The sequence below is a fragment of the Danio rerio genome, chromosome 2 (assembly GCF_049306965.1).
Source record: "Danio rerio strain Tuebingen ecotype United States chromosome 2, GRCz12tu, whole genome shotgun sequence".
In the NCBI taxonomy this organism is placed as follows: Eukaryota; Metazoa; Chordata; class Actinopteri; order Cypriniformes; family Danionidae; genus Danio; species Danio rerio.
This window is the reverse complement of record NC_133177.1, coordinates 16437622-16509710: the sequence shown is the minus strand read 5'-3', so window position 1 is coordinate 16509710 and position 72089 is coordinate 16437622. Positions and strand designations below refer to the sequence as shown.

Here is a 72089-nt window from a genome sequence, read left to right as displayed (position 1 = left end):
TCTTGAATTGCCCCTGAACGACCTCAACAAGGATACATAGTGACCCCATGGGCACATTTATATCTGACCCACGGGATCAAATGGGGGTTATCTGTAAGAATTGAAATATTGCAAATATTCTGATATCTTTGACAATTCAAAACATGAGCTGAAAACAGAGACTGGTAACTTCACAACTCAGCAAGGGGAATGCGGGAAAAACCAGTTCCTGCTGCATTTGCATCTGAGTCTGCTTCATCCCCCCAACTCACACATATGGTCATTTCAATGTTTGAATGTTCTAGAATTAACCAAACTGACTTTAACTATCATGTTTGATATCATTTGAAATGTCTCAGTGCGATTGGTACAATGGTCTCATCCTCTCAGAAATAGACATAATCAGAACAATAAATATATAACTTCAGGCATCTTTTGAACCACTGTGAGGGGTGTGACACTAAGTGTGAATGCCTTTTGTTATACATTCACACCCCCTTCCTTAAGGGGATTCTTGGATTATTTAAGGTAAGGGCTGGGAAAAGCTCAGGGCGATTCTGCCTAACCAGATCAGCCCATAACATGGGGTCTGCCCCATGTTATGTATATTTCAAAGTCAGGAATGCATCTTTTTCATCTTGGATTTATCTTTGATAATTTGATGTTTTGTATTGATCATTTATGAATTGACTGATTGAATTGGCATAATACATTTACCTGACTAATAAATTGTAATGTTTGACCATATTTTGCTCACTCTGTAATTATTAATTCAAGTAGATTACGCTGTATCCTTGTTTCCGCACGTCTTGCGTCAGGTCAGTAGACGGACTAAAATCCAATTGAGATGGAGCATTGGCACACTAATTGTGTTTTAGCGATCCGGCTGACTCTTGCTATTGATTCATGTGTACTTAGGTGGAAAGGGCGATAACTTCCGTCTAGGTCAACAAGGTGTTGCACGACTAACCTAGATTGGGTACCCGACCTTTGTTTGAAGGTAATATTATTCTAAATTAAGTTCATATGGGAAACCATGGGCTTGGTGAAAACCAAAGTTACTATAGAGTCCAGTAGTCGGGTACATTTATATTAATGCCCTAACCTCTAATTAGAAATGATGATTGTCTTAACTCAAAGGTGTACATCTAAGCGGGACTAACTAAAGTATTTTTAGAACGAGCTGGTAGCGGCCATCTAAAGTATTAGTCAATTTACCTCTGTTTAATATTCAAGACTGACCGGAGTGTGACCGTGAGGGACGCCTTCGGCCGAGGCGATTTCTCTGAGCGACATGAGCACCCGAATGAACAGATGTAATAGTTACTAGTGAAGACAAAAGGTTCAAACATTTATCTAAATTGCATATTGATATAATCTTCTTAATGTTTTATGATTGGAGTCAGATAAAACGAGGATAAATATATTAATATTCTAAACCATCTCATATTAAAATTGGAGTCAGATATGAGTTAAGTTTAATATAAATCAACATTGTGCACTGGAAAGACCGAACATGCAGTGAACCTTCATCCACCAGTGGACACCGGCATTGGGCCAACTGGGTGGACCCTACAGCTGCAACGCTCGGTTGCAAATCAACATTACACCCGCCACCCGATTTCTGGCATTATTCGGAGGTCACAGTTATATAATTATAAGTAGACCACACATTTATGCCCTAAACGATTCGCTGGATTCTCGCCAATAACTACGGCGTTTGCATGTAATTCATCTACTAGAAGTTTCCCGTTTCTCTCTCCCTAATATCCTCCGGCTAAACTTAGTGACCGGTTTTCTAATATTTGCATTCTCATCGCGGAAGAACCTCGGCTTAAGCACTCTATAGAATTATTAAGCATCAATTTGGAGTGACAGAATTTCAAGCATCAATAGGCTACTTGAATAAATCGACAAATTAGTCCCCTATTATATTAAGCACAAACTGCTCTCCATCTTAGAACATCAAACACACATGCGCATTATCCCGCAGGGATGCCTTTTCATCACTCACCTACTTCATCTCACAGCATCAATCTCCGGAGTAGAAGAAGAAATTATCTAAATCCAATCTTGGCTGTAACAAACTCTGCCTGAATGGCGTCGCGTACCAGAGGTGCCGACGGCACGGTGACGCAGCGCGCTTATGACAGGGGATAGTAGACTAATGCACACCAGACACACGCATTCATACTTTATCAAAAATAAACTAATCAAATGTACAAATAGCGCTACGCGGAGCGGCAGAATACGAAGTGTCATGAATTGTGGCTGGGCACTACGGACAGCCGCATTGACTTCCTTGGTATTTATTTCCTTCCTGTGGAAGTCAATGGTTACACGTTTTCAGCTTTTCAGAAAATTACCTCTGCTTCACCATCTGCGTGCACCACGCGACTGAGCGTGGGCACACAGAGGGAAGCTTTAACATTCACCCGGTGTCACACTATTTACAGCCCCACCTACAACAAACATAGGAACTCTCGAAATGAATAAAACAAAACATTAGGTGCAAGTTTTGCTGAAGTTAATTAGTACTTGCATATAAAAATAAATAAATAAATCTCTCAAATGAATCGGCCACAGTAGCAGTATCTGAAGCTGAGGCATTAACTTAAAAAGCACACAACACACCAACACTGATCTTAAAACGAAACAAAAGTTTATTGTTACTCTATAACACAAAGTACTAATCTACGTAAAACAAACAAATGCACATACATACAAACACACACGCACAAGCAGTTTGAGGAGAGTTTTGACTGAGTGGATTCAACTTCTAGCCTTTGCTAAGTTCTTAGCATTGCAACCTGAGAGAAACCATAAAAGCAGAGAATTTCGCTATTCTTTACTACTTAAACATTATTCACACCAGTTTCAGCAATGGATAGAAACCTTGTTTGTGCTACTTGCGTTCTGATGGAATTTTGGTTTCCTCGACTGGTCCAAAGGGAAATCCTGGCGAAGCTGATTGGTCAGCATAGCAACTTCAGTGACGTGATGGAATTCCCTTGTTGGTGAAGAAGGGTTTCCTTAGTCGGTTGCTAGGGATACAGATGTTGGACAAGGCGGCGTTCGAAGTCCTTCCTGGGTTCCTGTAGTTATGATGAGTTTCAGAGTTTGGATGTGTTGACCTGATGGCTCGTTGTTGCACAAGCAGATCGGGGGTCAAGCCGGCAGCAAGTGAAGGTCGCGGTCTGCTCCGTGATGTAACGAGGCTTCCGGTGAGGCGATGTAACGGCCACAGCACGAGAAGAGCGACGTCCGGGCAGCGACGGCGGTGACGACTGCCAAAGATGACCGGCAAAAGACGACGGTAAAATTTCCTAGTTCAAAGTTTTATAGGCTTTGGTAGAGGCTGGGTCTACACAATACTTGTCCAATTAGAGAAGGTGCAGGGTGGAGTCACACCCCAATTTCGCCCTCTATAAGGCCGGGTTGGCAAATTGTGTCTGTGCTGCTTTGATAGCATAGTTGTTAAAATAAAGTCTCATGACATGGACACCTTTCACAGTATGGTTTCTTCATATAAACCAATGCATTTGAAACTTTCCTAGCTTTCAATCAATACCAAACATGAAGTATTTCACAAACATTCTGTAATTTCATTTGTCACTGAGGGCTATTACTCAATAACTATCCATAACAGTTTGATTAAACACATGGAACATGTACACACAAAAACCTACAGAAACATAAAGCAAACGTACATTACTCAAATAAACTGTTTTACTTAAATGTCCATTAAACTTTGGAAGGATTTCTGATCGCTTCTGCGTCTGCCTGAGAATGTGTATTCCTTGCACACGCCAAAAGACAGGCGAACCAAAAGGTACTTCTCAAAAACCGGTTTGGTGGGTTTTTGATTGTAGAGCCTTGTGGAGAGGTAAGCATGATCGAATACCCAATAAAGGGGTAGAGCATGCCCAGAGCCCGGCGGCTAATCAGCAGGCCAATCAAAAATAATAAGCAACACCTGTTTATTCTAGTGATTGGGCCGGAGAGACACCCGTCTTAAGGAGAACGGGAGGAACAGTCAGGAAAGAGAGAGCTAAGCGACGACCACACAGTGGGAGCTGTCCTTGACATTTGATAAGGAAAAAAATTAAAATCTGTTACTTACCTCAACGCCGACTCGTCTTCTTCTTCCCACACAAAGAACCTTTGTTACAGTGGTGCCGAAATCCGGGGAAGAAGATGGAGGTGGGTGCATTGGTCCGCCTGCCCGATGTGCCAGCAGTCGCCCCCGGTCGCGACGGGCTATACCGGATACCTGTGAGTATAAAAGAGGGTACATATCAAGCTTTGGTGGATTCGGGGTGTAATCAGACCTCCATCCACCAAAGCTTGCTTCAAGACCCGGCTTTGGATATGAGCCGCACGGTAAGGGTAAGGTGTGTACACTGGGATGTAATTCACTACCCGCTAACGGCAATAGACATTCAATTTCGGGGCAAAAAGCATAGAGTAAAGGTAGCGGTTAACCCGCACCTTAAACACCCGCTAATTCTGGGAACTAATTGGCCTGGATGTAATAGATTATTGGGAGTTTTATGTGCGGGTGTTTCTTGGAAGGAGAAATCGCCAGATAGGGGGCGTGTCGCTCAGCTGGGGGAATCCCAAGCAGTGACGTCACGCACTGAGGAATTTCCCGGTGTAAAGACTTTCCCGATAGGGTGTATCGAGTGACCCAAGACACTCAGACAAAAAAAAATACAACCCAGTTATTAGTACCAAAGAGCCGCCGGGAAATGCTTTTTCAGGCGGCTCATTCTAATCCTATGGCCGGACATTTAGGTCAGGCGGCCACACTAAATCGCCTCATGACCCGATTCTTTTGGCCGGGCATTCAAGGTGACGTCAGCAGATGGTGCGCGGCGTGAAGTGAATGTCAGCTGGTAAATCCACCGGCCACCCCAAAAGCGCCGTTGCGCCCTTTACCAATTGTGGAGATCCCCTTCGAGAGAATTGGTATGGATCTCATCGGGCCATTAGAGCGATCCGCACACGGGCACCGGTTTGCATTAGTTCTGGTGGATAATGCAACCCGCTACCCGGAAGCAGTCGCGCTTCGTAACATCTCAGCAAAGAGCGTTTCGGAGGCGCTGTTTCGCATCATCTCCCGTGTGGGAATCCCCAAGGAGATTCTCACTGATTAAGGCACCGCGTTCATGTCACGCACGATGCGCGAGCTTTACGGATTATTGGGCATTAAATCTATTCGCACCAGCGTCTATCACCCACAAACAGACGGGCTGGTGGAAAGATTTAATCGCACGCTTAAATCAATTATTCGTAAATTCGTTCACGAGGACGCGAAAAATTGGGATAAGTGGTTTTAGCCTTTATTATTTGCAGTGCGGGAGGTTCCCCAAGCCTCCACGGGGTTTTCCCCCTTCGAGCTTCTCTACGGCAGACAGCCCAGAGGGGTTTTGGATGTTGTTAGAGAGGCTTGGGAGGATGAGCCTTTTAAAAGTAAAACTGAAATTCAATATATCCTGGACCTTAGAGCAAAACTCCACACACTGTGGCGGCTCTCTACAGAGAATTTGCTTTAGGCTCAGGATGACCGACGCCGGCGATATGATAAGGGCACTAAACTCCGTAAATTTTCACAGGCAGATAAAGTTCTTGTACTGCTACCCACTTCCAGCTCTAAATTACTCGCCAAGTGGCAAGGGCCGTTTGTGGTCACACGACGAGTCAGTGATCTCGATTACTAGGGGGTTCGTTCGGACAGGGCTGACTCGCGTCAGATTTATCACATTAATCTGCTTAAGCAGTGGAGGGAGCCGGAGGACGTGGTGCTGGCTATGCTTGTTACTAACGAGGATGACCTGGGGCCGGAGAGCTCCGGCCGAGAACGGCCGAGCGATCCGGTTACCGGGGGCGATCATCTCTCAGCGAGCCAGCTCCTCGACATCCGGCACCTCCAACGTGAATACTCTGACGTGTTTTCGCCCCTGCCCGGTCGTACTAACCTGATTCAGCACCATATCGAGACCGAACCGGGCGTGGTCGTTAGGACCCGGCCGTATCGCCTACCTGAACACAAGAAAAAAGTGATTCAGGAAGAATTGAATAATATGTTGAAAATGGGAGTAGTAGAAGAATCCCACAGCGACTGGGCCAGCCCGATTGTCTTGGTACCTAAGACGGACGACTCGGTCCGGTTCTGTGTGGATTATCGCAAGGTGAATGCTGTGTCGAAATTCGACGCTTATCCAATGCTGCGTATTGACGAGTTGCTCGACCGGTTAGGTGCTGCTCGATATTACTCGACATTGGATTTAACGAAGGGCTATTGGCAGATCCCCTTATCTCCCATATCCCGCGAAAAAACAGCCTTCACTACGCCGTTTGGATTGCACCAATTTGTGACGCTTCTGTTCAGGCTGTTCGGGGCGCCAGCGACGTTCCAGCGCCTGATGGACAAAATACTCGGCCCTCACGCAGCATATGCCGCTGCTTATTTAGACGACATCATCATTTACAGTAATGATTGGCAGCGGCATATGCAACATCTGAGGGCAGTATTGTCAGCGCTGAGACGGGCCGGGCTCACAGCTCCCCGGCCTGAGGCGGGCGGTGGGGGTATGTGGAGAGGTAAGCATGATCGAATACCCAATAAAGGGGGAGAGCATGCTCAGAGCCCGGCGGCTAATCAGCAGGCCAATCCGAAATAATAAGCAACACCTGTTTATTCTAGTGATTGGGCCGGAGAGACACCTGTCTTAAGGAGAACGGGAGGAACAGTCGGGAGAGAGAGAGCTAAGCGACAACCACAAAGTGGAAGCTGTCCTTGACATTTGATAAGGAAAAAAATAAAAATCTGTTACTTACCTCAACGCCGACCCTGTCTTCTTCTTCCCACATAAAGAACCTTTGTTACAAGCCTCTTATTGTTTTAAGGTGTAAAGTTAATTAACATAAAACTGTGATGTTGACTGGCTAGTCATCCTGTGGATTGCCTTTTGCTGGGTGCCTGTTGATTGCTTTGAAAATGAAATCAAAGCTCAGACATGTAGGCACCAACCAATATTTTAAAGGATAATATGGTCTGTGAATTGTTCAGTTCTGGAACGATCCGTTGACTCCCTACACACGGGACTCACAAACTTCTATGAAACTGAGAGCTACTTCTTGGGTACCGATTAACGTGGAGGGCTACCAGTTTGATAAACACTTCTCAAATAAAAAGTTGCTCAATTTACTTTTAATCATAATTTAAGTTTTTGGTAATAATTAATAATATTCATCCATGTGAAGACACTGATCATGTTAATGATTCTCACAAAGTTACTAACAATGATTTAACAGGGTAGGAAATACCCTGTAATTAAAATATCAATGTGCAACACTATTTTTATTTATCTTTGCAAATATTTTCATTTTTAAATGATTACTTCTATATTAGAGAAAGCTTACTAGTAAGCGGAGCTATGGTGAGCTATTTTTAGAACAGGCCTGTGAGCAACACACGAGAGCCTCGTGGGCTACCTGGTGCCCGCGGGTACCATGTTTGGTGACCCCTGGTTTAACAGAAGAAATTCATAAAGGTTTGTAACCATCAGGTGGCGCTTAAAGCATGCGACCTGCTTATGCTTTCCTTCCTTAAGCACTGGAATAGAAGCCATTCATTTATTAGCTATCCAATTTCATCCTCAGTATATCCTTTTTACACAGATGTCGCCCCCTCTGTAGGGGATATTATCAGGGCCGCCGACGCGCTTCTAACGGGCAATATTGTGGAGAAATTAATAGTCTGCCTCCAATATTCTCATGCACAGTTACAACGAAGTTGCCATTCACTGCACTAATAAAGGGTGTTATCATTATCCTGCTTAAGGCGGCTCTTCATCGCTACATTCTGAATTCAGAAAAAAAATAAATTTTTACTGTTGTACTTGTTCCTAGTTGCATAGGAAATCGCTGACTCTCTTTTTGCTTTATTTTCGGAAACTAGTATCAGAAGCAGAGCCGCAGCTGACCCCATCTCTCCTTTTAAGATGATAATCCCATAACCACAGCATACACAATTTGCGTCAACATTCATTTATACATTTTAAGTTACCCCAGAACACCTCATCAGTTTCTCACTGCTCAACACATCCACACATTCCATTCCCCACACAACACTTTATTTCTGTTTTCCCCGCTTATAATCAGTCTATACATCACATACTTGCATTCTTACAAACACATTTAAGACAACTCCATCAAGAGTGAAATTAAATTCTTCCACAAACTCATGTACGGCTCCATTTCTGATTCTATTGCTAATTCACAAACCAGCCTTATTATAGGCATTAAGAATTACCCCCCCCCCCCTCCCGCCCATATACCTGATTGCCCACCACACACACAACATACTCTCCAAATGCATTGCACAATCAGAAAAGGCTACCTATCCTTTCATACAGACCACACTCTAGATGCAATGTATATTCTCGTCTTTTTCGGATTTCTCAGATGTTCTGAATTTACAGTAACAGACAGTAAAATTTCGATCCCACTATCCACCCACCATCACAGATCTGACCTTGATTGACGAGGAAACAATTTCCTTAAAGAAAATCCTTCCATTTTAAGAAATTTCCATGTAGTCACTCTTCAAATATTCTGGTTTTGTAACTGTGTATTATCTTATTAACTTAGTGACCCCCGACCTGATGAAGCTGATCAGGTAAGACATGAATTTTGGTTTTGACTACCTGATTAATTTCATCACTGAACTGAGTGTTCAGAAAGCTGGCAAGACATGAATTTGGTTTTGACTGCCTAATAAGCTTCATTACTGAACTGAGTTATCCTTGGCTGGGATTTTACCTGAAAAGCCAAGAAGAGTGCGCTATACAAAAGTAGAACGATCACTCTGTGTGTTTTCTAGTAAGTATTTACTAACATGGGTGGTTCATACCCCAAGCCTGAGATAGGGGAAGGCCCTAAAGATTGGATGTATCAAAGTGGGTGGGGATATTACACTAATGGTTAGATAATCTAGCAGGGTGGACTGAGGCACAAGCGATGCGTCCCTACCCTAGAGGCGGGTCATTTGACCCCCATGTGCTAAAACGGGCTCACAAATTAATTTATGAAAGTGAAGGAGATCCCAAATGGGACCATGATTATATGAGAAAGGGTTATGAAATCTGGATGATGATGATGAGTGTGTGGAATGATAAACAAAATATTAACCTACCAAAAGAGGTAAAGAAATTAATTCCGAAGCCTCTTAAAGGCTCAGCATCAAAGATTGAGATAAAAAGAAAAGAGACACCCAAAGTGCCTCCAGCCCCCGTTGTTATTGTTCTCTCAGTTAAAGTTACTGTTCCTACTCCTACCCTCTCCTCCCCCCCTCCTGATGAGGGGCAAGGAAAGGCACAGCAGAGGATGCCTCTGTATCCTGTACAAGAAGTAGAGGGGCTTCGCACAGAGGAACCAGACCAAGGGGATAATCAGGCTTTCCTTTGGGTCTCAAAGAAAAGGGGACATGCTGAAGTAACCCCTCCCTCCGCAACACAGCTCAAGGATGTCATTTCACTGCTTCCTGATATAAGCAGGCCAGTAGAATTTGTAAAAACTATGATACGTGTCTCTAGAAATGCACAGCTTACAGAAGCTGATTATAAATTTATATTGATGAACAAAATGGGGTCTCAATATGATGAGACAGCCCTCATTGATGCTGTTCCTTGCTTGTGCTCTAAAAATGATGAGGTTAAACTACAACCCCAGCAAATGATGCGTACAGTAAAAATTAAAGGGCCATGAAACCCCCTCGTTTCAGCAGGGTGTTTTCACACCCCTACTTTGGAAAAAGTCAGAAAAGTGGGCGTGTCCAGCTCTGTTTAGGGGGGAGTGTCAGAGGAAGAAAAGTGGGATGGTGTGGGAGTGTCTATTTGGGCACGCGCAAGTTTCAGAGTCAAAATTCACACACACAGTAGAAAGTGATGGTGTTTAACCTACATGGACATCTGTAGTCAAATTATTTGCCAAATTATTAAATGGTGGACTTTAACTGCAGTTTGGCTCTTTCATTCAGGGAATTCATTCATGCCCCTCGCGACAAACGAGATATTTGATTCGAGGAACTGCTCTAAGCATGTATTTTTCATGCAATGTTTGATACCGCACGGCGAATGAGAGAAAAAAAACCCTCAGCATTTCCCGGAAACTTAGATGCACACGGCAGGTAGTGTCAGAAAGGTGTCAGAAAGGTTTGGTTGTGGTGCTAACGTGTTTACACTTGGTGCAATAGTTTGTTAGATACGAACAAACTGAATAAACAAAGAGCACTGGTCGCTTACTTACCAAATCTGTAGAGACAGGACAATCACCAGCAACTACTAGAGCTGCGTCTTTATGAAGAGAATACTACAAGCGAATCCGGATCTCAGCGTTTGCAGATGAGAACAGCTCTTAGGTAAACAATGTTCTTTCTTAGACAAGTAAGTTATTGTTGTCGAGCGTCGCGTACACTGTAATCCACACGTGACTCTTGAGTTCTCACAGAGAGAAAATGAAAACGAAACTTAACTGCAGCAAACTATAAAAGCAACACTTCACGCTTGTTTTGCCAACACAACGTGGCGTCTTTGTCGTGTAAACACGGTGATAGTAATGAATATTATTGAAGTTGCACAATAGAGAGCACTGATTGGTTTGAACCAAGCCTTACTCATGCATTAATGCATCAAACTGTAAGATGTAATAAGACACACTCTGGCACAGACGCCCAGTCTGCACGCTGGAATACAACGCTATTATGTCATGACTGTGACGCAGCTTCAAAAATTTGTTTCAAACCGGAAGTACTAATATGCTTGAAATAACGCAAAAACAACCAATTTACACTTTTTAGTGAAATATAGGTGTCCTAATAGTGTTTTTAGCAGTGTGGGACACATATACGACTGTCAACAGCTCAAAAAATGTGTTTTGGTGTTTCGTGACCCTTTAAAAAAGGGGATTATGAAGAACAAGAATACACAAAAGATGTACCGTACTTTTACTGGAGGGATGAAAAGGGTGCTATAGATATCCTGAAGCGACAGCTTACTGCTTACCTTGTGGACACTCGTTGTGCTCATAGAGACTTGTCACACGTGACCACCTGTAAGCAGGAAAAGAAAGAGACTTCCTCATCAAGCAAAGTAAACAGATCAATCCAGAAAAGGACATTGTATCTTCATATTCAATATTCCCTCCTCCACAAGCCCGTTCCAAATACTCCTAGCTTCATACACTATAGAAAACACTAAGCGCAAGTCCCCTAGCCCCCTTTTCAAAGACGACACACACCACCCAGTAACATGTTTTGGTTCCAAAAACACCTTAAAGTCATAAGACTATTCAGGCTTCCATCAGATTCATAATCCAGTCACTAATTCAGAATTGGAGCTGCCACCACAGCAGCACACAAAGGGCTATCGCAACAACACATACAAACACTAGGAAGGTGGTCTCCCGACGCCTTCAAATCTTATATCTGACTCAGCCACAGCCATCTCAGGGAAGCTCAGAGGACCCTCACCAGCAGACGCAGTAATCCCAGCGGCCAAGGGCGTGGGCCTAGTCCAGGGAGAGAATACGACCCAACCATACCAGCTTCCCGAGGGCAGAGGAACTACCCAGTCTCCCAAGGGCGCGGGCATGACCCAACCATATAGCTTCCTTTCTTCCTTCCAGCTGATTTGCACTCAGCCTTCTCCCCCTTTTCACTCACCTAACTCCAGCAGGAGTTCTTTCCCTGCCCAGGCCCCCCTGTCAGTAAGAGTCTTCACCTCCCCCTCATCTCTCCCAACTGCTACCGGAGCCAGCCAAATAGCTCACCCAACCCTGAGCTGTGACACGAGTCATGTCACTGACCCTCCCCGGCCCTAGCTTTTATTTATGTTTATTTTTGTTTATTTCTCACACTTATCTTTTATTTTTAAAATTTATTTATATATATGTATATATATATGCACCCACGCATATAAATATAAATTTATATATAGTGCTGTCACCCTCAAGCTCTAACTCCCGCGGAGTTATTGGGGTCATTGCCCAACTGCCGTTTCACCCTCCAGCTGGGGCTTTACTAACCATTCCTTTTCCCGACTCCAGCTGGAGATGGCACATACAGCTCTCTCTCCCGCAGGAGAGCCAAGAGCTTCGACTCTCGCAATAGTCAGTAAAAACGCCCCCCCAAGGCCCTAGATTACCCCATTATATGTTTATATATCTAAATGTTTCTTTTGGGGAGTTTCTTCGAATACACGGCTGCTGTCCCGAGCTTCATGCATTTGGGGAGCTCTCGAGAACCACCTGATCTCGTACTCCCCTCACATGCTCTATGGACCTGGCGGGAGCCCTTGGCTCAACTACCTCCGAGCTCAGGGTTCTCTCCCGGGACAGCATGCCAAACCTGCTTACAGTTGTCAAGCAATATCTAAGTGTGAACTCTTGAAATTGTCCGTAGTGTATGAGTGTGTGTGAATGAGTGTGTGGATGTTTCCCAGAGATAGGTTGTGGCTGGAAGGGCATCCGCTGCGTAAAAACTTGCTGTATAAGTTGGCGGTTCATTCTGCTGTGTCGACCCCGGATTAATAAAGGGACTAAGCCGACAAGAAAATGAATGAATGAATGAATATAAAAATGACAATAAAACGGCACAATAAATGACAAATAAACAAATTTAAGTACGAGAAAAATACAGGTGATCGCTATCTAGCTGTCACCAGCTTGGTCCCAGTTATTACCCTCACTGGCCAGCAGAGGTCTCTCTCACCCGACTTCTAAACACTGCATCCCCCAGAAGCCAGTGGCTGTTTCTCAATTCCAAGAAAGCAGAGAACGGACTTGTGTTCTTGTGGAGACCGGTCTTGCCATGGGTCCTCGGAAGAACGAACTCAGGAGACCGCGAGGGCAGAGAACGTATCCTTTGAGAATTGAGATGCTGTGTTCTTCCTGATGGTCACATGACCTTCACACGTTTTAAATGGAAATTATTAAAACATTACAGCATTCATACAACGATTTATTGTTTTTCCCCTTTTTAAAATATATACTTTGCATAAAAACATTATAAATATATGTTGCACAATATAAATAAAACAGATTTTAATACGAATTTCAGCAAACAAACACCCTTAATGTGTTTATTCCTTTATTAAGATGTCCATGGTAATGTTTACTTTCACTGTTTCATTTAGGAAAACTCCTGAGGTAAATAATTCATATCTATGAACTGTAATAATAAATCTAGATAAAATGCTGCGCTTCCCACCTCCAGTCGCAATGACTTCTGGGACTTCCAGAGCGAGTTCGGTGCTCAAGTCTGCATCGGTGTGTCCTCGATATCAAGAACACATCCAGGAAGTTTCACGCGTCCTCCGTACTTGCGGTCTTGAGTATTGGAACTGAACTTAGGCAGCTGATGATGACGTTTCACGAGAACACGAGGACGCAAGACCGCTGATGAACGCATATCGAGAAACAGCCACTGTTTGTGCTGCACCTGACTTTGATCAAACACACCCATAAAAGCAGCATCCATGCTCACTTCTTTGCGAAGTCTTGTTTGCCCAGTCAACATCACAGAGCGTTTATTCTTATATTCTGATTGTTTGCCAGTTATCGACCCAGACTATTATTGATCTTGATTTCCTTGCTGCCTGCCCCGACCCTCTGCATTCCTATCCGTCTACAATTTAAGCTGCCAGCCCTGATCTATGCCTGTCACTACGACCAACGAGTGTATGCTGCCTGCCTTTCGACTATATATGCCTGATTTTCATGTGAGTGTCTATAACACCATTTGGCTTGTGTTTCTGACTCTGAGTTCAATAAACATACTGCAGATGGATCCCTCTGTGTCAGCTTCCTTGTTACAGAAGACTTCGCCAAACATGGATCCAACAGTCAAGCAAGCATTAACCACTGAGATCACTGCTCAAGCCTTGGTACTCGCAACACACCAACAACTCTCTCACCTCCTTCACCTCACTAAATTGTTTATCACGCAACAACCCCACATGTTTGTAGACGAACACAGTAAGATTGCTTTTGTATGCTCGCTACTTTCTGAAAAAGCCCTTGATTGGGCCACCGCTATTTGGCCAGATTCCGTTCCCAATTTTAACACTTCCAAGAATTTTCTTCAAAAGTTTTGTGTGGTATTTGATCATCCAGAGGGAGGAAGAAATGCTGGAGAGGAACTGTTAATTATACGACAAGGAGATCAACCCGCATCCGAATTTGCACTACAGTTCCGCACCTTGGCTGCACAGACCGCGTGGGACCCTTAAAGACACTTTATAGAAAGACTCTCAATGTTGAATTACAAACCAAACTGGCCAGCCGGGATGATGGAAGTCTCTAGATCAACTTATTGAACTCTCTATTCGTCTGGACAATTTACTTCGCACACGTAAACCACCACAGGCATGCTTGCCTGCTTCCACACATAATGTGTCACCCTCTTCATTCCATGTCATGAACGAACCCATGCAGATTGGCCGCACTCAACTGTCCACTGAGGAGCGTGAGAGACGTTTTGCAAATAATCTGTGCCTATACTGCGGCAGACCAGGGGCCTTATGTATCAACGCTGCGTACGCACAAAAACTTTGCGTACGCCAGGTTTCACGCTCAGAATCGGTCACGTTTGGATTTACTAACAATGAACTGAACGTGGGAATGTGCGCAGCTTCACGGCAGCTTTCTGGCTGGCGTACGCACATTTTTTGTGCGTGTCTGTTTTATTTCCATTGGCGACTCCTAGAGGCAGTTGTGTTAAATTCCTCTCTACAAAGTGTCTGAGCCTTGCAATGGCAGCTGTATGAGACGGGTTCATCTAGTAGGTATGTAAGGTTTCCATACCATACATTTGACCAGCTAAACATTAAAGCACAATTTGCAGCAGTCGCCTGTTTTCCCAATGTAATCTAAGCAATCTACCGCACGCACATTGCTATAAAGACACTATCTGAAGATGAATTTGCATGCGTGAATCAGAAACATTTCCATTCAATAAATGTGCAAATAAAATATGATGCACAAACTTATTGATGATTCCTACTTGTCTTTCTCGTGATAAATAGTGGGCAAAACCTGATATGTAGCGGGGAAAAAAAGAAGAACGTGTTCATCAGACGCTGGATTCGAGCTGAGTTTATTCTCGAACGTGTCAATACATGATCACGTGCGTCTTACGAGGTGCGCCACTGAGACTGCGAAGAGTACTGCAACATTTTACAGATATAAACCACACTATTTCTATTTTTAATGCACTCAATGCGATGTTCAGATCCAACTCTGTTAACCGCATCAGCTTAACTCTCCCACTCTATTTTTTTTCTTTTGTTGTTAATTCGGGAGAACAAACTTGCAAATAACACAGCTTTTCTCCGGTCTACCTCCAAAAGCAGCACCTCCATTTCACATTCTGTTCAAAGTTTCTCTTTTTGCTTGATTTTGCCATTGCTTTTTCGTTGGGTTTTGACATTAGCATAGTCATTAGCATATTCATAAGGGGGAGGAGGCAGGGAGTGGTTTTGTGCTCGTGCATGTTGCGCTCAGTTTCACGTTCATTCAGATGTACAAAAGAATATGCCTGAGATTCGGCGTACGCAGTGTTTCATACATCTGAATTTTTTTCTGCGTACCCACATTTACAGCTTTGTGCGTACGCAATGTTTTAGTAAGATTTCCACGCAAGTCTTCGTACATGAGGCCCTAGGTCATTTAAAGGCCCAATGTCCCATACGGCCACCTCAAAGATCTTCATCGGTGAGTTCTACCATTTTTTCAATTAACCATAATAATAATTTAGAAATACCCAAGACACTGTATAGTGCTAATATCCCCATTTATACTTCTGCGGTGGTATATTCCGGTGCTGCTGGAAATTCATGGATTACAAATTCACTCATGAAAATGCCATTACACTAACCTAATGTAATTCTCCCTTGACAGTCACGGCGGTAGACAGACGCCCTCTAGGGGAGGGTATTATACGTCACATCACCTCTAAGCTCTCCCTCATAACAGGATCACTTCACAAAGAAATCATATCCTTTCACATCATCAATTCTCCCCAACATGCAGTAATACTCGGACTACCCTGGCTTCAGGATCATAACCCCAACATTCCATGGAAAGATGGTGAGATTGAGAAATGGAGTTTTAAATGCCTAACAAAGTGCTTATCCACTGTTGTTCCACTCCAGCTAAATGCAAATGGGATTTGCTAAATTCTACAGGCGCTTCATTAGAAACTTCAGTACTGTAGCGGCACCTCTTACCACCCTCGTCAAAGGAGGCCACGTAAAACGTTAGTGGAACGATGCAGCAGATCGCCAGACTCAAGACACGTTTCTCCACAGCACCCATTCTCTGTCATCCAATTCCCATCACCCTTCATTGTAGAAATGTATGCATTCAACACAGGCATCGGGAAATACTTTCTCAAAGACAAGGAGATCCACCCAAACTTCACCCATGTGCGTTTTTCTAACGCAAACTTAATTCGGCTGAATGCAATTACGATGTGGGGAATCGAGAACTACTGGCTATGAAAGCCGCGATGGAGGAGTGGAGACCGAACCTACCGAACTCCCAGAAGTCAATGACTGGCTTCAGCGCAGTGAAATTAAGTGCAATTCTGCTCATATTCTTATATCAAGAGCCATACGACACTTCAAAGAACAGAACGATCGCAATCGTCGCCGTAACCCAGAATTTCTCCCACTTTTCATGTCTCTCTGTTAAAAACGGCTGCTGGTCCAGCGGAGGTGGAGAGAGAGTTGGCAGTTGGTGAACAGGCCCCGGCATCCATCATCATTGACGGCGAGGAGGCGTATCAAGTTCACGACATACTGAGCTCCAGGCGTCGGGGAGGAAACCTACAATATCTGCTCAACTGGGAGGGACGGTCCGGAGGATGGCGGCCCCTCGCCCCGTGGAAGACCCCGGCGCCGATTGCCTCCTCGTGTCAGGAGCCGCTCACAGGAAGGCGGCTCTGTCACCAGCTCGGTCCCAGTTATTCTCCTCACTGGCCAGCAGAGGTCTCTCTCACCGAACTTCTAAACACTACATCCCCCAGAAGCCCCGTATCTGTCACTGATTGTGCAGCACCTGACTTTGATCACACACACCACGTAAAAGCAGCATCCACGCTCAATTCTGACTCTGAGTTCAATAAACATACTGCAGATGGATCCCTCTGTGTCAGCTTCCTCGCTGCAGCAGTAATTCTCTTTATGGGTCTAAATAATAATTAAGAAGACAAAACTAATCTTGACAAAACTAATCTCCACATTGATCTCCTGTAAGGTTATTTGAAACTTGATTTACAGGACCTCTCTGCATTTTGTATTTCAGCACAATATTGCAATAATCTACTGAATTTTCTGTTAGAAAATATTACCATGTTCTAGAAACCGAATTTTATATAACGAATAGTAATGTAAATGTTAGATATTATTTGATATTATTTATTTACATCATTTACTGTTGGAGTTTTATTTGAAAACTCCTACTAAACATTAAAATGAATGTAAATTCCTATTTGCCAGATATAATGAAGGCATCGAATAAACCAAATGAAAACGGAGGCAAAAAATAAAAAATACAAGCCAAAAATAATAAACAATTTAAGCGAACAACACAATACAATACAAGCAAAAGTCAATAAACAATATATTGTTGATGTTGGAGTAGCTGATGGACATCAGTTGTATTAAGACTGTGAAGTTTTTTGTACAAACTGACAAAATGCAGGCTTGGGATGTGTAAATATCCTGTTGGTATTTAGAAATCTTGCTGTATGTATCTTCTAAACGCACAGTTGTTCCCGCATGGTAAATCGTTATCTATTGTGTGTAAAGGCTATTAATGAATTACTAATTACTATTAATTACTAAATAACTACTAATTAAAAATAAAAACCTTTCTAAAAATGTATGTGTTTATATGTTATTGTTCATATTTTCCAAGTGTTATTTAAACCCCTATGAAGATAACAAATACCTAAAACCCTGTTATAAGAGAATATATTATTTATGCTCATATTAGTCTAACTCAGGCTAGCGTGTATAAAAGATTGTTTATTTCTGCAGTCCAACATGTATTGCTTTTATTAAAGTATAACAGCTTGCATCACACCATTTTTAAACCGTTCATTATTGCGTTTTTTAAAAGTGCTTATATTTACATCAGCGAGCCTTTGGGGTGGTTTCCCGGACCAAGATTAAGCATAGTCTGTCACATCCGTAAGTGACCACCTGAGGGCACTGTAGTACATCAGGACTCAGATAGCACTACAGCGTCCCAGAAAGACTACATTTCTATACATACCACGCACATACACCGGAACATATACACTAACCTGTCAACACATCTGTTCTGTGTTACCGTTGATTATCTGGACTATTTATACAACCATTCCACCTCTGTTTGTTATCGCGTCATTTGTCTTCCTTGTCTTTCTTGTTCCCAGTTCCGCAGTGAGTCTTGTATTCCTAGTTCATTGTTTCCTGATCCTTTTCTTGTATTTTTGCTTAGTCTAGTTTTTCGAGTTTTGTTTCCTGAGCCTTGTCTCTGTTTTAGTTTCTGGTTTTGTGGTTTATTTGTACTTTGAACACCTTGTTTTATGTTTTGCACTGTATATAAATCTGCACTTGAATCCGCAATCTTTTTGTTACCGTTTTGTTATTGTTTTGATCACGCACATAGTCTTAGACTAAAATGACCATTTAAATCAGACTAACAGAAATGTGCTTTCTCTGTCATGGTTTTAATAAGTCTAAGACTTAAGTCTAGTCCAGAATTTAATAGGCTAATTTCCCAGAGAAAGTTAAAAAAAATGGTGGCACTCTGGGGGGGGGGGGGGTGTCTTTGGAACGACCGCTGGGAAACGCAAACACTCAATTGGGGAATGGTGGGTCTCTAGCAGGGGTGGTCTTTGGAACGACCGCTGGAAAACGCAATAGATGCGCTCACCGGGGGCGTTGGTTAGACCAGGGGAGAGCCCACCAAGCCATGCCCGGATAGAGACCACTCTCCCCGGCATGACCCGCGCCTGGAGGTGGTAGCGCCACCCTGGGATTCGCTGACCTGCCGTCGAGGTTTCGACAACAGTCAGAAAAAGAGGACTTAGTGCAATTTCTGATTTAGCGGTTGAACGAACCGGGGGGTCTAAAGAAGGGGCCCGTTGCCCCAAGACAAGCGATCGAACCCGGGCAAGGCCAGTGGGCTGAACACCATGGGAGTCAGGGGTCCATGGCTGAGCTGCTAACCCGCCTCCCAGCGCTCGTCCCCCCGCAGGCCAGCGCGAGCGCGCCCCGGGGAGCCAGGGGTCCATGGCTGAGCTGCTAACCCGCCTCCCAGCGCTCGTCCCCCCGCAGGCCAGCGCGAGCGCGCCCCGGGGAGCCAGGGGTCCATGGCTGAGCTGCTAACCCGCCTCCCAGCGCTCGTCCCCCCGCAGCAAACATGAGATACCATCGGTTACGGAGGCTAGAACTACGTGCCGCTGGTGCCCCATCCACGAGTCATAGGCCGGTGGTGCCCTATTCAGAAACCCAAGACCGATTGGGCCACCAGCGGTACGTCTTGGCCAGTTGGGTCACCAGCAGCACGTCTGTCTTGTCCGTGCGGTTTGGTGGAGTTAGTGTCCCCTGGCTTAATAGTGGGGTGCCCGGGCACTGCTGGTGATTAGGTGCAAGTCTGGAGGGTCCTTTGGAACCAGCGCTTGCCCCCGGAGGGTGTGTGTGCCTCGGGCATTGTGCGCAGGGCACAGGGCCCCCACCACTGGATGTCAGATGCTCCAGGCCAGGGAGAGGAGCTGGGCTTGCCCCCCCAAGGAGAGTGTGTGTACCTCGGGCAGTGCGCGCAGGCCACAGGGCCCCCCACCACTGGATGTCAGAGGCTCCATCAATTGTTCACCAGCGGCTCCATCAATGGTTTACCAGCGGCTCCATCAATGGTTCACCAGCGGCACATCTTTACACATCTAGCGCCAAGGTCCAACAGGAAAACGTTACGCCTGGCGCTCACCGGGGCATTGGTTAAACCCAGGCCCGAGCCCACCAAACCATGCCCGACGGGAGACCACCCTTCCCGGCCTACTTGTCGGGACGTCCCGCGCCTGGAGGTTTTTGCCCAACACCCACAATCTCTGACCTGCCATCAGGGTTTCGGGGAAGGCAACAATTTATGGACTTAGTCTCTGACAGTCCAGTCGCCAGACCCCACGGTGACTGACCGATAGGAGCTAGTGTGGCGCCCCAGGGGCCAGGCCCCCCAAAGCACCAATAGGGTCGGCCTCTATGGGTGTGGCAGATCCTCCCCGTCCTGGGCGTTCTATCAGGGAGGCGTGGGGGTGTCCCTCCGCACACAGCGCCCCCCCTTCCCGCCCCGATCTGTGGGTAAGGACCCAGATGGCCCGTCTGGCTATATTGACCCAGAGCCTGTCTCCTGCTCAGCCCGCCCACCAGCCCGCCCCCCTGGACTGTTTTCCCCGCGCCGATACTCGGCCCGTGCCCCCGCCCCACGCCCCTCGCCCTGCGAGGGCTGGGGGATGTTTGGTGGGTTCGGTCGAGTCACCCGGCGTGGTGAATCGAGCCCCCAGGGGCAGGGTAGGGAACGAGCTGGTGTAGGCTTCGATTCTACCCCCGCCCGAGTGTGTGCGTCTGCATCCCGTCCGTCCGCCCGCAACGCCGCCCACCCCCTGGGTTTATCCTTGCTGGCCCCTGGCTGACCCCCACCCCACCTACCCTGCTCCCGGGTGGAGTGAGGGTGGTTGGTTTGGGGGAAGCTAGTGGACTCCGGCGAGGTGAAACGTGCCAGGGTCAGTGGAGCCGGGGTTACGGGCTGTCTGGACCCTCCTTTCGATGGTTGGTGCGTATCCATGTTGGTTGTAGCAGGTCGTAAAAGCAAAACAAAAGCTCCCGCGGCTGGCGCGTGTGGAGCTGTCCCCCCCCCCCCCAAAAAAAAACGGCACATGTTCGATGGGGCTCAAACAATCCCCTTTTAGGGGTGGAAAAAGTGAACGAGAAAGGCTGTGGAAAAGCTCCCGCTGGCCAGAACAGCAATGAAGGGGGGATAGGGAGTGAGGTGGGACACCCCTTCCCCAACTCGCGTCGTAACAATAGAGAGAGGTGTCGAATCGCTGGCCGGGGCAACTATAAAGGGGCGGGTGGGGGATGCATTGTTTAACGGGACACCCCCCCTCTGGTTCCTTTGAAAAGGGGGGAAGGGAGTGAGGTGGACACCCCTCTCCCCCCTACTTGAGAGTCGTAACAAAAGAAGCCTTGAACCGAATAGATCTCCGTAGGGCATCGGCTTACACCCCCTGGTGCGGGGGGGTGTCCTTCCCCTTTAAGAAATACGGGTCCACCAGCGTCATGACGCAGAAGTGGATGCCGCCTCCGACCGCTTATCAACCGCTGCACGTGGCGTGTGGGCCCCTTTCCCCCTCTGCATTGGCTCTAGCACGGTCATGGCTGAATGTGCCCTATGCTTCAACGTTTACAGCCGGCTTGCACCTCACCTGACGACTGTTCACAAAGTGACCAACTCAAACGAGAAGCGGCTGCTGCTCGCGCTGGCCGCCGGCCGCGTGTACACGCGGAAGACACCGTGCCCGGTCCCGGGCTGTCGCCGGACGCCAGCCCGCCTAGACAGGCACTTGAGGCAGCACGCGGAGCTCTCGACCTCGGGCCGGAAAGAGGCTATGGGGAGGGCGAAACACCGGAAAGTAGCTCGGGAGTTGCAGTGACTGCGGTCCACCCAGCCTGCAATCCCCGTCGTGTCCCAGCTAGCATCGTCCTCCGAGGGAGAGCGGGACTCGGAGGGCCCAGAGGCCGACCGCCCGTGCGCCGACCGCGGCTGCAGGCGTCCCACCGAGCGCATACAGGCTCAGCTCACGGACTTGGGGAAACAGGTTACCAAGATGCGATCCACCCTGCTCCAGATCACACGCCTCTACCGGGAGCTAAGGAAGGGAGAAGGGGGGAGAAGGAGGAGGAAGAGGGCGAGGAGAACCAGGTCGCCTCCTGCACCACCGGCTCCCGGGCGAGGGGCGGCCGGAGGTCCGACGCCCCCCGAGCCTCCGGAGGCTTTGGAACCCACTGCCTACCCGTTCCCGAACTACGTCCCCACGCTGAGTTGAGTATATTTCAGGCATGTCACTGTCGCTCTGCTGGGTGTGTGTCTTCGGGGAAGTTGACTTTTGCTTGTGCTCGTTCCACAGACCTTCTCTTGGGGGAGTTCGAAGGGTACCAACTGGGCAAGGTGGCGCAATTCATGTGCCATGACACTTCAACCTCAGATAAGTTCTACACGCTTCACCTCGGACCTCTCCAAGCACGCGAGCGCCGCAGACTGTTTGAAAGGGCCCTGGTGGAGGAGGAGGAGGATGGGGAGTCAGCGGGCACTGAAAGCCCCCCGCGGAAAGGGTGCAAGAGGACAGAGACTCCCGTCTCTCCCCTGGTAAAAATCAGATTTTCTTTGGCGTGGATAGCAGAACTTGTGGCATTGGCTAACTGCCTTTTATGTGTCTCTTTTCCAGGAGGGAACCAGCAGGAGGACGCTGCCATGGCGCCCTGCCAGGGGGAAAAGCCAGGGCGCTCGCCCACTCGAACAAACAGAAGACTCTGAATCGTCCTGAATAAATATTGTACAACTTAACGGTCAAATGGTGTTCAGTGTCTTCATTATTTCTTTTATTTATTATCTGTGTGGTAAAAGTAGATTCAGTAGGGACAAAAATGAGCCCTGTCTTCTAGGTTCAAAGCTGTATGCCTGCTGCGTCCAGGTTCTGCCTTGGCTATGTTCCGATTGGGACAGATTATCCATAACTTGTGTGTTAAAAGTGTCACGTGGGATGCCCTCGTCCAGTTTCTGCCTTGGCTACGTTCCAATTGGGACAAACTATCCCTGCCTTGTGTGTTAAAAGTGACTCGCGGGACGCCCCCGTCCAGGTTCAGCCTTGGTTGATAGCTCATAGGGAGAATTAATCCCTTTTGCAGCACAAGGAGGTGATGGGCTGGACAAATCTGTCCAGGTCTGCAAATGCTTTGAATGCCCAGAAGGCCTTGAGTCCAATTCTATATATTAGCAAGCTTCTTCCGGGACAGCTCGGTCCTTTGAGATGCATGAATAGGTCAGGACAGGGCAGCTGTGGAGTGGAGGTTAACTTTATGGAGGAAGACTAGAGCAACTTCAGGACTACATTGAGGCTTAAATTAAACCTACCGGGAGGCAGGTTTAACTTCAGATTAATTTTGTTTGGAGGACACATGGATTACTTGGACTATGTCAATGATGATAGCGCTTTCCACCAGCCAGGCAAGTTCTTGCAGATAGAAGTGACCCATTGCAATGTTTCTGGGGCATAACCAAGGGGTTCAATAATGTTCAACAGCTAGCACGACTACGCCACCCTAGAATATGGCCAGGGACCTATATTTTATATTAGAAAGGCAACACAGGTAAGCTTGCAGTAAACGGCAAGAGACGTGGGTAGGAAAAATACATACAAACTTTATTTATTCAAAACTGCATCTCAAGGGGGACAACATGTATACGTTTATAAATCAATAAAACCATCTACTAAAAATATACTACACGCACACACTAAAACACCTGGATTTAGGAGTGCAGGAGCTGGGACGTGACAGCAGAGAGTAAGGGCACAACAAGGCCTCCACAGCAAAGACCACCAAGACCTGTTACACACCCACACAATGCATACACACAGCACACGTGCAAGAAAGACCTCCACCAGGAATCCACCCTGCCTTAGGTGCTCTGCTCCTGAAAACACAAAACCCAGTTACTACAAGTTTTAATAAATTGGTCACTCACACTCCAACACACAATAACTCGGGCGCACAACACACTGAGGGTGAAATGCTGGTAAATAAATTAATTGCAACCCCTCTCAATGAGGCCTCTGCTGAAAGCAACCCATAAATACAAAATATAAGAGAAAGAAAGAAAAAAAAGATTAAACAGTCTCAAATATACATACAGAGACTGTTACAAATGAGAAAAATATACAATTTCAATAAAGCATATGTTGTAAAAAAAAATAAATGAGTGAAAAGAAGAGAAGAACCCAGTCCAGGAGACTCAAAACAAGCAGAATTCCTTTATTGAGACGTGTTGGTTAATCTGCAGTCATACAGCGTCTTTAGGATGTCCATGTGTCTGCAAGAGCCTACTAGAGGTCCGCAGTCTGCAAGTTCTTTCACAAGTCTCTCACAAGTCTCACACAAGTCTGAATTAAGACAAAGATTTCATGGCTATATTGTGTTCTTAGGAGGAGGGGATATAGCTAAACAAAGCATGCAAATTCAGTATTGGAGTCAGCATGGCATAGTGTTAAAAAACGGCCCAGCTACTGACCACACAAGTTAATCAACATAGGATTTCTGTAGCATAAAAGCAACACCCGAAGACAAAGACAGAGTCGTTTAAAGCATTTGCATCACTGGCTTAGCCTGTAGTCAGAGAGATGAAGGTTAAATGTCCCTCCTAGCTGGCATGTCAATGAAATGAGATAATTAAAAAACCTAAGAATATAACTTTTCAGTTATACGTAGATTATTGTCCATTTGGAATTAGATGATAGAAATTTATATTTCCACACATACAAAAAAAAAACAATGTAATAGAAAAAAAAAATCTTAACTTAGGGAAAATACAAATTTCAATGAGACCAACAAAATAAATAACAAAAACTAGGCAAAATTACCGATACATAACTAGAAAAAAAAAGGAAACAAACAAATGTCAGCATTTAAAATCAGTCAACCACAGCCTTCAAATATACTGTCCAAGCAGTGTTCACTACATTAAAACAGCACCTTCCAAAAAGACTAAAATAGCATCGGGGCAGCAGTTAAGCAGTCTCCTTAAAAAACACTCAAACAGCAGTGAATCAGTCCCCTAAATAAGCAGCATCGTTTAGAAACCTCCCACGTAGCTACAGGTTGTCAAATGGCACCCAGCAATCACTTTCGGTCTGTAAAATGACAAAAGACATTTAACCGTTAGATCGAGTGCACGAGCAAGCCAATCAAACGATTTTAAAATAACTTACCGCAAACACTCCATTTCGCCTACTCAATAGAACACCGGAACACCAACACAGAGGAAAACGGGCTTGATCAATCATTAATAAACCCTAGACATAACCGTTGGGTTAAACGCAGTTTTGTAATGCAGTGAAAAAAACTGCTGACTGCAAGGGAGGAGGAAACAATTAATGATATCACCACTTGACTACTATCAACTTTCCATCAAAAAGCAATGAGTCAGTTACCTGCAGAAGGGCAGCCATAGATGCAAACCACACCGGGATCCCTATAAGACGCAACACTAAACAAACATACAAAACATGAGCTTTCCCAATGAAGCAACCCATACACAGACGAGCTGTCATCCACATACCTGACGGCAAATGTCTGAAAGCAGGAAGTGACCAGTCGGAAGAGGGAAGAACTCATGACACATACCATCCTTGTTGACATTTGATATCTTCCCACACTGATTACTAAAAGGGTAGGGGGTATGCTACCAACAACCACAGAGGGGCGGCGCTCGTCTGGCCACATTTCGATGAAATAAGTTTCCGAGATTTTTTCCGCATGCATTAAGTAAATGCAGTGGAGATAATTTCACTCTTAAAACTCAGGCTTTCATCTGTGACACAAAGAGAACAGCCTATACCAGTTTCTCTCCAGGTGCTCATAACTTTAAGGTTCTTGGCATGGTGCACCTTTTATCGAGAAACTGGGGATTTATGTGGTGTCAGTGAACTAACTGTATGTAAAGTCATTCACAGAGTGAGCAGAGCTATTTGTGAATTAAAAGCACACTACATAAACTTCCCTGATGCTAGAATCCAGGCTAACTACAAGGTACTATTCTATGAATATGGAAATTTCCCAGGAGTCATGGCTTGCATAGATGGAACCCATATTCCCATTAAGCGCCCCTCTACTCCAGATGCGGAGGAACACAGGAACCGAAAGAACAATTTTTCCATAAATGTCCTAGGTGTATGCACTCTCCAGTTAGAGTTTTCAAACATTGTTGCACGGTGGAAAGGTGCAACTCATGATTCCCAAATTTTCCTCACTGCACTGTCATCATTGCAACAGCTGTTCTTCACAACTACCTAAAAAAGCAGGGATACCCAAGTCCCCCAATGGAAGAGGATGACAATCCAGATGTGCCACCATTTACAACAAGCTACAGAGAATGACTGGCATACAGGGATGCTTTTGCAGTGTGCCACTTTAAATAGATCTGTTTACATTATTTAACTTTCAACCCTCTGTTCAGACCTGATACAAGTAATAATAAAGCTAAATATTTGTTAAAAGTATACAACGTTTTGGTCTGGTATGTTACTAAAATCACCACAACATCCATCTTTTCTTAAAAGAACAAAATTTATTTGTACTGATGTGACATTTGAACCTGTTGCATCTCTCTTTATCTCCAGTTCTACTTTTAGTATCTTCATCTTCATTTTATGCTCCTCCTTAAGATACTTCAAATTATGTTCATGAAAATCATTAGCCATTTTTTTATGAACAGGGAGTCTTTTCTTCTGGTTACCAGCACTGGCAGACATTGACACCCTTGTATCTGAGGATGTGGAGTGTAAGCTGCTTTCCAATTCTTCAGTTCGGTTTTGACCTTCTCCTTGAAACATGAACAGTTCATATAAGGTCAAATAAATACAGATTAAATGGGAAAATGTTTCACATCATATGTAAAAAGGAAATAGAAGTTTGAAAGGAGAGAAACAAAAGCCAAAATCAAATTCAAATACTTAATACAAGTGCATGTGATCCATCATCTGAACTGTCCAGATGGTCATTGTAACGGCTCATGGTCTTCCCCAGAAATCACTTGCTGTGGTTTAAGAGCCCTTAAACAATCATAGCCTATTAAAAGCCCTACAGGACAGTTCAATAGATCTGGCATCTGATCTGCAACATCAAGTAAGTGGGTCCACCTTTTCGCCTTTTCACGTGTAGGAATGCTTTCTTGCTCCAAAGGCATGTATTCCCGAGTGTATGCAGGTGGTAGTTCAAAATTCCTTCGTGAACTGTAACCCCTTACATTTAGTCCAGTCACTCTGTGACAATCTTCAATTGAAGCCCTGTTGGTCATTGTGGACAGTTTTAGCTTTACAGGTTCTCTGTTTGCTTGAATTATGTCACAGACTTCCTGACTAATGAATGTATTACTGCTCTGTGTATCCAATAATGCATACACTAAAGTGTCTGGACTATTCCTTTTCTCACAAGAGAGCCATACAGGCACAATCATTGACGTGCGTGTACAGTTATTCATTCCCATGCTACATAAACTGGTGGAGGCCATTTCATCAGGTAAGGATTCTGAATTTCCTTTCTGAGAATGTTCTTCGTGCAGTGGAGAGGGATGGCTTTTTCTACAGATGTTGCAAGTTGCCCTTTTTCTACAGTTTTTGGATACATGACCAATTCTCAAACAGCCAAAGCACATCTTGTTGTTGATAATGAATCGTTTTTTCTCCTCAAGAGACATTGCTGCAAACCTTTCACATTTGTAAATAAAGTGATTTTGCTGACAACAGATGCAATGAATTTCTCTCTTATACAGAGTAGAGGGAGAGCTGGGTTTGAAAGCTTTCTCTCCTTGCAGTGTAGTCAAACTCTTCACAACAGGTTTGGCATTTTGAACTAGAGTGCTAGCTTTGAAACGTTTCTGCTCCTTTCCAAACTTTTCCTCTGTGTGTTTTAAAGCATGTAAAGAGGAAACAGGATTACAAGCAATAGAAGCCTCCTTTGCCACAAAGTTTGAAAACTCAGTAAAGTTTGGATAAGACTTTCCTTCTTCTAACTCTTTAGTAACATATCTATTCCAGCGAGTTGTTACCCAGTCTGGAAGCTTCTGTAGCAATTTCTGGTTTTCTTCACAATCATCCAAGACCTCCAAACCATTTACATGAGGCATTGCATGTTTACAGGAGACAAGGAAATCACTAAATTCTCTTAACTTTAATGATTCCTTTGGTCCTATTTTAGGCCAGCTACTCAGCTTTGCCCTGTATGCTCTTTGGATAACAAAAGGAGGTCCATAGCGCTTGTTTAAGGCATCCCAAGCTTGCATGTATGCATCCTCATCACTCCTATAAAAGGTTCCTTCTAGCACACTAAGTGCATCTCCACTTATGTACCTTTTTAAATAGAACAATCTATGGGCTGAGGATGTACAGTTCGTTTCAATCAAAGCCTTGAAGCAGGTGCGCCATTCTGTATACTTGAGTGGGTCACCTGTAAAGATGAATGGCTCAGGAGCTGGAAGTTTAGTCATGGCCAGGGATTCTTTCAGTGCATTCACTAACAAGACCTCATTAGATTTTATCTCTAACCCATCTGCAGAGCAAGGTTCAGCTAAAGTTTCTTGGGAAACCTTGTCACATGGAGCGTTGTTCTGAAGCGGTGGCTGACATGGAGGGGAAGTAACTCTTACTTTATTTTCTCCTATTTCAGCATTCAATTTTGATTCCTCTTCTGCATACACATTGTATTCTGCTTCCATGATTTCTAAGATCCCTTTGATCTTCTAGCATTTTCAACATTTCTTGTTGGGCTAAAACCTCTTTTCTTTGAGCTAGAATTTCCTTTTCTCTTCTTAGTTCGGCTTGTTTTGCAGCTAAGCGTGCAGCTGCTTCTGCCCTTTTTACTGACAGTTGACTTCCCTGTTGACTATCTCTTTCAGCTCTTGACACTGTTGAACCATAAATTGACCTGGCATCATCTCTTTGCAATAATTGGAGGAGAGTTTCCTTTGCTGCCTTTGCATCAAAATCCTTCAATCCGATTTCTTCAAAACGTTCTGTTAGAAGTGCAGTTATTTCGGCTGTAACAGAAGTGCAACTATCCATCCTTCTCTTTATATCTTGAGATGGGACATTCAGTAAACGGATACTCTCATATGATTGTCTTAACTCTGCTTCACGTTTTGCAGCCATCACGATCATATCATTTAACTCAGTTTTAGAGCACTCTGCTTTAAGCTTAGATCTGTACAACTGCACTTCAGCTTTGAAGTTTAAATATACAAACATAAACTTCTGCTCTCTTTTCACTGTTTCATCACGTCTGAACTCAACCATTTTTTCAGTTGGCCGCCTTTCTCTTTCTGATCGCCTAACTTTCTGCTCAGTTTGTAAAGATGATTTCTGGAGTTCTGTTAGACCCTTTTCCAGATCTGCATTAATTTCAGCTAAACGTTTTTCATATTTTTGTCTGTCTAAGTCATCAATTTCACCTTCTAATTTGTCTTCTAATTGTGACTTTTCTTCTTCAAGAGCTTGCATTACTTCATCCATGATGCAAATGTCTGGGTTATTTTGATCCATTCCTATTTAATCTTTATTTATTTTAAACCTAAACACTGATAGCCAATAATTCTACATATATTGCACAACAGAAATTATTAAACAAGCTGCACACTTGTACTAATCTTGCAAAAATATGCGTATATATATTGAAATCACCCCTTATTTCTTAAAATGTTAGCATACAGTTTAAATCAGAATAAATTTAAAAGCAACATCAACCAAAAATTGCATTTCAAACTGAAAATATACAGTCTGACCTGTAAAGGTGAACGTTTGAAGTCTTATTGATAATCAGATTGATTTATACTTCACTACGCTGCCTCCTTGTGTCCGTTGTTATTACAGCATCACAGTCACGCCAAACTGCAGCAATGTAGTTCTGTCAGACGAAATCACGACGCTCTCTTGAATGCAATGTCTTCAGCTTCACTTCCACAACGAACACATCTTCTCCTTTCCAAAGTGCAGATTCATTTTTCCCCTTTTTTGCTCTTCCTTAGGGTGTAACGCAAGTTTTTTCACTGTAACGGCTCATGGTCTTCCCCAGAAATCACTTGCTGTGGTTTAAGAGCCCTTAAACAATCATAGCCTATTAAAAGCCCTACAGGACAGTTCAATAGATCTGGCATCTGATCTGCAACAACAAGTAAGTGGGTCCACCCTTTTCGCCTTTTCAAGTGTAGGAATGCTTTCTTGCTCCAAAGGAATGTATTCCCGAGTGTATGCAGGTGGTAGTTCAAAATTCCTTCGTGAACTGTAACTCCTTACATTTAGTCCAGTCACTCTGTGACAATCTTCAATTGAAGCCCTGTTGGTCATTGTGGACAGTTTTAGCTTTACAGGTTCTCTGTTTGCTTGAATTATGTCACAGACTTCCTGACTAATGAATGTATTACTGCTCTGTGTATCCAATAATGCATACACTAAATTGTCTGGACTATTCCTTTTCTCACAAGAGAGCCATACGCAGTGAGGACTGATTTAGGCTGGAGTGTAGTGGGACCAGTTACACCTGGTGCTTGCTCAAAAAACAAGACAGAAATTTGTCATCGCATTTCTTTAAAGGAACTCCCAGCTATCACACCCGCCTCAATAATCAGGATGCTAGAAGCAGACTTTCGAGATATAGACACAAAGGAAAGGATGATATCTCAGGAAGACATCCAGTTTCTTCAACAGATGGAAAAGGGAATTCAGCACAACAAAGAAGGACATGTGGAAATGCCCTTACCTGCCCTAAGGGCGCCGACCGAGGTTTGGGTCCCACGGGGCGCTTAATAGGGGCTTCGCGGAAGGCCGTTCCCGGACGCTGCGCGCCGCCCCCCAGACGATTTTTCCCGGCCCCCGCGACCGCGCAGGCCCCCGGGGGAGGGTCCCCCGACCCGCTCTGAGGCGACGCCGTCCCCCTAGCTCCCCCGGTGGCCGCGCGGAAAGCCTTCGAAAACGTCGTCTTTTTCGACCCTATCTGTTGCAATCTGGGGTTCGCCACGGGGTGGCAGCAGACTGACAGAGACCCCCTACGCGGGAGCGCCGAATAGGTGAGGCCTGGGAGTCCGGGGACAGCCTAAACCTCCCCCTTGCAGCCTACAGGTAAGAAGAGCGCCGGCCCACCCTGCCGGGACCCCTCCCGCCTCCCACGAACGGCCTATTCGTCCCACTGAACACCTAAGTGGCCGGGAACGACCTATAGGTCCCCCTGAACACCTATATGGGCACGAACAGCCTATCTGTCCCCCTGAACACCTAATGGGCTGGGAATGACCAATCTGTCCCCCTGAACACCAATGTGGCCACGAACAGCCTATCTGTCCCCCTGAACACCTATGTGGCCACGAACAGCCTATCTGTCCCCCTGAACACCTAATGGGCTGGGAATGACCAATCTGTCCCCCTGAACACCAATGTGGCCAAGAACAGCCTATTGGTCCCCCTGAACACCTAAGTGGCCGGGAACGACCTATCTGTCCCCCTGAACACCTATATGGGCACGAACAGCCTATCTGTCCCCCTGAACACCTAATGGGCTGGGAATGACCAATCTGTCCCCCTAAACACCAATGTGGCCACGAACAGCCTATCTGTCCCCCTGAACACCTATATGGGCACGAACAGCCTATCTGTCCCCCTGAACACCTAATGGGCTGGGAATGACCAATCTGTCCCCCTGAACACCAATGTGGCCAAGAACAGCCTATTTGTCCCCCTGAACACCTAAGTGGCCGGGAACGACCTATAGGTCCCCCTGAACACCTATATGGGCACGAACAGCCTATCTGTCCCCCTGAACACCTAATGGGCTGGGAATGACCAATCTGTCCCCCTGAACACGAATGTGGCCACGAACAGCCTATCTGTCCCCCTGAACACCTATGTGGCCACGAACAGCCTATCTGTCCCCCTGAACACCTAATGGGCTGGGAATGACCAATCTGTCCCCCTGAACACCAATGTGGCCAAGAACAGCCTATTGGTCCCCCTGAACACCTAATGGGCCGGGAATGACCAATCTGTCCCCCTGAACACCAATGTGGCCACAAACAGCCTATCTGTCCCCCTGAACACCTAAATTGTGGGAACAACCCATACATCTCTCTGAACTCCTATGTGGCCACGAACAGCCTATCTCTCCCCCTGAACACTTATGTGGCCACAAACAGCCTATCTGTCCCCCTGAACACCTAAATTGTGGGAACAACCCATACATCTCTCTGAACACCTATGTGGCCACGAACAGCCTATCTGTCCCCCTGAACAACTAAATTGTGGGAAAAATCCATCTCTATCTCTGAACACCTATGTGGCCACGAACAGCCTATCTGTCCCCCTGAACACCTATGTGGCCACAAACAGCCTATCTGTCCCCCTGAACACCTAAATTGTGGGAACAACCCATACATCTCTCTGAACACCAATGTGGCCACGAACAGCCTAACTGTCCCTCTGAACACCTATGTGGCCACAAACAGCCTATCTGTCCCCCTGAACACCTAAATTGTGGGAACAACCCATACATCTCTCTGAACTCCTATGTGGCCACGAACAGCCTATCTCTCCCCCTGAACACTTATGTGGCCACAAACAGCCTATCTGTCCCCCTGAACACCTAAATTGTGGGAACAACCCATACATCTCTCTGAACACCTATGTGGCCACGAACAGCCTATCTGTCCCCCTAAACAACTAAATTGTGGGAAAAATCCATCTCTATCTCTGAACACCTGTGTGGCCACGAACAGCCTATCTGTCCCCCTGAACACCTATGTGGCCACAAACAGCCTATCTGTCCCCCTAAACACCTAAATTGTGGGAACAACCCATACATCTCTCTGAACTCCTATGTGGCCACGAACAGCCTATCCCCCCCCTGAACACTTATGTGGCCACAAACAGCCTATCTGTCCCCCTGAACACCTAAATTGTGGGAACAACCCATACATCTCTCTGAACACCTATGTGGCCACGAACAGCCTATCTGTCCCCCTAAACAACTAAATTGTGGGAAAAATCCATCTCTATCTCTGAACACCTGTGTGGCCACGAACAGCCTATCTGTCCCCCTGAACACCTATGTGGCCACAAACAGCCTATCTGTCCCCCTGAACACCTAAATTGTGGGAACAACCCATACATCTCTCTGAACACCAATGTGGACACGAACAGCCTATCTGTCCCCCTGAACACCTAAATTGTTGGAAAAATCCATCTGTCTCTCTGAACACCTATGTGGCCACAAACAGCCTATCTGTCCCTCTGAACACCAATGTGACCATGAACAGTCTATTTGTCCCCCTGAACACCTATGTGGCCACGAACAGCCTATCTGCCCCCCTGAACACCTAAATTGTGGGAACAACCCATACATCTCTCTGAACACCAATGTGGCCACGAACAGCCTATCTGTCCCCCTGAACACCTATGTTGCCACAAACAGCCTAGCTGTCCCCCTGAACACCTAAATTGTGGGAAGAACCCATATATCTCTCTGAACACCAATGTGACCATTAACAGCCTATTTGTCCCCCTGAACACCTATGTGGCCACAAACAGCCTGTCTGTCCCCATGAACACCTATGTGGCCACAAACAGCCTATCTGTCCCCCTGAACACCTAAATTGTGGGAACAACCCATACATCTCTCTGAACACCAATGTGGCCACGAACAGCCTAACTGTCCCTCTGAACACCAATGTGGCCACGAACAGCCTATCTGTCCCCCTGAACACCTATGTGGCCACAAACAGCCTATCTGTCCCCCTGAACACCTAAATTGTGGGAACAACCCATACATCTCTCTGAACTCCTATGTGGCCACGAACAGCCTATCTCTCCCCCTGAACACTTATGTGGCCACAAACAGCCTATCTGTCCCCCTGAACACCTAAATTGTGGGAACAACCCATACATCTCTCTGAACACCTATGTGGCCACGAACAGCCTATCTGTCCCCCTAAACAACTAAACTGTGGGAAAAATCCATCTCTATCTCTGAACACCTGTGTGGCCACGAACAGCCTATCTGTCCCCCTGAACACCTATGTGGCCACAAACAGCCTATCTGTCCCCCTAAACACCTAAATTGTGGGAACAACCCATACATCTCTCTGAACTCCTATGTGGCCACGAACAGCCTATCTCTCCCCCTGAACACTTATGTGGCCACAAACAGCCTATCTGTCCCCCTGAACACCTAAATTGTGGGAACAACCCATACATCTCTCTGAACACCTATGTGGCCACGAACAGCCTATCTGTCCCCCTAAACAACTAAATTGTGGGAAAAATCCATCTCTATCTCTGAACACCTGTGTGGCCACGAACAGCCTATCTGTCCCCCTGAACACCTATGTGGCCACGAACAGCCTATCTGTCCCCCTAAACAACTAAATTGTGGGAAAAATCCATCTCTATCTCTGAACACCTGTGTGGCCACGAACAGCCTATCTGTCCCCCTGAACACCTATGTGGCCACAAACAGCCTATCTGTCCCCCTGAACACCTAAATTGTGGGAACAACCCATACATCTCTCTGAACACCAATGTGGACACGAACAGCCTATCTGTCCCCCTGAACACCTAAATTGTTGGAAAAATCCATCTGTCTCTCTGAACACCTATGTGGCCACAAACAGCCTATCTGTCCCCCTGAACACCTATGTGGCCACAAACAGCCTATCTGTCCCTCTGAACACCAATGTGACCATGAACAGYCTATTTGTCCCCCTGAACACCTATGTGGCCACGAACAGCCTATCTGCCCCCCTGAACACCTAAATTGTGGGAACAACCCATACATCTCTCTGAACACCAATGTGGCCACAAACAGCCTAGCTGTCCCCCTGAACACCTAAATTGTGGGAAGAACCCATATATCTCTCTGAACACCAATSTGACCAYKAACAGCCTATTTGTCCCCCTGAACACCTATGTGGCCACAAACAGCCTGTCTGTCCCCATGAACACCTATGTGGCCACAAACAGCCTATCTGTCCCCCTGAAAACCTAAATTGTGGGAACAACCCATCTATCTCTCTGAACACCAATGTGGCCATGAACAGCCTATTTGTCCCCCTGAACACCTATGTGGCCACAAACAGCCTATCTGTTCCCCTGAACAGCTAAATGGCCAGAAATGACCAATCTGTCCCTCTGAACACCAACGTGGCCACAAACAGCCTATCTGTCCCCCTGAACACCTAAATGGTGGGAAAAACCCATCTGTCTCTCTGAACACCTATGTGGCCACGAACAGCCTATTCATCCCCCTGAACACCTAAGTGGCCAGGAACGACCTGTCTGTCCCCCTGAACATCTAAATGCTAAGTAACGACCTACAGGTCCCCCTGGATGCCAACGTGGCCATGATCAACCACTTAAGCCCTCAGAACGCCAAAGTTGCCTGGAACAATGCAGTCGTAGATTATTCAATAAACCAGTATCTTATTAGGATGTCTGTGGACATCCCACCTGTAGCTTATTAGGCTCTCTGTGGACATCCCACCTGTAGCTTATTAGGCTGTCTCTGGACATCCCACCTGTAGCTTATTAGGCTGTCTSTGGACATCCCACTAGGTTGTCTGTGGAYATCCCACCTGTAGCTTATTAGGCTGTCTGTGGACATCCCACCTGTAGCTTATTAGGCTGTCTGTGGACATCCCACTAGACTGTCTGTGGACATCCCATCTGTAGCTTATTAGGCTGTCTGTGGACATCCCACCTGTAGCTTATTAGGCTGTCTGTGGACATCCCACTAGACTGTCTGTGRACATCCCATCTGTAGCTTATTAGATTGTCTGTGGACATCCCACCTGTAGCTTATTAGGCTGTCTGTGGACATCCCACTAGATTGTCTGTGGACATCCCACCTGTAGCTTATTAGGCTGTCTGTGGACATCCCATCTGTAGCTTATTAGGTTGTCTGTGGATATCCCACTAGGCTGTCTGTGGACATCCTATCTGGAGCTTATTAGGCTGTCTACGGCCATCCCACCTGTAACTTATTAGGCTGTCTGTGGACATCCCATCTGTAGCTTATTAGGCTGTCTGTGKACATCCCACTAGGCTGTCTTTGGACATCCCACCTGTAGCTTATTAGGCTGTCTGTGGACATCCCACCTGTAGCTTATTATGCTGTCTGCGGACATCCCACATGTAGCTTATTAAGCTGTCTGCGGACATCCCACCTGAAGCTTATTCAGTGGACCCTAAATAGGCTCTCTGTGGACGTGTCCCTTGTAGAATAACTTGTTTCAGAATATTTTTTTAGAAATACTGGTCCCCTCGATGGCCACAAACAGCCTAATTGTCCCCCTGACCACCTTTCTGACCACAGGCAGCCTAGTTGTTCCCCTGATCACCTATACATCATCTCACCTGATTTTAAGGCGAAGGTGATTTTTCAATTGACTAGGATGATTGGTTTGATGGCAATTTTCTAAACGATTTGTATTATGGGGGGTGCAAAGGGGATTTTCCTAGGAATAAGGATGAGAGCAGGTCCGAAGGCGATTTTTCAAGCGATTCGGGTGATAGTGGGTCCAAAGTCGATTTTTAAAGCAATTCGGGTGATGGTGGGTCAAAGGCGATGTTTAAAGYGATTCGGGTGATGGTGGGTCAAAAAGGCGATGTTTAAAGCGAATTCGGGTGATGGTGGGTCAAAAAGGCRATGTTTAAAGCGAATTCGGGGGATGGTGGGCTGAATCCGKTTTTTCAAGCCRTCTAAGTCAAGTTCATGTTCAAGTTCACCGGTTAGCTTGTCGCATACCCCTTCCATGTCTCTAGCTGTGCCCCAGCAAGTGCACGGCTTGCCAGTCACATGGCAGCGGGTTGCACTCCCACTCACCCCCGTTTCCTCTGACCTGCCATCGAGGTATCGGGGGAGGTGAAGAATTGTTGGATTGGAGAGCACTGTGATAACAAAGAGACACTTGGAAGACTGACCCCCAAGTCCCAAGTCCCAAAACAGATACAAAGCGATTGCTAGTAAAAGAGACACTTGGAAGACTCAGACCCCCAAGTCCCAAGTCCCAAGACAAGAGATATAAAGACTTTCTGAGTGAAAGAGACACTTTAAAAACCCCGATAAGGGGAAGAAAGAAAGGTTTCAGGATGGGTGTGGAAACCTGCCCGCTTTGCATGCGGATGTATGCTCGGCTAAGCCAGCACTTGACAGTGACGCACAAAGTGGAGAATAAGCAAGAGAGGAAGCTGCTCCTGGCACTGGAGTCTGGCCGAGTTGATGCCAGGGCTGGCATGTGTCCCGTGCCAGCCTGCGGAAAATTCTCAAGCCGGCTTGATCGGCACATCAGGACTCATAGTGAAATTTCCCTGGTGGCGCAGGATGAGGCTCTCCGGTTGTGCAAGAGAAGACAGATCCTGAGCAAACTTACTGTGCTCAGGGCCACGAACCCAGATGTTCCCATGGTTTCCACTCTCGACTTGGAGGAGCTGCAGGAGTTGGAGGAAGCCACCTTCCATCCTGACGAGGAGGAGCTGGAGGAGGAAGAATGTGCCAACCAAGGCTGCAAACGGCAAAAAGCCTTGCTGAGAACCCAAGTGGTCGACCTGAATCAACAGGTAGACATATTAACAGACAGCCTCCGGAAGGTGACCAGGCGATACCGAATCTTAAAAAGGAGGTYTGCCAGCCTCGGTGCGMWGCGAACAGGGCAGGTGGTCCGGAAGCTTCTATCTTCTCTTGGACCAGAGGAAGAGGACGACACCCCAGTCARCCCTGCTGCCCCCGCTGACCCCGCCGACCACGACCAGGCCACCTCAGCTGGTGAACCGTCCAGTTCTAAGCAGTCCATCGAGCAAAAGGATAAAGTCGGTGAGGAGCAACCGTCGGCAAGTGGCAGTCAGCAGTCRCCTGAGAAAAGCCCTCCCCCCTATCCAGMCCACGTGTCAGCACTCAGTGAGTATGCCTTTCCTCTAACTGTTTGTATCTTTTGCAAATRTCGATTTCTAATCTCTCTTTGCCTTGTTTGTGCAGATGACATGYTRGAGGATTATCGCCGCTTCAAGGAAGGCCCAGATGCCAGCTATAAGCTGAAGGAAAATGTAAGCTGCCAGGTSTACAGGATCAAAAAGTTCATTGCTTACATGTCAGAGGGAAAAAGCAAGCTGTCCGACTTTCTCTTCCTGAACAACAAAGCAAARATACACATGTGGGTTAGCTCCCTCCGTCAGGCCCACATGACGGTCACCACCCTACAACACTACGTACTGAACGTGGGATGCTTCATGCAGTACCTGGCGGAGACYCCTCCGCCATCGTGCCGGCTGTCCAAGCAGTCGCTGATCGGACTTCGACGGGAGATAGCAGCGATAAGAAGGTCTTTGAAGAGGGGAGTGGCCATTCACCAGACGGCRGTGAAAACCCAAAAAGAGGAGCGAGTGATTTCAAAAGCCATCCTCCTGAAGTGCCGGGAACTGGCAGCCAAGGCAATACCCGACCTTCTGAGTAAGTAGTCCCACCTTTGCTTGACTCTGTGTAACACCTGAGGCTTTGAGCTTTAATGTTGTACTGTCTCCTGCCTGTGTGTAGGCCTCTTGGAAAATGACCCGAATCAAAAGAACCAGTGGCAGTTCTACGGGCACTTTGCTGCATTGTTGTCAGCCCTTTATGGTCACAGAGGCGGGGTATTCCAAAACATTACGATGCAGGAGGTGTTGGGGGCACAAAGGTCCGTCTCGGAGAAGGCTTACCTGATTAACGTGAGTATCTATTACATTGGTGCACTTGTGTGTTGTCTTTGCGTAACCCTAAACCGTCTCGTCTTCTGCATGTATCCACAGGTGACAAGCCACAAAACCAATCAATATTTTGGCCCTGCTCAAATTGCCCTAACAGAGGAGGAGTGGGGTTGGGTGCAGCGCTTCTTAAGCATCAAGGACAAGCTGCCAGGGGGGACGAACCCAAAATACTTGTTTTTCACATCAACACCCAACCCCTGTAAAAACCTAAATAATTACTTCCAGGACGCCTGGAAGTCAATGGGCCTACCCGGGTGTCCCACCTTCACAGACGTGAGAAGCTCCATCGCCAGCCACGTAAGTGATCGCACGCATAGCTCACGTGTCTTGCTAGACTTGAGAATGCCATTTGTTTGACCGATTTTTCTCTACTGTTTACAGGCCAGGTTTACGCACTCCACAGAGGACCGGCTCAAAATCTCCAAGTTTATGTGCCACGACCTGAGGACAGCCGACAAATTCTACGTGGTGAACCTCTCTGCCCAGCAGGCCATGGAGCACCGCCGTCTATTTGAGAGTGCTTTAGAGGGAGCAGAAAGGAGCCCATCGAAGCAGAGTCCTGTGAAAAGGAAGAGGCCTTCGAAGACGGAGAAGAGCAGAAAGAAGCGGCGCCAGAGGCCTGATGAGTCACCAAAGAGCACCACCTCAGAAGAGCTGGTGCTACAGCTGCAGGAATCCGGCACATCAAGTCTCGAGGGCACTGAGGTAAGCGGACAACATTAAAGCAAACTGACACTTTTGTACAGTTTTGTGTAATGGTGACTAATCATGTTCTTGTTTTCTCCTTTGACAGAGTGAAAGAACGGCCGGGGAGGACGGTGGAAGCAGTGAGCCGGAAGGAGGAGCAGAAGGCACAAAGCACACCCAGAGTGCCGAGGTTCAACCCAAATTAAAATTAGAGGAAGGACAACAGCCTAGACGAAAATACCCCACCCGTACGAAAGGCGCACTAAGGACCGTCATGAAGCCCCAAAGCGTATCTCCCCTCAAAGTACGAAAGTCGAGCTTTTCTCCGAACTCTACAACGCTCATGGGAATGAGCCGGCAGAAAAAGGCATCAAGAATGGTCAAGAGGGCCATTGAAAAGCGCAAGAGGCGCAGATAGACACTTTTGCACCTCACAATGCACTTTATTGGACTGAACTGTTCTGTTCAACCTTACATTGTACTTTATTTGTGTTAAGTGTTCTGTTAGTTATTTGTGTGTACTGTTCTTTTACATATGTTTCTTGCTTGCTGTGATTGTTTCCAAGTGTTCTAATGTTTGTTCCTTAATTATTGTTCAATAAAACAACTTGTTATTGCAATTCTTGTGTCTGTCATATTTTCCCAACCACCCCCCCCCCCCCCTGTTGGGAAGGAGGGGCACCAACGGAAGGGGTCGACTGACCCTTTTCTCTCTTTTTTTTTTAAAGTCATTATGGGTCACCAGCAGCACAAAGTCTTTTTTTTTTTTTTTTTTTTTTTAGTCATTATGGGTCACCAGCAGCACACAGTCTTTTTGTATGTTTTTTTAAAGTCATTATGGGTCACCAGCAGCATACAGTCTTTTTGTGTTCCACTGAACAATCTATGAGTGGGATGTCTACAGACAACCTATTAAGCTGTCTGTGGACATCCCACCTGTAGCTTATTTGAACAGGCCGAGGTAGGCTGTCCGTGGACACCCCAGTAAAAGGTCATCAATCCCATCAGGAACAATTTTAGGGTTCATTAAGGGGAGCAGAGGGGTCAGGAGCCCCCACTCAACAGTTTTTTCCACCTCAGAGCTCACCAAAAGGCTTCTGTACCCCAAAAACGCACTGTCCACAAACAACCTATCTGGGCCCAGTCAAATAAGTAACGCGTGGGATGTTTTACATGATTCACCCAACCAAGTGGTCAAACTTCAACAGATCCACAAAAAAACCTTTGGAGGTGGATCCCCACATCCCCCTGAGTTGCCCCCTGCTGTCAAAACCTCAAAATTCCACTGTCCAGCAACCACCTATTTTTATGAATGGAATATATTGCAGATGGGATGTCCAGATCTCAGCTTCTGGACACAACAGAGAGCCCAAACCTGCCTTCCTGCTCTAATCTGGACATGCCCTGTCCATGCTGTGAATTTGAAGAAGATTGGAGAAACTTGAAAATCTGACCAAAAAAATCTCTAAGGGGTACGTACCCCTTTGAGCTTTTTTTGGTCAAATTTTCAAGTTTCTCCAAACTTCACCAAATTCACCCCCTGGACAGGATGTGTCCTGACTAGCACAGAAACGCAGGTTTGGGCTCTCTACAGTGTCCAGAAGCTGAGATCTGGACATCCCACGTACAATCTATCCCATTGTATGAAATAGGCTGTTTGTGGACAGTGGAATTTTAACATTCCGAAACCTGTAGGTGGCCCAGGGGGGCTTGCATAACCACCTCAACAGTTTTTTTTGGCACTTTTTTGAGGTTTTCCAGCTCTATCTGATAGATCAAGAAAAAATATCCCACCTGTAACTTATTTAACCAGGGCTAGGTAGGCTGTCTGTGGACACCCCTGTAAAAGGTCACCATTCACAGCAGGAACAGTTTTGGGGTTCATTAGAGGGAGCAGAGGGGTCAGGAGGCCCCAATCAACAGTTTTTTCCACCTCAGAGCTCACCAAAAGGCTTCTGTACCCCAAAAAAGAACTGTCCACAAACAGCCTATCTGGGCCCAGTCAAATAAGTTACACGTGGGATGTTATCCCCCACTGGAAATGTTGATTAAATTGCCCCCTCTAGTGTACAAAAGGGGATATGGCATGTGTTTGAAATGGCTAAAATCTGCAGTACCATAGCAGGTTCAAACATTATAGGGGGCGCTAATTTGCATTGACCTCTGTGTTATTAGATATGATGTTTAACAGAGCAAATAATCTCTGTCTGATACTGTCACAGTGTGTCTGATATGTGTTTATTATTATATATATATATATATATATATATATATATATATATATATATATATATATATATATAAATTATATACATTTAATTATAAATTATAAATATTAATTATATAAATTATAATTATATAAATATATATAGTCTGTTCATCCATCCATCCATGCAGTAAGTGTCCTTTATTGAATCATATCTGTGCAGTTACAAATCCCTGATAATAACCCCCACTGGAAATGTTGATTAAATTGCCCCCTCTAGTGTACAAAAGGGGATATGGCATGTGTTCGAAATGGCTAAAATCTGCAGTACCATAGCAGGTTCAAACATTATAGGGGGCGCTAATTTGCATTGACCTCTGTGTTATTAGATAGGAAGTTTAACAGAGCAAATTAATCTCTGTCTGATACTGTCACAGTGTGTCTGATATTTTTTTCTTCTGGAGAAAGTCTTGTTTGTTTTATTTTGGGAAGAATAAAAGTAGTTTTGAAAAAAAAAGATTAAAAACTATTATAAAAAAGATTTAAAAAATAAATAAATAAATATATACGTGTGTGTGTGTGTGTGTGTGTGTGTGTGTGTGTATATATATATTCCAACTCTATCTGATGGATCAAGAAAAAACATCCCACCTGTAACTTATTTGAACAGGCCTAAGTAGGCTGTCCGTGGACACCCCTGTTAAAGGTCACCATTCAGAGCAGGAACAATTTTGGAGTACATTATTAGGAGCAGAGGGGTCAGGAATCCCTGCCATGCAGTTTTTTCCTCATCATATCTCACGAAACAACTTCTGTGGCCAAAAAAAGCACTGTCCACAAACAGCCTATCTGGGCCCAGTCAAATAAGTTACACGTGGGATGTTTTACATGGTCCACCCACCCAAGTGGTCAAACTTCAACAGATCCCAAAAAAAACCTTTGAAGGGGGATCCCCAGCTCCCCCTGAGTTGCCCCCTGCTTTTAAAACCCCAAAATTCCACTGTCCAGCAACCACCTATTTTTATGAATGGAATAGATTGCAGGTGGGATGTCCAGATCTCAGCTTCTACAAGGGCTAGCAAGCTGAAACCTGGCCTCCTGCTCTAATCTGGACATGCCCTGTCCAGGGTGTGAATTTGGAGAAGTTTGAAGAAAGTTGAAAATCTGACCAAAAAAAGCTCAAAGGGGGTACGTACGCCCTTTGAGTTTTTTTTGGTCAAATTTTCAAGTTTCTCCAAACTTCCCCAAACTCACCCCCTGGACAGGGCATGTCCAGACTAGCACAGAAACGCAGGTTTGGGCTCTCTACTGTGTCCAGAAGCTGAGATCTGGACATCCCACGTACAATCTATCCCATTGTTTGAAATAGGCTGTTTGTGGACGGTGGCATTTCAACATTTCGAAACCTGTAGGTGGCCCAGGGGGGCTTGCCCTTTCACCTCAATAGGTTTTTTTGGCACTTTTTTGAGTTTTTCCAACTCTATCTGATGGATCAAGAAAAAACATCCCACCTGTAACTTATTCGAACAGGGCTAGGTAGGCTGTCCGTGGACACCCCTGTAAAAGGTCACCATTCACAGCAGGAACAGTTTTGGGGGTCATTAGGGGGAGTAGAGGGGTCAGGAAGCCCCACCCAGCAGTTTTTTCCACGTCAGAGCTCACCAAAAGGCTTTTGTGGCCTAAAAAAGCACTGTCCACGAACAGCCTATCTGGGCCCTTTCAAATAAGTTACACGTGGGACCTTCTTGTTTAAACAGTCAAAGGGACCTTTATTTTGGCGCAAAACGGTGGGGGCTTCGACTACGGTTTCGTCAAGGCCCCCTGCACGACCTATTCAAATTTCGTACGCCTCGGTGCAGGAGAAGCACTTGAAAAAAAATCAGAAAGAAATATTTAGTGAAAATTATTGAATCCGCCCCTCCCCCGCCCAGCCAATTAAGCATTTGCAAAGGACCTGCGGGCCCCAAACTTTCAGGATCTTTTAAGGGACCCCTGAGGGTCAGACCATATCAATTCGGAGCCGTTTCGGGCCACGGGGGCCATTCGGCAGGGCGTCCACGAACCACCTATAAAATGAATGGAATAAGTTACACGTGTCATGGGCCCTGGATCGGCCCCCGAGGGTCCGAGGGGCTCCAAACTTGGTCTGCTGGTAGCCTAGGGGCCCCCAAACACCATACTGAGAGCACAAGTGCCTCGCTCGAACGCAACTCTTAATTGGCGAGGCAGAGCAAATCTCTCACCCAGGCCTCTTTCACCTATGCACTCTAAGTCTGTCTCATGAATGACTTTGCATGTTTGAGGTGAACTTTGCACCCTCAAAGGTTAGGGGTCATTTGGGTAGTTAGGAGGGGTCAGGGACCCCGTCCAACAGTGTCTGTCAAGTCAGAGCTCACCAAACGGCTTCTGTGGCCTAAAAAAGCACTGTCCACAAACAGCCTATCTGGGCCCATTCAAATAAGTTACACGTGGGACTTGCAGTTTGAGTGGTCAAAGGGACCTTTATTTTGGCGCAAAACGGTGGGGGCTTCGACTACAGTTTCGTCAAGGCCCCCTGCACCACGTATTCAAATTTCGTACCCCTCGGTGCAGGGGAAGCACTTGAAAAAAAATCAGAAAGAAATATTCAGTGAAAATTATTGAATCCGCCCCTCCCCCGCCCAGCCAATTAAGCACTTGCAAAGGTCCTGCGGGCCCCAAACTTTGCGGATCGTTTGAGGGGCCCCTGAGGGTCAGACCATATCAATTCGGAGTCGTTTCGGACCACGGGGGCCAATTCGGGGGGCGTCCATGAAACACCTACCAAATGAATGGAATAAGTTACACGTGTCAGCGGCCGCCGTTCGGCCACCGGGGACCCGAGGGGCCCCAAATTCGGCACAAAGTTGCGTCACAAAGCCCTCTGTCGCATACCGAGAGGGCTAGCTCGAGGGACACCCTGAAATTTTTTATGGATTTTTCGTATGTCCCTCTGTCTCACATAGGACTCTATGGGATGAGGCCTAAAAGGGTGGTTTTGTTGGCCAGGCCTAAAAAGTTCAGAAAGCAGCTAGGGCCACGGAACTTGGGGACCTGGCTGGGGGGCCGGCGGCGGTACTCTGTGCCAAATTTGGGGGTCCTGCGACCTTTTGACTTCTCGGGAGCCATCGTCCCACGTGCAACTTATTCAATGTAAAGTCCGTAGGTGGTTCGCGGTCATGGGGGGCTTTTTTGAGCAAATTGGACCGTGTGACTGTGGAACGTTGGTGGCGGCCCCGGGGCCCCGTGACATAACATATATGTCAGTTTGGGGCCAATCGGGCGCCGTCCACGAAACACCTCTGAAAATGAATGAGATAAGTTGCACGTGGGACGTCCAGCCGTTTGGCCCCTAAGGGACCGTTCGGCCCCAGACTTGAAGTTTCGTTACTCTCTGGGGGCCGAGAAGACTACTGCGGCCTTTCTATGGCATCTTGGAAACAATTTTTTTCCCTGTGACTCAAAACGAGTGCTCGTTAGCACAGAGGGCACCTGGCGGGCATGTCCAGGCGGTTCCCGGGCACGACGGTCACTTTGTGCACGATGATGAAAAATAGGTGTCTGGGGTCATTAAAGGCACTCTACGGACAATGAGGGAGAAGAGGGTAAAAAACAGGCAGTCGGGGTATGGGCGGGCATTTTGGGGGTCAAAGGTCAGTTTTTGCAAAATAGGCAGTCAGGGGGATCAATGGGCACTTTTTGGACAATGGGCAGTCAGGGGGACCAATAGGCACTCTGCTGACAATGAGGATGATGAAGGTGAAGAATAGGCAGTCAGGGGGATCAATAGGCTCTCAGCGGACAGTGAGGAGGAGGAGGGTGAAGAATAGGCAGTCAGGGGGATCAATAGGCACTCTGCGGGCAGTGAGGAGGAGGAGGGTGAAGAATAGGCAGTCAGGGGGATCAATAGGCTCTCAGCGGACAGTGAGGAAGAGGAGGGTGGTGAATAGTTGGTCAGGGGGATCAATAGGCTGTCTGCGGGCGATGAAGAGAGTGAGGAGTCGTCGATAGGAACTCAGGGGGACATTTAGGCACTTTGTGGACAAAAAAGTGGTCAGGGGGACAACTAGGCACTTGAGGGGATGGGGGGGGGGTTCGGGAGTGACCCACGCAGTGCTTGGGCACCCCCAAAGGTGTCCGTTCGGAGCCTAGGGCCGATTTGGCCGCCTTACCTCCGTTTTAGTAAAAGTGACAAGTAGTCATTCACTTAAGTGGTTCGTGGCGTCCAAGTTTTGAGTACGATCCCTCGCACCAACTATGCGTCATCTGGCAACTTATTTGAATGGAAAAATTTCCACGAACAGCCTAGTTTCCCTTAACTGCCAGAGAGCGCCCTCAATTACCGAATAATAAGCATCTCACCACAGTTCGTTTAAAGCATCTGAAAAGAAAATTGGAGAGAAATCCTAAATACAGAGAAGACTATGTAAAATTCATGTAGAGTGTTTTTAGAGACAATGATGCTGAAGAAGCAGATAGCGTACCAAAAGAAGGCAACGCTTGGTACATTCCACACCATGGGGTGTACCATCCCAGAAAGCCTGAAAAAATAAGAGTAGTATTCGACTGCTCAGCCAAATTTGAAGGCACTTCTCTAAATAACCACTTACTAACTGGGCCGGATTTATTGAATACCCTGATTGGAGTCCTTTGTAGATTTCGAGAGCGTCACATTGCAATTGTCTGCGATGTGGAGAAGATGTTCCATCGCTTTCATGTTAGTCCAGAAGATCGGGACTTTCTGAGATTCCTGTGGTGGGAAAATGGGAACATCGAAAAGGAACCCAAGGAATATTGCATGCGAGTGCATATTTTTGGCGCAGCATCCTCTCCAGGCTGTGCCAATTACGGCATGAAATATCTTGCCCACAAATATGAAAAGGACTATCCACTGGGTGCAAGCTTTATTCACCAAAATTTCTACGTTGATGACGGACTGGTCAGTGTCAGTTCAGTTGAGCAGGCTAACAAACTTGTCAAGGAAGCGCAAGAAATCCTAGCTAAAGGAAAACTGCGTTTGCACAAGTTTGTGTCAAATAGCAGAGAAGTCTTGAGTTCAATCTCAGAGAGTGAGCGTGCCTGTCAAGTTAAGGACGTAGACTTGAACTACAATGAACTTCCAATGCAGAGTGTTCTTGGAGTAAAATGGGACATAGAAACTGATGCTTTCATGTTTAAAGTTGACCTTTCTGAAAGACGTGCCACCCGTCGAGGAATTCTATCAATCATAGCGAGTGTGTATGACCCATTAGGGTTTCTTGCGCCCTATATCTTAAATGGGAAAAAGGTGCTCCAAGAGATGTGCAAACAAGGAGTAGGATGGGATGAAGCACTTTGTGCTTCCTACAGATTTGAAGCCAAAGTGGGATGCATGGCTGCATGACTTGGAAAACCTTCAAGGGATTCAAATACCCAGATGCCTCATTCCTGAGAACATTGGCAGTATACAGAGATTAGAACTGCATCATTTTTCGGATGCCAGCAGTGAGGGCTATGGACAATGTTCATACATCAGAGCTGTCGCTGAAGAACAAGTGCATTGTGCACTGATAGTAGGCAAGGCCAGGGTAGCCCCTACTAAGGTGTTTAGTATACCACGCCTTGAGTTGACTGCAGCTACAGTCTCTGTTGCAGTAAGTCTTGTTCTCAAAAAAGAGCTGAGTTTGAAGATAGATCAGGAGTTTTTCTGGACCGATTCGCAGGTAGTTCTAGGCTATATTAAGAATGAAGCCCGGCGCTTTCACGTTTTTGTAGCCAATCGTGTCCAGAAGATAAGAAATTCTACAGATCCAAAACAATGGTTCTATGTGGAAACCAGCCAGAATCCTGCAGACTGTGCATCACGGGGACTCAAGGTGGCAGATATGATAAAATCAAGTTGGCTGAAGGGCCCTACTTTCTTGTGGGAGAGAGAGATTGTTGCAGATGAAAGATCTCCAGATCTTCTTGTGGGCGACCCTGAGGTAAAGGTCTTAAGAACAGACACCTGCGTAAGAGGTAGTTTTCTAGAAAGACTGTCAAGATTTTCAGATTGGAATACAGCTCTCAATTCTATTGCTAGGATTAAAAGACTGAGTAACAAAAATAAGGCAGTGTTTATAAGTACAGAAGAGAGAAAAGGCAGCTTTGGCGCTCATCAAGGCAGCACAAAGGGAAGCCTTTGAAGAAGAATTAAAATTGCTTGGTCAAAACCCAGCTGAGTTACCGAAGAGTAATAGGCTATACCATCTTGATCCTATCATACAAAATGGCATACTCAGTGTTGGAGGACGGCTAAGAAAATCTGAAGCAGCAATCAATTGGAAACATCCAATCATTCTTCCTAAGGAAGGCGTTGTCACACAATTGATACTTGACCATTGTCACAAGAAAACTCAACATCAAGGTCGAGGTCAAACACTGAATGAGCTTCGAGCCAGTGGCTATTGGATAATTAGTGGAAGCAAAGTAGTCGCCAGGTACATCCACAACTGTACTACATGCAGGAAGCTACGCAGACCAGCTGAGGAGCAACGCATGGCTGACCTTCCAGCTGACAGAGTAGAACCATCACCACCATTCTTATACTCTGGAATTGATTGTTTCAGCAAGCCACAGAGGAGGCGTGTGGGAACGCCAAATAAGGACCATTAGGAGTGTAATGAATGCTACTTTAGCACAAGCCAAAGGAAGACTAGACGACACTTCGTTAAGGACATTTTTCTATGAAGCCATGCTCATAGTGAACAGTCGTCCCCTTACCACCAACACAATAAATGATCCAAAGAGTGTTGAGCCTTTGACGCCAAATCATCTGCTCACATTGAAAACTTCAGAGCCTCTTCCTCCTCCTGGCAAATTTGTTCGTGAGGATTTGTATGCTTTAAAGAGGTGGCGAAGAGTGCAGTACTTGTCAGAACAATTCTGGAGCAGATGGCGCAAAGAATACCTAGTCAACATAAGTCTCAGACAGCAGTGGCATAAGCCTAGAAGAAATGTTCAAGTTGGTGATGTAGTAATCGTCAAAGAGGACAATGGACCCAGAAATGAATGGAGGTTGGCTAGGGTAGTTGAAACTATCGCAAGTGATGATGGTTTAGTGCGAACAGTTAAACTCCAAATGGGTCAAAGTAATTTAGGAAAGAAAGGTGAGCGCTTAAGTCAAACATCTTTCCTTGAGTGTCCAGTTCAAAAACTGGTAGTAATAGTTGAGAACAATTCTTAAACAAGGAACAAGGAAAACTAAGTGTCTTAACATCTAAAGTCAGAGTTGAAAAAGCGAGGTTTAAAGGACTAAATGACAGCTTATAGGAAAATTGTAAGATTTATTTCATTTTAATCAAAACAAATCTTTGTAATTTTGGTGGCAGTGTAGCTGTCATTGTAAAGGGTTTTATTTTTTTCTTTAAATGTTCTGTTGTTTTTGTGGAAAGATATTTTGTTTATAAATCATTTCATAAGTTATTAATGCTGTTGGAAAATTATTGTATTCAAAATTGGATAAAGGTGACACCTACAGGTGATACAGAGGTAGTTTAGTTCAGTGGTTCCCAACCTGGGGTCCGCGCCCCCCTAAGGGGGGCGCCAGAGTTCACAGGGGGGGCGCGGGAGAGGATAAGTATTGAGGTAGAAAAAGGCATAAAAATGCTCCACTATTATAAAGGGCTTTGCAATTAATCGAATATCCGATTTAGATTTCGGTTTCAAACGATTATAAAAATGTATTAATCGAGATAAATGATTATTGCATCATATTTTGCCGTGTTCCAGTTGTACACGCTCTTAAATGGCTCTTAAAAGCGCGAAAGAGCTTATGTGTGTGTGTGTGTGTGTGCAGCACGATCACGCAGTCAGAAGCATGCGGCCGGTCAGCATTCACTCTCATTCACACACTGAGACGAGCAGAGGAGCGCAGACATCTAAAGTCATCTTAACGTGAGCGCTTTAATGGTCAAATAGGTGTCAAAACGCGGTGTTCAGTGATTATGTACATTAACCCTCATTTGTGTAATAAACAAACGAGTTGAGGATCAAAAGACGTGAAAGAGAAACTATTAAAGAGACAGTGCGCTATAATCCTTCTGCCGCCTGTTTTTATCATTATTAAACAAACACAACGAGAAAACCCTCGCTGCTCTTGACTGAAGGACTGCTGTAGCTAAAGTGTTTTTCTTACAGTGAAGATGCTTAAAACACAGTTTGTTTTATATTTTTATTCTATTGTATTTATTTCTCTTTCCTTTGCAGGGTGGGAAATAACTGTATGTATACAGTTGAAGTCAGAATTATTAGCCCTCTTGAATATTAGCAAACCTTTTCCTGTCCAATTTCTGTTTTATGGAAAGAACATTTTATTAACTTATTTCTGAACATAATAGTTTTGATATCTCATTTCTAATTACTGATTTCTTTTTGTCTTTGCTATAATGACAGCACATAATATTTTACTAGATATTTTTCAAAATACAAGCATTCAGATTAAAGTGCAGTTCAAAGGCTTAATTAGGGTAATAAGGCAAGTCATTATAACGGTAGTTTATTCTGCAGACAATCAAAAATATATATTGCTTAAGGGGGCTAATAATATTGACCTTAAATTGGTTTCAAAATATTTAAACCTTTCTTTATTCTAGCTAAAATAAAACAAATAGAAGAAAAAATATTATAGGAAATACTGTTCAAATTCCTTGCTCTGTTAAACATAATTTGGGAAATATTTATTTAAAAAAAAAATATCAGGAGCGCTAATAATTTTGACTTTAACTGACAATGGTTTTGAATAATCGTGATTACAATTATGACCAAAATAATCGTGATTATGATTTTTCCCAAAATCGAGCAGCCCTACTATTATATATGTATTTTTAAGTACCAAAAAAATAAATAAAAATCTAAACGCATGCTTAAAATTCCAACATAATAGTGAAAATAATTAAAATAAATAACTTTAAATAATTATTTAAATTTTGCTCACTCGCGCAATCTGCTTGCCAACGTGTCGTAAAGGCAAAATCAAAACAAAAATGGCAGACAAACGTAAATGCAGGGATTCTTCAGAGGCGAAGAAAAAGATTAGACAGTATGACAAAGCCTACCTAAATTTTGGTTTTATTGAAGGCCAAGACAAGTTAAAACTGATTAATTAATATTTTCTATACATATTACCATATATTAATATTACACAAACACACACATGCATATATATATATATATATATATATATATATATATATATATATATATATATATATATATATATATATATACACAGTACATATGTATGTGCGTGCAAGTGTATTTATATGGTGGGGGGGCTCCAATGTTTGTATATGTTCATGGGGGGGGCTCCAAAGAAAAAGGTTGGGAACCACTGGTTTAGTTTACTGTCACGTGATCTTGTTAACCGTGTGATTATCAGGAAAAACGGGAAGTTAATATGAGCAGTTAACACGAGCAGTTAACACGAGCAGCGATATGCTTTTGTAGAGAAGAAAGGAACTTCGTATGGTTTTATATAAAAGAAGAACAAACTGAAAACATCTTAATGACTCCTGGACTTTGATTAGTGTTACGAACCCCAGTTTTTTAAGGCTCGTCTAGGGAAGGGGTTAGCAACATAAAAGGACACAGAAACCAGAATTACAATTCTCTATTTATTTAGAGACCAGAAAATACGTATCCTATTTAATTAAGGTGGCAACAGAAATATAAATCATTAATCAAACAATAACCAAGTCAAAGCAATTGCTTTGACTAACAAACAAAACATATATTATAAAGAAAATATTGATAAAAAACAAGAAAATCATAGATCAAAGAAACGGCACAACACCAGCATGGCTCCTCAGCAGCGGCTGCACAAGACGCGCAGAGAAGTTCGGACCTTCTTCATCAGGGCAAGATACAGAGAGATTCTCAGCAAGTACGGGTCATACCCTCCAAAGAGAGACAAGATCGCGAGGATCGGTCAGACGCGCTGGAAATCAAGAGCCACCCCGACACACACTTAGCTTCCGCTTATAAAGGCGACAAGTTGAATTAGCGGCAGGTGCAAGGCGGAGCCAGCCTCAAAGAAAAGAAATTGCAATTAATAAAACAATCTTCACCACAACACAATCACGAAGAGAATAATAATAATAATAATAATGAAGAAAGGCTAAATAAAGAATAAACCGTGACACCTCCCCCCTGAAGCAAGAAACAGTTTTTACTTCTCCCATCCTTGTTTTCCCATTGGAAAAACAAGGAAAAATAAACTGTTTCAACAAGGTGATTAAGGATACAATCGGGACAGTGCATCCGCCACCACATTTTCAGTTCCTCTTTTATGACGAATTTCAAGATTGTATGGCTGTACCATTAATGCTCAACGCATCAAGCGCTGATTATGGTTGTACATTCTGCTCAGAAAAACAAGAGGATTATGGTCAGTATGGACAATAACTGGATATGAACTACCTGAAACATAGACATCAAAATGTCTCAACGCTAAGAGTAATGCCAGGGTTTCTTTTTCTATGGTGGAATAGTTTAACTGATGTCGATTAAACTTAGCAGAAAAATAGGATACAGGATGCACCACTCCGTCAGCACCCTCCTGGAGAAGAACAGCTCCCGCTCCCACGGCACTAGCATCCACCTCCAGCTGGAACGCACGAGACACGTCAGGAGCGGAGAGAACAGGAGCACTGCAAAGAAGGGATTTTGCAGACAAAAATGCCTGTTGGCAATCATCAGTCCAACAAAACTCAACCTTTGGACTGCACAATCGCGTTAACGGAGCTACCACGCTTGAAAAGTTTTTACAAAAACAGCGGTAAAATCCCACCATACCCAGAAATCGACGCAACTCTCGTCTCGTAGCAGGTACAGGATACTCTAAGACCGCAAAGATTTTTACATCTACAGGCTTCACAAACCCATTTCCCACTTGCTTACCTAGATAGGTAACAGAAGCTTTAGCAAACTCACACTTTTTGAGATTCAAGGTGAGGGAAGCAGCAGATAAACGGTGAAAAACGTCAGAGAGAGATGAAAGATGTTCAGACCAAGTCAGAGAGTGAATTACTACATCGTCCAAGTAGATGTTACAGTTTGGAACATCACCCAACACGATAGACATTAAACGCTGAAAAGTTGCCGGTGCGTTTCGCAAACCGAATGCCATCCGCGTATACTGTAGAAATGCGTCCGGAGTCACAAACGCAGAGATATTAGATGCGCGCTCCGATAGTGATATCTGCCAATAACCTTTTAAGAGATCTAATTTCGTGATGTATTTCGCAGCACCAAGGTTATCGATGCAGTCATCAATACGGGGAAGTGGGAACGCATCAGGCACAGTAACAGCATTAATTTTTCGAAAATCCGTACAAAAACGGAAAGATCCATCAGCTTTCGGCACTAATACGCATGGAGAGCTCCACGAACTACTACTTGGCACAGCAAAACCATTTCGCAAAAGATAATCAACTTCGGCTTTCATTACCTCTCTCTTATTTATTGGACAGCGATAAGCATGTTGCTTAATCGGTAATGCATCTCCGACATCGATGTCATGCGTCAGGACAGCGGTACCACGGGGCACATCACTGAACAAATCTGGAAAACTCTCCAAAAGCTTTTGTATATCCTGCACCTGATCATGGGACAGATAAGTAAGCTGAGAAGGCAAAGTTAGTAACAATTCTGAGTTTTTCATTAATCCACCGTTTAACACTTCAATCGGCATACTAAAGCCATCATCCACATCCTCGGGTAACGTGCAAGTCAGCAAAGACACACCCTCCTTTATGTCAGTCGCTGGTTTCCACTCACCTGCAGAAACACTAACGGTCTCAGTATCAGCACGGTCGACATAGGACTTAATCATATTGACATGGCAAAAACGAGTCTTTCTCCTCCGATCAGGAGTATGGATTATATAGCCCGTTTCGCCAACCTTACTTTTCACAAGGTAAGGACCAGAAAACCGCGCAGTCAGAGCAGACCCAGGGGTAGGAATTAAAATCAACACTTTCTCACCTGGCGAAAAATTACGCAACACTGTTTTTTGGTCATAGAAACGCTTCATTTTCTGTTGAGAGAGTGAAAGAGCTTCCCTAGCAAGATCACAAGCTTTTCGTAAGCGATCCCGCGTACGAGAAACAAAGTCGATCACGTTAGTCTTACGAGAACTTACCAAGGAATTCCTCCTTTAGCATCTTCATTGGCCCTCGAATTTCAAAACCGAACACCAACTCAGATGGGCTAAATCCTAGGGAATCTTGTCGCGCTTCACGCATTGCGAATAAAACAAAAGGAACAGCTTCGTCCCATTCGTTTCCAGTTTCAACGCAGAATTTACGGAGAGCAGATTTTAACGTTTGATGCCAACGCTCTAAAGCTCCTTGCGACTCTGGGTGATACGCACTGGACACAACATGAGAAACTCCTAATGCTTTTAGTGAGTTTTTAAACACGCGAGAAAGAAAGTTTGAACCCTGGTCTGTTTGAACAATTTTTGGCAATCCAAAAGTTGTGAAGAATTTTGTTAACGCTTTAGTGACAGATTTAGCAGTTATATTCCTTAAAGGAATCGCTTCTGGGAATCGAGTAGCGGCGCACATAACAGTTACTAGATATTGGCAACCAGATTTTGCACGAGGAAGAGGACCGACACAGTCCACCAAAACTCGTTCAAATGGCTCACCTACAGCAGGTATAGGACAGAGAGGAGCAAGTGGCACAGACTGATTCGGCTTTCCACTCACTTGACAGACGTGACAGGACTTACAGTAGTTGGCAACGTCCGATTTTAATCCCGGCCAAAAGAAATGCCTAAGCACTCGATGGTAGGTCTTATTAATTCCGAGATGACCGGACCAAAGATGGTCATGAGCCAAACTCAACACAGACTGTCTAAATTTAGATGGAACCACAATTTGATATACCCAATCGTCCTCATTCTCTGGCTCACTCAAAGTACTAACCCACTTTCGCATCAGCACGGAGTCTTTCCAAACATAATGACAGTTTCGCCGGCATGGCGAACTAACCTCAGCATTTGTGCGACATTTTTGTAATGTTCGATCACCCTTCTGCGCATCAATCAAAGCTTCTCGAGAAACAGGCAAATCCATACCAAGATCAAAACGAACAGACGACGTCGCCGTTTGATCTTTAACCACAGATTCTGGAAGCACATCATCTCCCAGAATCTGGGAAAAAATAGAGTCGTTAAGACACTTATTTTCTGAACGATCACATTTTAATTGTGCTCGAGTAGTAACGACACTAGGAAAAACTTCGGGAAAAGTTTCAGCGCATAAATCAAGTTGCTTTTCATAAGAAGGAAGATTAGTCACCTGCACAACCGGCATAACTTTACCACCAGCAATATCATTGCCCATAATAAAGTCAATTCCCTTTACTGGTAACGATGCACGCACTGCCACTTCAAAACATCCAGATGCCAACTCCGATGTTACCCACACACGATGTGGTACGGCAATGGTACGGTTACATACCCCATTTCAATGCCTTGAATAATCGTGCTGGTCTCACACGCAGTGGAGTCGCAAAAATCTAAAGCGTCTGCTAAAATGAAAGATTGAGATCCTCCATTATCACGAAGAATTCGTACGGATTTCCTACCACTGTCCCCCTCATTCAGTGATACAAAACCGTCGAAGACAAAAGGTTTGAAACATGGATCTGGTTCGGGAATGGAAGAAAAAGGCAGAGTTTTGACTAAAACCGAACCTCGGGGCTGCATTGATTCCTGTCGCTCCTGTTTTCGTTGTAAAGTACGGCATTCAGACATTATGTGTCCCAAATTATGGCAATACCTGCATTCTTTTCGAGATTAAGCTAGAAGAAGCCCACACTTTATTTTCAGGAATTTTCTCATTCTCGTGTCCGGACAACACATTCTCACCTGTACGCTTAAACACAGTTTTGTGCATTAACGCATATTCATCCGCTAATACAGCTGCTTGTTGTACAGTGCTGACCTTCTATTCGTTTAAGTATAAAGCAGTACGTTCAGGAACGCAATTTTTAAACTCCTCTATTAACATAAGCTCTCGCAAAGAATTTCAGTCTGTAACTTTACATGCTTTTACCCAGCGATCAAACAGTATTCCTTTCTCACGCGAAAACTCAACATAAGTTTGAGATGCAGATTTTTTCGTAGTACGGAAACGCTGTCTATAATGCTCAGGAACTAACTCATATGCCCGCAAAATCGCAGCTTTCATAGCCTCATACTGAATGCTATCCTCCACAGAAAGTGATGCACAGACCTCCTGCGCCTTACCTGTTAATTTGCATTGAAGCATCAAAGCCCATACCTCGTTTGGCCACTTCAAAGCAGTCGCAATTCGTTCAAAAGCTTGAAAATACGCTTCAACTTCTTTTTCACGGAAACATGGAACTAGTGCAATTTCTCATCAGATGGAACAGAATTCACAGCGATACTGGCATCAGCTGGGGCAGTAGCCACGTCTACGACACCATTTACGTTAATAGATCTCACAGGTGTTTTAGATAAAGTCTGAGCAGCCTGTAATTCTAACTCTCGCATACGCACTTTCATATCTGCATCAATTCGATACATTTCAATCTGATGTTTTAAATCATCTTGTCTCGCTTGAGCTCGATCTTGTGTTTCAAGTTGTAATCGCGCTAAACGAAGTTTTAAACGCCAATCTGAACGAAATTCAGGTGATGCCTCAGAAAGAGAAGCTGGTTCAAACTTAGGCAGGGAAAAAGGTGGACATACCTCCCCATTAACCACATCCCCTGGTGTAGTCAAATCACCAACCCGCACTTGTGAAGAACCTTCTGCATCCACTAATGATTCAGCCGCTTGGGTAACCACTGTCTCTGTTACAGGAAAGATACATTTGTCAATCAGAAAATCACTTATACACGCCTTTATCTCTGCTTTACGCTGAGTTTTAACAACAGGAATTTCAAAATGTTGAGCGATCAAAAATAAATCGTTTTTACAGCACACTTCCAATTCCTCAACACTAGGTTGATCTATGAAATTATTTAAATCAAAAGTTGCCATCCTTCAAAACATATGTTGTGAGCAAAAAAAAATTAAAAATACCAAACACACAGCCCAGTCCTACACCTACCTAACCAGAAAACTAACTAAACTCAGCTAGTCTTCAGAGGGTACCGATTAAGAGTTTTTTCTCTCCCCCGGAATACCTCCAAAAATAATAAACTAAAATAATAAAGCAAAACAATAAACAGTCAGCCGTAGCCAGACTGGCGCAAAGCACAGCCTGTTGGCTTACTCAAACTCACCCAGGCAGGAGTCGGTAAATGATTTACTCACCACATAAGCTAGTCACTGAAAAACACAAATTTTAAGAATTTTACTTAATCCAGGACAAGCTCCCATTTATGTTACGAACCCCAGTTTTTTAAGGCTCGTCTAGGGAAGGGGTTAGCAACATAAAAGGACACAGAAACCAGAATTACAATTCTCTATTTATTTAGAGACCAGAAAATACGTATCCTATTTAATTAAGGTGGCAACAGAAATATAAATCATTAATCAAACAATAACCAAGTCAAAGCAATTGCTTTGACTAACAAACAAAACATATATTATAAAGAAAATATTGATAAAAAACAAGAAAATCATAGATCAAAGAAACGGCACAACACCAGCATGGCTCCTCAGCAGCGGCTGCACAAGCAGCGCACAGAAGTTCAGACCTTCTTCATCAGGGCAAGATACGGAGAGATTCTCAGCAAGTACGGGTCATACCCTCCAAAGAGAGACAAGATCGCGAGGATCGGTCAGACGCGCTGGAAATCAAGAGCCACCCCGACACACACTCAGCTTCCGCTTATAAAGGCGACAAGTTGAATTAGCGGCAGGTGCAAGGCGGAGCCAGCCTCAAAGAAAAGAAATTGCAATTAATAAAACAATCTTCACCACAAACCAATCACGAAGAGAATAATAATAATAATAATAATGAAGAAAGGCTAAATAAAGAATAAACCGTGACAATTAGAAGATGCACAAGGTATGCTGTTTATTGTTTGTGTGTTTGTGTTTCACCAGCTAATTTGTGAAGTTTAGGACTATGTATATTATTGCTGGTTTGATAAGAAACAAATTCAGTTAAACTGCTGTAAAGAAAGGCAAAATATTGACGTTTTGTATGTGATTGTTTTTATTTGTTTCAGTTTTTTCACGGTGTCATCATGTAAATGTCAAGATATTGTGTCCAATGGGTGTCACGCTGTTTCAGCGTTGTCAAATTAACATGAAGATGTCATGATGATGACGATGATAACCATGAAGACATTAAACTTTGAGACATCAGTTGAAGCGTGATTCTTTTAATCAGAAGAAAACATTCAGGAGCCGTTACAGTCATCATCTGGTATTTTCTCCAAAGGTTGCTGATTCTCCAGTATTCCGGTCAGTAACTCATCCAACACATCACAGTCTTAATTTGCAAGTCCTCCGCCAGTCTTAAACCTCTTTCTTCGAGCTTCAGCAATGTTTTTTTTTAGGTTCATTTTGATATTTTTCCACAACACCTGCATTTAATTACTATTATAAATACAACTGTGATTTTACAAAGGCTATAATAAACCTAATGATTCTTACCTGAAGTTGTTGAATTGTTCTTGTAGATGTGTGTTCATTTTCATTAAATTCATTACAAATAGATGTCCAGGCATTCCTCTTCTTTGATTCAACAGCTCATGTGTGCAGTTTATCTTCGATAACAGGATGTCTCGAAACTATTTGCTTTAAAAGACTTTTCTCATGTTTAGAAAAGTTCTTTGATCTTACTCTTTTTTCAACATCCATTGCCATTTGCTTCTCAGTTGCATACAATTTGAACCTCTTCTTGGGTCATTCCATGTTTTATTGGCAACCTCAATCCAGCTAATCCTGATTTGCACAGGTGGTATTAAATTAATCGAGTGTGTTTTAGTTGAGGACTCCATTGTCCAGGTGTTAGTAATGTGTAATTATTCTGTGTTTTAGAAAGCCATTTTTTAAAACATGATTAACTATTCTAGATTAAGGTCTACTCCTGTCTTAATTTAATCTTGGTCCGGGAAACCACCCCTTTGTTATGGTGCAGATACAATTGAGAAGTTCGGGGGGGTGTGGTTGATTTTATATCATGTGTTTGGTTGGAAGCTCGATTCTGCGGCTCCTCCTCTGGCTCCATCAGACAGTCCTTCTGCGCAATTCCTCTTCTTTAATTCAGGGGGTATTCCAAAAAGTTGGTTTAACTTACCATTTGCTAAACCCTGAACTCTCGGTTGATTAACCGAGTTATTTCACTGTACTTACGCGGTACTTTGCAGGTTGTAAAAGAAAGCGTTACCAAGGTGTCCACTGTTGGATGAAGGCTACTTGTTCAGCCTTTCAAGTGCACAATGTTGTTCCAGTTTAACTTTAACTCATATCTGACTCCAATTTGAATATGAGGTGGTTTAAAATATTAGTATATTTATCTTTTATTTTATCTGACTCCAATCATAAAGCATTAAAAAGACTATATCAATATATAATTTAGATAAATGTTTGAACCTTTTTGTCTTCACTTGTAACTATTACATTTGTTCATTCGTGTGCTCATGTCGCTCAGAGGAATCACCCCAGCCGATGACGTCCCTCAAGATCACACTCTCGTCAGTCGTACTTATTAACAGAGGTAATTGACTAAAATATGGCAGCTCTTATGCTTGCTCATTCTAAAGCATTTTTGATTAGTCCCCCTTAGATGTTTACCTTTGAGTAAATACATTATTATTTCTAAACAGAGGTCAAGGCCATTATTATACATGAAACAGACAACTGTTCTCTATAATAATTATGGTTTCAAGAGTTCCCACTTAGATATGCTTGGCACTTATAGCAGGTTTGGCATGCTGTCCCGGGAGAGAACCCTGAGCTCGAGATATTTGAGCCCAGGGCTCCCGCCCGGTCTAGAAGCATATCAGGAGAACCGAGATCAGGTTGATCTCGATCGCTCCCCCTTTAGAAGGGGAGAAAAAGGAGGAGATGGGGTGGAAGGGGGGATTCTTCCAAAATGAAGATAGTGCAATGGGGAGAAAGTGATCCATTTATACTAAGCTAGGATCATTCTGATTGGATTATTACTGATTACGGATGAGTGGCCAGCGGTGCACAATCATATCACGTGCTCCTCTTGAAATTAGTTTATGAAACTTCACTTAGCTAAGCCCTTGGTTTTCCTTGTACACCTAATTTACAATGATATTACATTCAAACAAGGATCGGGTACCCTGTCTACGTTAGTCGTGCAACACTTTGTTGCCCTGGAGGGAATTAACCCCCTTTCAAGTACACTTGAATCAATATCCAAAGTCAGTCGGACCCCTATTCACCTTATTCTCTGCCGACGAGCGGGTGCTGCCATTTGAATCTTTTTGACTTGATGTTGCAATTTTATATTTTCTTATTATATTATTCTACTTGGTCTGTATAATCATGCAAACATTTGTTTGTAGAGCAAGTAGTTTGACCGTTTTCTGCCATTTATTACTCCTAGTCATTCCTTCCATAGGTGACTGAATCGGAAGTTCTAAGACAATCGCGAAAACAGGAGCACTTCCTCATTTTAAAAATAAGGTCAATACAATTAGTGTGCCCAATGCCCCATCTCAACTGGATTTTAGTCTGTCTACTAGTGCAGAGAATCTATTAGCGCAGAGCACATGAAGTACGAAAACAAGTATACATCTTAATCTACTAAAATGAATAATTACAGAGTAAGCAGAATACGTTCAAACATAACAATTTAATAGTCAGGTAAATGTGTATTACGCCAGTTCATTCATTCATTTTTTGTTTTTCGGCTTAGTCCCTTTATTAATCCGGGGTCGCCACAGCGGAATGAAACACCAACTTATCCAGCACATGCTTAACGCAGCGGATGCCCTTCCAGCTGCAACCCATCTCTGGGAAAAATCCATACAGACTCATTCACACTTATACACCATGGACAATTTACCTAAACAAATTCACCCGTACTGCATGTCTTTGGACTGTGGGGGAAAACGGAGCACCCAGTGAAACCGAACATGCAAACTCCACAGAGAAACGCCAACTGACCCAGCTAAGGCTCGAACCAGTGATCTTCTTGCTGTGAGGCAACAGCACTATGAAGGTATTTTTGGTGCGAAACTCCCAAGAAGCTATGAAGGTATTTTTGGTGCGAAACTCCCAAGCAGCTGTAAAAGTGTAATTTGTAGTTGTATAAAATAGCCACAAATGTGTATTAGTAAATTTGTACTCGCAGAGCAAATTTGCAATAGTTTATAAGTAAATTTGTACTTGCAAAGCAAATTTGCAAATGTGTAGGTATTTTTTGTCTCCAACTTACACAACGCAACATTTACACCTGCACAAATCCTTCAGTACAGGTGCACAAATCCCATCGGACGAATCACAAATGCAGAAACTCATCCGCTCATGTTCTTTGCTACTATTGTTGCAGTGAATATGGTGCAAAACACATTCACACACCTGCATCCAGAAATGTGGTCACAGACAAAACTTGCACATCTGTAGATTAGAATGGGTATCCACACGAAGAGAGCTGAACGTGTGTAGAATGTTTGATTTATTTTTTTCTAAGCACGAACATATGTATGTTCCTGCAACTGCTTAAATCTGCCACTACGAGTCTTAAGCGCTGTTTTTCACTTGCAAATCTATGTTTCGCTTTCTTGCTCTTCTACACCAAACATCACTGTGACATTTGGTGCAAAAGTGACTTGTGTATCTGCCAACCAAAATGTGGGCTCTCTGAGAAATTCAGCCAATAGGGGATGGGGCGTGACCTCACCGCTCTAGCTCTGCGGAGGCTGAACTTCGAAACCGAAACTCTCTTTGCGAGATTCACCACATCTATACCTGACTTGCGTTTAAAAATGCCTGCTTAATTATTTCATAGTAGGAGAAAACCTTTCTACTCCAGGAAGCCGCAGCATACGGCCTGAAGGAGGAAGAGGACGCGGTCAGTTTGAAATGTGAGATTTAAACCAAAGACAGTTCCTTGTGTTAAATTTTTTAATTTTTTGTTGAGCTACAAAAATTTGTTGAGCTACTGTACAGTGCACTGTAGAATTGCTGAGGGTGTAAAGAGGCTTTAAATTATAATCTATTTTATTTCGCTGTAGATGTTGATTATGTAATGTTACGGTCTCCAGTCAGCACATATAAAGTAACGTTTCAAAAGTAAAAAAGATTATTATCATATGTCTGACAGAAAAATGTGAAGTATTGCAGATCACAAGACTAAACAGATATCTGAGTGAGTGATGTATTTGTGCAGATGTAGAATCTGCTGTCAATTAACTGTTGCCTATACTGTTTAAATTAAATACATGTAATCTTAATAAATGAGAATAAAGGGTCATTTGTTTAATCTGTGCATCACTATAGTTGATCAATTGAGGAATTGTGACCACGTGAGCTTAAAAAAAAACACGTTTTGGCAAGCGAGACTCATTTACAATCTTGATTAAAGTATTCTGTTTTAATAATTTTAAATAATTCAGGCTGCAAAAGATGAAAGAGAAACTAATTCAGCATAGAGCACAGATTTTTGTGCCCATCACGCGTCTGAACGCGCATTACCAAATGCACCTCCCTTTAATATTAGTTTATGCAGTCGTAATTCATACAATAGAAAGTCTTAAAGAACACAAACAGTTAAACAGCACTGTGGGATAATCGGGAGATGTATTGGCCCGCTTAAACATTGTAGCATTTTTCTCCCTGAAATAGCAAATATTAATTAATCTGTTAATGGCGCACAGAAACGGACGTATCACACCGAGGCAGTTTCAGTAAAGTTTGTGCAAAGTGCAATATACACAATTCAAACACCAGTGCAAAGCACTTTGTTGCAGTTTGTGTCAAAAACATCATTATTCCGATATATCCACACATAATCTTCCTTTCGCTTTGCTCTCTCTAAATGTGCGCTCTTCTCTCAACGCGAGCTGCTGTGTGCACCTCATCTGTAAATTTGGAGAGGTTAGTAACTGAACTCATTTCAATATCACTGACTCCATAAAGTTAACCTCCACTCCCCAGCAGCCCTGTCCTAACCTCTTCATGCAGCTCAAAGGACGAGCTGTCCCAGGAGAAGCTTGCTAATAATCAGAGTTGAACCATAGGCCATCTGGCCATTCAAAGCAGTTACAGACCTGTACAGAGTCATCACCTCCTTGTGCTGCAAAAGGGAGGATTTCTCCCTATGAGCTATCAACCAAGGCTGAACCTGGACGCGGGCGTCCCGCGAGACACTTTAAACACACAAGACAGGGATAATTTGTCCCAACTGGCCCGTAGCCAAGGCTGAACCTGGGCACGGGCATCCCGCGGTTCACTTTTAACACACAAGACAGGGATAAGTTGTCCCAACTGGAACGTAGCCAAGGCGGAACCTGGACGCAGCAGGCGTCCAGCTTTGAACTAAGGAGACAGGGCTCATTTGTCCCTACTGAAGCTACTTTTACCACACAGATAGAGGAATAATAAAGACACTGAACACCATATGACCGTTAAGTTGTACAATATTTATTCAGGATGATTCAGAGTCTTCTGTTGGTTTGAGTGGGCGAGCCCCCTGGCTTTTCCCCTTGGCAGGCCACCATGTCAGCGTCCTCCTGCTGGTTCCCTCCTGGAAAAGACACACATAAAGGCCAGTTAGCCAATGCCTCACGTTCTGCTGTCACCATCCACGCCAAAGAGAAACTGATTTACCAGGGGAGACACGGGAGTCTCTGTCCTCTTGCGCCCCTTCCGCGGGGGGCTTTCTGTGCCCGCTGCCTCCCCATCCTCCTCCTCCACCAGGGCCCTTTCAAACAGTCTGCAGCGCTCACGTGCTTGGAGAGGTCGGAGGCGAAGTGCGTAGAACTTATCTGAGGTTGAAGTGTCATGGCACATGAATTGCGCCACCTTCCGGCGAGACAGACAGGCAGAACCTTTTTTAGGATCAAAGCCGCCGGTGGTAGTCACAGGGGCGCCACATGCATACTCACATGGGTTGCGATGGCAGTCCGTACGTCAGTAAAGGTGGGTTTGCCGGGAAGGCCCATACTGATCCACGCAGACTGAAAGTATTTGTTTAGGGTCCGACAAGGACTGGCTCTGGAAGTGAAAAAGAAATAGGTAGCCTGGCTCCCTCCGGGGAGACCAGCCTGCAGCGCCAAGAACCTGCGGAACCAGCTGTATTCCTCCCTGTTTAGAGACAACTCCGCCGCCCCAAAGGCTCTGTTTGTCTTATGCGTGGTGATCTGGCGTCAGAGAACAAGCAGAGAGAAGTGAGTGAGAGCATGCTACTGGTGACCCCCACCTTACTTGCGCCATACTCACGTTAATGAATTAAGCAGACTCGTCCGGGCTTCTGGAGGCCTCTTCAACCTCCTGGATGGTCAAATTCTGGAAGACCAGTCAGAAAGCCATAAAAGCGCGACTGTTGCCTAGTGTTTGGGTTGGACTCCAGGCTATCTGATGAAGGCAGTGAGGTTAGACAAATTAGACCTCCAACGGTTTAATTTTCTCTCTGAGTCACCAGCAGCTCTGGGTAAACCAAGAGCTGCTGGTGACCTATTCTCCAGGTCACCAGCAGCTCTTGGTTCACCCAGCCACGTCTGTCTGCCCCTCTCCCCAGCGAATGGGATTCATTCTGGGGGAAGGGGGGCAGACAGACGTGGCTGGGTGAACCAAGAGCTGCTGGTGCCCCGGAGGAACGAACAGGGGGAAATGTTGACCGGCGGACAGCTTTCTTACCAAGGAGGGCAGGTATCTTCCTTCCAGCGGTCTGGTGACAGCGCAGCAGGCTAGTCTTGGCTATCAGTCTGCTTCCTTCGCCTACTTGGTTCGGACCTCGTGCACAACGACACGCCGGCGTTTGCCGCGAATGAGAGCTCTGACCTCCCTTCGAATCAGTACCAAGGCTGTGCTGGAGAGGCGGCACGTGGGCTAGGGCATCCGCGTCTGGCCCGAGATATATCCAGCTGCAGACCCGCAGAACCACACACGTTTTAGGCACACACAATCTAGGACACACATTCTAGGCAAACCATATATGGGGTGGAGGGGTGGAGTTAGTATAACGTAAAAACATGGCGGAGATGATGACACACGTCGGATAAGATAGATCATATCATTAACTTTATATATAGAAATATTTATAAAGTTAAATTTTTATGTTAAAAATACAGATCGCGGTAAGAAACGTTCATGTCATAATGTAATTTGGAGTTAAAAGGTAACAATATGGCGGAGATTACGAACAGGGTAAGAAAAGTTTATTTAAACGTTAATATTGTTACATGATGTATTATTTTCATAAAGGATATGATTGGTTATGATGTTGCGTTAAAATACCGATTGTGTCATGTCTGTCGTTGCTATTACTGACATTTTGAATTTGACACCTTTTTTCCTGCGGACAGTTTGGGTGTTTTAAATATAGAGGTAAAGTTGGTTTTATATTCACACATTCGTTCATTTAGAAGTCTCTATATTGTTTACCATGTTACTTTGTTCAGAGTCAGTGTTAATGTTGTTTTCAAGCCACACTTACATGCTAATTCCATTCGAATATTCAATGTTGTACTTGGATAGTCATTGGCTGCTAATATGATTTCACTGTTTAGAGTTTGCAAATAACACTTTTATGAATTTATATTATTAAGGGGAAAGTCTGAATGTGTGAATATAAAACCAACTTTACCTCTATGTTTTAAATTGTTAATAAATTATTTAGGATAAAGCTATTATATGTTTTTAAGAATTTTAACACTTAGACATATTTTATATTTTAACACTGGTAGAATTATTGTTTATGGGATTATTGTAAAACATGGTTTCAAATGCTTATTTTTTCATGTCTTGTAGACACACATTACAGTTCAGAAGGACAAAGACTTACCTCAGCTCCATAAGGGCCAAACTTGCTGTGACCTTTATCATTGCCCTTTCTACTTGGAATTTAAGCCAACCACACGGGTCAAATTAGATCTGCATCTTCAGAGCCATTTCAGGAAAGCAGTTAGACATGAAGGTATGAATATCTAAAGTTATTAGTTCACCTGGCAAATAGTTACTTTTATTCATCTAGTAACCTGCGCAGGCTTCTCCCAAAAAATAATAATAAGATGATGTACAAGAGGCATCATTGCATAATCATCATTGTTTATTTATCTTTAAACAAAAAGCCATCACCCTGATCTCTTTGGCTGTATACATACATACATACATACAGCCCAGTATTTATTGTAGTATGGTGCATTACTAATGTAATGATATATTTATTTCAGGCTTCACTATGCACAGATGTGGACTGGGATGCAGACCTGGACTCCATTTTCATACTACTGTCTACTGTGAAATTACAGTTTTAAAAAGAAGGGATTTTGAACATCATTTACAACTTTGAAAAAATAAATCGCTTCACACTTCAGACAAAAAAAAAGTTAAGGACACTTCAGTAAGTGTAAAAGTGACCATACCGGCTACGAAAAAAGCTCCATCACCAACATGCGAAACAGTGATCAAATCTGCAGTGAGCGAAACTCCAATAGAGTCAAGTGTAACAGTGAACATGATGGAAGTCGGAGAAAGAGAAACCCTGTTACATACAAACGAGACTGTGACCATACCGGCAGCCTTACCAAATAATATGTCCTCAGGCAGGGTCCGTGTAAGGCCTGTTGTTAAAAGAAAATGCCCTGTTTGCGGTTTTCTTATGAATAGAAAAAACTTAAAGAAACATATTGACCGGAAACACACAGAACAACCAATGCAGGATATTACCGCTGAGTTCCATCTTACAAGCCAGTGTGTAGATTAGACCAATGGTATAATTGCTGTTCTTAAAACTACTAAAGGACAGAGTATTACAATTCACGTTCAATTAAAAACAAAGGGAGAAGAACATAAGGTTCGCTGTGAAGATAGTGAATGTCAGGTCAACATGGAAGTTGCACAAAAAAGTGGGCTCTTCTCTTATCAATGTAAACACATACGATCTGTAATGTACTGCACGTCCTCTGCAGAACCACTCACTTTAAAGCAGGAAGTTCTTACAGAAATGGTGAAAGCAAAGTGGTTTGGTAGCGAAAAGAGAAAAATATGCCTTACTCGGCAACAGCTTGCTGACAGCCACTGTGTGCCACTCTCTGTGCAAACTTCAATTGGCATACCACAAACAAAAAAAATAATTTCTTTGTTTGAACCCAATGCGTCTTATTATAGCCAGTTGGGACGTGTAATGGTTGTGTATAATACAAAGTTAAACACATAGCACTGCCCATGTGCAAAATCTAAACAATCATGTGCCCATAAACACATTGCAAAGTGGCACCTGTTTCAAACTGGTCGTGAGCTGTTTAGCACAGAACTTTTACCAAACAGGCCACATCTCCAATCAGATGAAGACGACTTTGAAAATGAGAGGCCTGTGTATCCACCAAAAGGTCTGAAACTAAAGAACATGGTGTCCTACATTTTTGAAAACAAAAAGATACCTCCTGTTCTGCCAGATGATGTTAGGGTACCATCAACAAAAACCTACCCAAGACACCCCTGTCCTTCTGAAACAATGTGTCAGAGATGTCCAGGAGTTGTCGCCCTCAGTGAACCAATTTTAATTACAAGGAGGGCTAAAATTCTTTCAAACTGGGACATAATTGAAGGTATGCTGGGTTTATTGTAATGTTTATTGTGTGTGCATTAATAAGCTATGTTGTCTTATAGTTTATGTATTATTATTATTATTTTTTTACATTTTAGATGTTGCCACTTACAGTAAGCAGTGCCCGCTGTGTGGTATGCTTTACCGCTATCAGGAATGGAAGGATGGTTTGCATAATTTTAATGATCACATCATCCTTGATCTTCCCTTATGTCTGACTTTAAGAAGCCTTCTTCAGGTAATTTTACACTTGATATGACTGTATGTGATGTTATAAAGACCATTGTTTAGGTAGTTATTAGTTTTATGTAGTTATGTAGCATGTTTTTATATTTTTTAACACTTAACACAATGTTGTTTTTCAGGTGCACACTGCAGTTAGCAGAGCAGTTGCTTTTTTACAAGACTTGACTGGTAAAAAGTTTCCACCTGCAGATACGGTACTACATGGATATTTACATTTTGAAGCCCTCACAGAACACGAGTACAAGTACTCATGTGTTACCTGCGGTGATTACCCCCCTGTTGTTATTATGGATTTGCATAAAAAGGGTATTTTCCAGTTTTCTGGTATGTTCATTGAAAACAGATTACATTAACTACATTTTAAATGTTTTGTTATTTTGTTTTGGTGTGTTATTGTGGAAAATGCTTTTTACAGTAAGCGACATAGAAGAACCTCCAGAGAGCTTTAAAGGGGAGGTTAATCTAGAAACATTCTGGGAGGCTTTGTCCAAAGAGATGACATGTCGTGGATTTGTTACAAGTATGTGCAAACATACAGCTTTAAATACACTATGTTACAGAAAAAAGCAAAAATAAAGCAAAATAATGCAACACCTGTTAATAATTCTGCTGTTTTAGGTGGTACAAATAATCCATTTGCAGTTCCACCTACGTATCACTTCTGGTCTCCGTGGATTGGCAAGAACACACGTCATTCAGACATTGTGCTGAATACAGAGTTTGAAAAACGTCATTCTTCAAAGTTTTCATCTGAGATCTCTGAAATTACAGTCACAGAGGAGAGGCTCAAGGAAGAACTTCGCAAACAAAAGGTTGGTTAAATTGCACCTTTATTTGGCCAATTTTTTTTACAATGTATGCTGTACACAGTAATTATTCTTTTTATAGGTAAGTGTCATTAGGAGGTTGTGCAAAGAATGTGGATTAGACTTCACCAGATCTCGAAATGACCTCCTACTCAGATTGTCTGAAGAAATGAAATCTAGGCAGACCTATGATAAAGTCTTTGAGAAAATCTGGGGAGCCTCTGGTGAGCTTCTAATACGTGATATTTTATACTTCAATATTTACTTTTTTTCATTAGAATGGGTATATATATATGTGTGTGTGTGTGTGTGTGTGTGTGTGTGTGTGTGTGTATGTATGTATATGTGTGTGTGTGTGTGAGTGTATATATGTGTGTGTGTGTATATAAAATTTAGAATCTATTTTGAGTCCTACTTTTTGTATTCTTGTATTAAGAGGATGGGGAGTGATCATGTGCCCATGTGGGATAGTCTACAGTCTAAAGTGCAATCTTCGAGCTGAGAGACCTCGGGATTTTGCTGATTTGCTATTATCATGGAAGCACATCCCCAATGTAATAATTTATGACACACACTAATTTAAGAGTACCAGAAAATATTCCCATTCATCCATACGAAACGGAACCCACTGAAGAGAACATAAAATTGGCAAAATCTGGGAAACTGAAAGTGTCTTTGCCCTGGCTAGAGGAAAAACTGAAAATAAGAGACCCCCATGGACACCCTGTAACAGGCTCTTCTGATCATTATGTATTGTCTGATCGTTTTCATGAAAGTAACTCCAAAGACAGCAGAGATGTTTTGAGGAAGATCACTATAGTGCCTCAACTAGCTGGCAAAATAAATAGCCAGGTTGCAGAACAACTTTTCTCAAAGATGAGAAAAAACAACTATTTTTTGAACATGTCTTGGCCTTCTACTCATTTGTTTCAAATGAGATCCATAATTCACCACTACAATGAAAAAAAGAACAATGAAGAGATGACCAAATTAAGGAAGACTTTTGGATCTAGGATGATGGCGAATATGCCTGGACAAGCTGTGCTGGGTAAGATTAAAACGCCTTATAAAATCTTTAACATTTTTACAATTGGTGGAACAGCATTGGCCACCAAAATATATGTGTTTTTAAGTTTTATAATTTTATTATTGTACTAGAAAACATGAACATCTTGCATGGGGAAACTACAGGAACTGAGTTGGAGGACACAGGCCTTACATCTGTAACTGTCCCAATCAGTAGTAAGTCTTCTTTTTATACACACACACTAAATATATATATATATATATATATATATATATATATATATATATATATATATATATATATATATATATATATATATATATAAAATAAGCTATATATTTTTTTCCTCAATAATCTACAGAACAAACCATCATTACACAATGACTTGCCCAATTACCCTAACCTGCCTAGTTACCCTAATTAACCTAGTTAAGCCTTTAAATGTCACTTTAAGCCGTATAGAAATGTCTTGAATGTATAGAAATGTCTTGAAAAATCTAGTCAAATATTTTGTACTGTCATCATGGAAAAGATAAAATAAACCAGTTGTTAGAAATGAGTTATTAAAACTATTATGATTAGAAATGTGTTTAAAAAAATCTGCTCTGCGTTAAACAGAAATTGGGAAAAAAAATAAACAGAGGGGCGAATAATTCAGGGAATAATTCTGACTTCAACTGTATATGTGTGTGTGTGTGTGTGTGTGTGTATATGTATATCCTGAAATAAACTTTATAAGCCGTTTAATCAGTTATTCACATTGTAAGCTAAATATTTCATTGTATGTTAAAAGATAACATTAACATCTCCACTGAGGACACCACAGAAGTTGAGATGGAGGAAACAAGCCTTACATCTGTGACGGTCCCAACCAGTAAGTTTTTATATATCTGGTAACTGATTATTTATTGTGAAATACACTTTATAAGCTGTATTACTTAATTGTCTATATTTATCATTTTTATTACAGAAGAAAATGAAATGGTGTGTGACATCAAACACTTGTCTGCAAATAGAGTCTGCTGGGATTGTCCTCAAAGTAATAGGCAATCAAAAATGGTACGTTTGAGTGTTTCAATTTTGTTTGGTTTAATGTCTGAAAAACACTAAATGTGTTTCAACAATCAAACTAAATATTTTGTGTTCTATCTGTTTTTAAGCTTGACTGGGCTTTGAAAACAGTGAACCCAGATGAGACAATTGCTGAGGTTGGCAACATTGTCCTTAAAAGGAAAGACTTCTGGACACTGGGTCTCAATGAGCAGTTGGAAGCAACAGTGAGTAAATATTAACATTTGAAATGCTTATCATTAACTGTTTAACTTTAACAGATTTCTTTAAAACATTGGTAGATTGCAAACAGCTGCCTTAAGGTGGTTGCATTGATGGCAAAAGAACAGGTACAGTAAGTCTTAAATGGGCTTCTCTGAAGTAGCTTAAACCACAATTGTGTTACTTGTATACACTTGTGTAATGATGTCATTGTAGGGAATGGATATCTGGACAGCAGATGCATACGTTGTGGCTACCTGGTTACCTCCAAATAATTTGGACCCTTCACTGTCTTTTCCAGTAATCTCATTCATAGTTCTAAAAATGTAATTAGTAACTAATTAAATAAAAAAAAAACTATGTACTCATTATTATTTATTTTTTGTTTGTTGCTGTTGCAATTATCTATAGGATGACATTGCATTAAAAGATTCAATTGTCTTTCCTGCTTGGATGCCAGAGTTCATACAAGGTTTGCGTTCAAAACGTTTCCTTAATAGTTATTTGAATGTTTGCATGATGTTCTGAATTTGCATGTGTTACTGTGTCCCAGTTACTGTGGGCTACTGTTTTTGTAGCTTAAATACTTGTTCATGAATATTCCTGTTTGTTCTTCTGTATTTCTTTTAGTAAGATGACAGCTGAAATTGTGCCAGGAACATGGATGCTACTGAAAAACAAGGTTAGATTTGTAATTTGTAAAAAACAGAAATGTGCGCACATCTAGAAAAATCTTGAAGGCAGGTGCACGATCAAAAAACAAACATAAGTGGCAAAAGATTCAAAGTAAATCGGCACACTGCCACTTTAGCTCTCAAAAAATTTTATTTAGTCAAAATTACAAAAACACTACGTTTCGACCGACATGGTCTTCATCAGGTAAAGCGTTGCAAATGGAAGTCCTCCAGAAATAGACAAACAGCTCTACACAGCACCTGCAGTCAATTATCACAATCAGCTAACAAGCCGGTAAACAGGAACATTTGCATACAATAATATACATCTTAAACAATGTGAAAAACATGAATACAAACAGACATTTAAAATACAAATACAAATCCAACATTACTGGTGACCTTAGATGTGGAATCGTTATATACTAACATTCCACATGATGGCGGTATACAAGCTATTGATTTTTTTCTACGCGAGTTTTTAAGTGATAAGAAACCTACTATCGAATGTCTTAAAGAATTAACTAAATTAGTGCTTACAAAAAACTATTTCATGTACAAAGATGACTATTTTCTACAAATTAAAGGTACTGCAATGGGAAGCACTATGGCTCCTAATTATGCGAATTTGTATATGGGCTTTTTTGAACATGAATATGTGTTTAATCCAACGGTTAATTCATATTTGTCTAATATTCTTCTGTGGCGGCGATATATTGATGATATTTTCATGATTTGGTGTGGCTCAGAAAGTGATTTGCTTGTTTTTCAGCAATTTTTAAACCACACTAGTGAACATCTTAAATTTACTATTGAGT

The 72089-nt window shown here is 43.7% G+C and overlaps 2 protein-coding genes and 1 pseudogene across 5 annotated transcripts; all 3 read left to right on the top strand.

Annotated features, from left to right (window-relative positions):
* Positions 1-35759: 35759 nt before the first annotated feature.
* LOC103911530 (uncharacterized) lies at positions 35760-39942 on the top strand. 4 transcript variants are annotated; one of them, XM_073933166.1, is made up of 7 exons: positions 36755-37793; positions 37872-38342; positions 38427-38596; positions 38678-38932; positions 39017-39340; positions 39429-39453; positions 39710-39942. In XM_073933166.1, exons 1-7 carry the CDS (start codon positions 36989-36991, stop codon positions 39775-39777), a joined length of 2118 nt encoding a protein of 705 aa, XP_073789267.1. In that variant the 5' UTR covers positions 36755-36988; the 3' UTR covers positions 39778-39942. The 4 variants fall into 4 exon arrangements, with proteins under 4 accessions (XP_009302378.3, XP_073789267.1, XP_073789262.1 ...); XM_009304103.5 differs by having other exon boundaries at positions 35760-37793; positions 39429-39942; XM_073933161.1 differs by having other exon boundaries at positions 36771-38342.
* A 25515-nt stretch (positions 39943-65457) lies between these two features.
* On the top strand, positions 65458-69259 carry LOC110438158 (uncharacterized). Its single transcript, XM_073933127.1, has 8 exons — positions 65458-65614; positions 65871-67247; positions 67345-67484; positions 67612-67816; positions 67908-68012; positions 68111-68304; positions 68381-68522; positions 68735-69259. The coding sequence occupies exons 2-8, from the start codon at positions 67046-67048 to the stop codon at positions 68746-68748; spliced, it is 1002 nt and encodes a 333-aa protein (XP_073789228.1). The 5' UTR covers positions 65458-65614; positions 65871-67045; the 3' UTR covers positions 68749-69259.
* Positions 66155-67034, top strand: LOC141375042 (uncharacterized; annotated as a pseudogene).
* Positions 69260-72089: the final 2830 nt, after the last annotated feature.

Bases quoted from the DNA above. Each gene is read 5' to 3' on its own strand.
- LOC110438158 (XM_073933127.1), top strand. From the start codon at position 67,046: ATGGTGTCCTACATTTTTGAAAACAAAAAGATACCTCCTGTTCTGCCA. The intron at 67,248-67,344 runs GTATGCTGGGTT...TTTACATTTTAG, and splicing joins AAACTGGGACATAATTGAAG to ATGTTGCCACTTACAGTAAG. The intron at 68,013-68,110 runs GTATGTGCAAAC...CTGCTGTTTTAG, and splicing joins ATGTCGTGGATTTGTTACAA to GTGGTACAAATAATCCATTT.